Raw genomic sequence first — 58,455 nt, forward strand, 5'->3', positions numbered from 1 at the left:
CAGTCAAGCCCTGTTGTCCCGTACTGCCGGTGATACCATCTGCTCCCGTACTACCGGTGATACCATCTGCTCCTGTACTGCCGGTGACACCATCCGCTCCCGTAACGCCAGTGACACCCACTGCTCCCGTACTGCCAGTCAATCCCTGTGTTCCCGTACTGCCAGTCAAGCCCTGTTGTCCCGTACTGCCGGTGATACCATCTGCTCCCGTACTACCGGTGATACCATCTGCTCCTGTACTGCCGGTGACACCATCCGCTCCCGTAACGCCAGTGACACCCACTGCTCCCGTACTGCCAGTCAATCCCTGTGTTCCCGTACTGCCAGTCAAGCCCTGTTGTCCCGTACTGCCGGTGATACCATCTGCTCCCGTACTACCGGTGATACCATCTGCTCCTGTACTGCCGGTGACACCATCCGCTCCCGTAACGCCAGTGACACCCACTGCTCCCGTACTGCCAGTCAATCCCTGTGTTCCCGTACTGCCAGTCAAGCCCTGTTGTCCCGTACTGCCGGTGATACCATCTGCTCCCGTACTACCGGTGATACCATCTGCTCCTGTACTGCCGGTGACACCATCCGCTCCCGTAACGCCAGTGACACCCACTGCTCCCGTACTGCCAGTCAATCCCTGTGTTCCCGTACTGCCAGTCAAGCCCTGTTGTCCCGTACTGCCGGTGATACCATCTGCTCCCGTACTACCGGTGATACCATCTGCTCCTGTACTGCCGGTGACACCATCCCCCCGTAACGCCAGTGACACCCACTGCTCCCGTACTGCCAGTCAATCCCTGTGTTCCCGTACTGCCAGTCAAGCCCTGTTGTCCCGTACTGCCGGTGATACCATCTGCTCCCGTACTACCGGTGATACCATCTGCTCCTGTACTGCCGGTGACACCATCCGCTCCCGTAACGCCAGTGACACCCACTGCTCCCGTACTGCCAGTCAATCCCTGTGTTCCCGTACTGCCAGTCAAGCCCTGTTGTCCCGTACTGCCGGTGATACCATCTGCTCCCGTACTACCGGTGATACCATCTGCTCCTGTACTGCCGGTGACACCATCCGCTCCCGTAACGCCAGTGACACCCACTGCTCCCGTACTGCCAGTCAATCCCTGTGTTCCCGTACTGCCAGTCAAGCCCTGTTGTCCCGTACTGCCGGTGATACCATCTGCTCCCGTACTACCGGTGATACCATCTGCTCCTGTACTGCCGGTGACACCATCCGCTCCCGTAACGCCAGTGACACCCACTGCTCCCGTACTGCCAGTCAATCCCTGTGTTCCCGTACTGCCAGTCAAGCCCGATCTGTCCCGTACTGCCGGTGATACCATCTGCTCCCGTACTACCGGTGATACCATCTGCTCCTGTACTGCCGGTGACACCATCCGCTCCCGTAACGCCAGTGACACCCACTGCTCCCGTACTGCCAGTCAATCCCTGTGTTCCCGTACTGCCAGTCAAGCCCTGTTGTCCCGTACTGCCGGTGATACCATCTGCTCCCGTACTACCGGTGATACCATCTGCTCCTGTACTGCCGGTGACACCATCCGCTCCCGTAACGCCAGTGACACCCACTGCTCCCGTACTGCCAGTCAATCCCTGTGTTCCCGTACTGCCAGTCAAGCCCTGTTGTCCCGTACTGCCGGTGATACCATCTGCTCCCGTACTACCGGTGATACCATCTGCTCCTGTACTGCCGGTGACACCATCCGCTCCCGTAACGCCAGTGACACCCACTGCTCCCGTACTGCCAGTCAATCCCTGTGTTCCCGTACTGCCAGTCAAGCCCTGTTGTCCCGTACTGCCGGTGATACCATCTGCTCCCTACTACCGGTGATACCATCTGCTCCTGTACTGCCGGTGACACCATCCGCTCCCGTAACGCCAGTGACACCCACTGCTCCCGTACTGCCAGTCAATCCCTGTGTTCCCGTACTGCCAGTCAAGCCCTGTTGTCCCGTACTGCCGGTGATACCATCTGCTCCCGTACTACCGGTGATACCATCTGCTCCTGTACTGCCGGTGACACCATCCGCTCCCGTAACGCCAGTGACACCCACTGCTCCCGTACTGCCAGTCAATCCCTGTGTTCCCGTACTGCCAGTCAAGCCCTGTTGTCCCGTACTGCCGGTGATACCATCTGCTCCCGTACTACCGGTGATACCATCTGCTCCTGTACTGCCGGTGACACCATCCGCTCCCGTAACGCCAGTGACACCCACTGCTCCCGTACTGCCAGTCAATCCCTGTGTTCCCGTACTGCCAGTCAAGCCCTGTTGTCCCGTACTGCCGGTGATACCATCTGCTCCCGTACTACCGGTGATACCATCTGCTCCTGTACTGCCGGTGACACCATCCGCTCCCGTAACGCCAGTGACACCCACTGCTCCCGTACTGCCAGTCAATCCCTGTGTTCCCGTACTGCCAGTCAAGCCCTGTTGTCCCGTACTGCCGGTGATACCATCTGCTCCCGTACTACCGGTGATACCATCTGCTCCTGTACTGCCGGTGACACCATCCGCTCCCGTAACGCCAGTGACACCCACTGCTCCCGTACTGCCAGTCAATCCCTGTGTTCCCGTACTGCCAGTCAAGCCCTGTTGTCCCGTACTGCCGGTGATACCATCTGCTCCCGTACTACCGGTGATACCATCTGCTCCTGTACTGCCGGTGACACCATCCGCTCCCGTAACGCCAGTGACACCCAGACTGCTCCCGTACTGCCAGTCAATCCCTGTGTTCCCGTACTGCCAGTCAAGCCCTGTTGTCCCGTACTGCCGGTGATACCATCTGCTCCCGTACTACCGGTGATACCATCTGCTCCTGTACTGCCGGTGACACCATCCGCTCCCGTAACGCCAGTGACACCCACTGCTCCCGTACTGCCAGTCAATCCCTGTGTTCCCGTACTGCCAGTCAAGCCCTGTTGTCCCGTACTGCCGTGTGATACCATCTGCTCCCGTACTACCGGTGATACCATCTGCTCCTGTACTGCCGGTGACACCATCCGCTCCCGTAACGCCAGTGACACCCACTGCTCCCGTACTGCCAGTCAATCCCTGTGTTCCCGTACTGCCAGTCAAGCCCTGTTGTCCCGTACTGCCGGTGATACCATCTGCTCCCGTACTACCGGTGATACCATCTGCTCCTGTACTGCCGGTGACACCATCCGCTCCCGTAACGCCAGTGACACCCACTGCTCCCGTACTGCCAGTCAATCCCTGTGTTCCCGTACTGCCAGTCAAGCCCTGTTGTCCCGTACTGCCGGTGATACCATCTGCTCCCGTACTACCGGTGATACCATCTGCTCCTGTACTGCCGGTGACACCATCCGCTCCCGTAACGCCAGTGACACCCACTGCTCCCGTACTGCCAGTCAATCCCTGTGTTCCCGTACTGCCAGTCAAGCCCTGTTGTCCCGTACTGCCGGTGATACCATCTGCTCCCGTACTACCGGTGATACCATCTGCTCCTGTACTGCCGGTGACACCATCCGCTCCCGTAACGCCAGTGACACCCACTGCTCCCGTACTGCCAGTCAATCCCTGTGTTCCCGTACTGCCAGTCAAGCCCTGTTGTCCCGTACTGCCGGTGATACCATCTGCTCCCGTACTACCGGTGATACCATCTGCTCCTGTACTGCCGGTGACACCATCCGCTCCCGTAACGCCAGTGACACCCACTGCTCCCGTACTGCCAGTCAATCCCTGTGTTCCCGTACTGCCAGTCAAGCCCTGTTGTCCCGTACTGCCGGTGATACCATCTGCTCCCGTACTACCGGTGATACCATCTGCTCCTGTACTGCCGGTGACACCATCCGCTCCCGTAACGCCAGTGACACCCACTGCTCCCGTACTGCCAGTCAATCCCTGTGTTCCCGTACTGCCAGTCAAGCCCTGTTGTCCCGTACTGCCGGTGATACCATCTGCTCCCGTACTACCGGTGATACCATCTGCTCCTGTACTGCCGGTGACACCATCCGCTCCCGTAACGCCAGTGACACCCACTGCTCCCGTACTGCCAGTCAATCCCTGTGTTCCCGTACTGCCAGTCAAGCCCTGTTGTCCCGTACTGCCGGTGATACCATCTGCTCCCGTACTACCGGTGATACCATCTGCTCCTGTACTGCCGGTGACACCATCCGCTCCCGTAACGCCAGTGACACCCACTGCTCCCGTACTGCCAGTCAATCCCTGTGTTCCCGTACTGCCAGTCAAGCCCTGTTGTCCCGTACTGCCGGTGATACCATCTGCTCCCGTACTACCGGTGATACCATCTGCTCCTGTACTGCCGGTGACACCATCCGCTCCCGTAACGCCAGTGACACCCACTGCTCCCGTACTGCCAGTCAATCCCTGTGTTCCCGTACTGCCAGTCAAGCCCTGTTGTCCCGTACTGCCGGTGATACCATCTGCTCCCGTACTACCGGTGATACCATCTGCTCCTGTACTGCCGGTGACACCATCCGCTCCCGTAACGCCAGTGACACCCACTGCTCCCGTACTGCCAGTCAATCCCTGTGTTCCCGTACTGCCAGTCAAGCCCTGTTGTCCCGTACTGCCGGTGATACCATCTGCTCCCGTACTACCGGTGATACCATCTGCTCCTGTACTGCCGGTGACACCATCCGCTCCCGTAACGCCAGTGACACCCACTGCTCCCGTACTGCCAGTCAATCCCTGTGTTCCCGTACTGCCAGTCAAGCCCTGTTGTCCCGTACTGCCGGTGATACCATCTGCTCCCGTACTACCGGTGATACCATCTGCTCCTGTACTGCCGGTGACACCATCCGCTCCCGTAACGCCAGTGACACCCACTGCTCCCGTACTGCCAGTCAATCCCTGTGTTCCCGTACTGCCAGTCAAGCCCTGTTGTCCCGTACTGCCGGTGATACCATCTGCTCCCGTACTACCGGTGATACCATCTGCTCCTGTACTGCCGGTGACACCATCCGCTCCCGTAACGCCAGTGACACCCACTGCTCCCGTACTGCCAGTCAATCCCTGTGTTCCCGTACTGCCAGTCAAGCCCTGTTGTCCCGTACTGCCGGTGATACCATCTGCTCCCGTACTACCGGTGATACCATCTGCTCCTGTACTGCCGGTGACACCATCCGCTCCCGTAACGCCAGTGACACCCACTGCTCCCGTACTGCCAGTCAATCCCTGTGTTCCCGTACTGCCAGTCAAGCCCTGTTGTCCCGTACTGCCGGTGATACCATCTGCTCCCGTACTACCGGTGATACCATCTGCTCCTGTACTGCCGGTGACACCATCCGCTCCCGTAACGCCAGTGACACCCACTGCTCCCGTACTGCCAGTCAATCCCTGTGTTCCCGTACTGCCAGTCAAGCCCTGTTGTCCCGTACTGCCGGTGATACCATCTGCTCCCGTACTACCGGTGATACCATCTGCTCCTGTACTGCCGGTGACACCATCCGCTCCCGTAACGCCAGTGACACCCACTGCTCCCGTACTGCCAGTCAATCCCTGTGTTCCCGTACTGCCAGTCAAGCCCTGTTGTCCCGTACTGCCGGTGATACCATCTGCTCCCGTACTACCGGTGATACCATCTGCTCCTGTACTGCCGGTGACACCATCCGCTCCCGTAACGCCAGTGACACCCACTGCTCCCGTACTGCCAGTCAATCCCTGTGTTCCCGTACTGCCAGTCAAGCCCTGTTGTCCCGTACTGCCGGTGATACCATCTGCTCCCGTACTACCGGTGATACCATCTGCTCCTGTACTGCCGGTGACACCATCCGCTCCCGTAACGCCAGTGACACCCACTGCTCCCGTACTGCCAGTCAATCCCTGTGTTCCCGTACTGCCAGTCAAGCCCTGTTGTCCCGTACTGCCGGTGATACCATCTGCTCCCGTACTACCGGTGATACCATCTGCTCCTGTACTGCCGGTGACACCATCCGCTCCCGTAACGCCAGTGACACCCACTGCTCCCGTACTGCCAGTCAATCCCTGTGTTCCCGTACTGCCAGTCAAGCCCTGTTGTCCCGTACTGCCGGTGATACCATCTGCTCCCGTACTACCGGTGATACCATCTGCTCCTGTACTGCCGGTGACACCATCCGCTCCCGTAACGCCAGTGACACCCACTGCTCCCGTACTGCCAGTCAATCCCTGTGTTCCCGTACTGCCAGTCAAGCCCTGTTGTCCCGTACTGCCGGTGATACCATCTGCTCCCGTACTACCGGTGATACCATCTGCTCCTGTACTGCCGGTGACACCATCCGCTCCCGTAACGCCAGTGACACCCACTGCTCCCGTACTGCCAGTCAATCCCTGTGTTCCCGTACTGCCAGTCAAGCCCTGTTGTCCCGTACTGCCGGTGATACCATCTGCTCCCGTACTACCGGTGATACCATCTGCTCCTGTACTGCCGGTGACACCATCCGCTCCCGTAACGCCAGTGACACCCCCTGCTGCTCCCGTACTGCCAGTCAACCCATGTGTCCTCAGCTGTGTTCCCGTACTGCCAGTCAAGCCCTGTTGTCCCGTACTGCCGGTGATACCATCTGCTCCCGTACTACCGGTGATACCATCTGCTCCCGTACTGCCAGTGACACCATCCGCTCCCGTAACGCCAGTGACACCCACTGCTCCCGTACTGCCAGTCAATCCCTGTGTTCCCGTACTGCCAGTCAAGCCCTGTTGTCCCGTACTGCCGGTGATACCATCTGCTCCCGTACTACCGGTGATACCATCTGCTCCTGTACTGCCGGTGACACCATCCGCTCCCGTAACGCCAGTGACACCCACTGCTCCCGTACTGCCAGTCAATCCCTGTGTTCCCGTACTGCCAGTCAAGCCCTGTTGTCCCGTACTGCCGGTGATACCATCTGCTCCCGTACTACCGGTGATACCATCTGCTCCTGTACTGCCGGTGACACCATCCGCTCCCGTAACGCCAGTGACACCCACTGCTCCCGTACTGCCAGTCAATCCCTGTGTTCCCGTACTGCCAGTCAAGCCCTGTTGTCCCGTACTGCCGGTGATACCATCTGCTCCCGTACTACCGGTGATACCATCTGCTCCTGTACTGCCGGTGACACCATCCGCTCCCGTAACGCCAGTGACACCCACTGCTCCCGTACTGCCAGTCAATCCCTGTGTTCCCGTACTGCCAGTCAAGCCCTGTTGTCCCGTACTGCCGGTGATACCATCTGCTCCCGTACTACCGGTGATACCATCTGCTCCTGTACTGCCGGTGACACCATCCGCTCCCGTAACGCCAGTGACACCCACTGCTCCCGTACTGCCAGTCAATCCCTGTGTTCCCGTACTGCCAGTCAAGCCCTGTTGTCCCGTACTGCCGGTGATACCATCTGCTCCCGTACTACCGGTGATACCATCTGCTCCTGTACTGCCGGTGACACCATCCGCTCCCGTAACGCCAGTGACACCCACTGCTCCCGTACTGCCAGTCAATCCCTGTGTTCCCGTACTGCCAGTCAAGCCCTGTTGTCCCGTACTGCCGGTGATACCATCTGCTCCCGTACTACCGGTGATACCATCTGCTCCTGTACTGCCGGTGACACCATCCGCTCCCGTAACGCCAGTGACACCCACTGCTCCCGTACTGCCAGTCAATCCCTGTGTTCCCGTACTGCCAGTCAAGCCCTGTTGTCCCGTACTGCCGGTGATACCATCTCTGCTCTCCCGTACTACCGGTGATACCATCTGCTCCTGTACTGCCGGTGACACCATCCGCTCCCGTAACGCCAGTGACACCCACTGCTCCCGTACTGCCAGTGCAACGATCATAAATGGATATGAGACATAAGGATATTCTACCCAAGGGTTACAAGATGTTGTAAAACTGTTATCTCGAGTATATCAATAGCCTTCACATCCGACCATTACTTTGACGATTAATTACAATTTTCAGGTACAGTATGATATCCCGCCATTTTGAATAAAGTTCGAAGAAAAGCGCGAATGCAAGTCTATATTCTCCATCCTTGAAATTTGTATGATACTTCAAACATAAATCCTGTTGTTTGTGATCTTTATAGTAAAACCAGCCCGATTTCTGAAAATAACGTTAGAGTTTTACCGCGGAAATAGTAAATTTTTGTTGCAGGGACGTGACAAGGTCGAAACAGCCTCAGGAGGGACAGGTGTGCAACGTGTCTTTTTGCCGCCCCTCCCCCCTCTGTAACCCAAGAAGCTTCATTCTAAATTAAAACAAAATCCCTTCATTTCTTCTGAAGAAATATTTTGAAGAATTTGCTATTATTCGGAATTTCTCCTATTGGGCCCGCCCCTTGGGGACCAGACCCACCGTTTATACAAAATTGGTTTCCGTACACACTTGGGGCTAATCGTACAAACCGGGCTACGCTATTTACGCTTCTTTTACATAGAAAAATGTCGTCTGGGGGAACGTACATGATAAATATTTACTCGGTGTTCAATTCACGGTCAAGAATCCAAATATTCAAGTTGCCCGGAACAGTAGAGTTTTTAGCCAATGCGTAGAAGCAAAATTTATGTTTTATTGTATTATACTTTGTCCTGTATTTCGCGCACAGTATAGGCGGATATGTCATATTATGGTTGAAATGTATGATTTTTGTTATATATTCAAGCAGATATATATCTAAACGAGAAACAGAGCTAAAACCGGATTCAGTTTATAGAATTATCGCAGATTTCAATGATTAGATGACTTTTTCTTGTTGAATGTTACTGTTATAACTATATTTTCTAAATTACGCACGCGAAAACGCTTACCAGCATAGTGAACAACATACAAGGCAGCGGATACATTTTAGTTCCTAAATCATTTCTTCATTTTTCAGTAGACTGCTGCCCCTATCGCATGATCGAACAACTAAATATAGGTTCTTATCTTTTGTTCTTTTTTATTTTCTTCTACGAAACGTCTCCCTTGACACCGCCTGACACGATGTATGATTGTGACCGGTAGGGTGTGTTGCTTGATGTCTTCGGTAATATACTTATATCACTATAAAAAGGACATGAGTTTCACTATACAAGAAGATACAACACGAATATACCACAGTCTTCCAAAACACACAGCATGCACATGGGAGGCCGTCCTTACATTACCATGGCTGTTAATGATCAACCAAACAAACAAAATCAAAAGTGTTTTTTAATGTAAAACAGATATATATGCGCGCAATATTTTGTTGATAACATAACGTAGATTCTAAAGTATAGTTTTTCTTGGTTTGATATCGCAGAAACTATAATTTTAATTTAAGAATTTTCATACATGTATGTATATAATCCAATAAGGTATTAGACAATCTTCAAATCATCTGAGCAAAGATTTACTATGCTATATAGGTTTATCATGTGTTTTGAATTGAAATACAGTGTATAAAGAATAAATTCAGCCACGTTTTCGCATTGTAATCCAACCTATTCTGATTTTATAGCTAACTGAAAACAGTTCAACGCTTCATCTGTGAACAGCGATATAAAAATTTTGGGAAACATTCTCGTTTATACATTTTGAACCAATCACATTCTAAGCAATGCATTATCTAAGATGACGGATAAGCGACTTGGAACTAAACATCCTCTCCTCATTCGGGTTTTGGAAAATGATTTAATAAAACTATAAAAAAAAATCCATATAAAATGGACTTACCTGTGGTAGTTGTCGTCGCCGTTGTTGTAGTTGTAGGTGTGGTTGTAGTGGTGGTTGTAGGTGTGGTGGTAGTGGTGGTCGTAGGTGTGGTAGTGGTGGTGGGAGGCGGTGTGGTAGTTGTGGTGGGAGGCGGTGTGGTAGTGGTAGTTGTGGTGGTAGTTGTTGTTGTAGTTGTGGTGGTGGTGGTGGTTGTCGTTGGGATATCAGGATCTGTAGTTAAGTAAATTTACAAGAAACGAATCAAACATACAAAGAAAAATATTGGTCATTTGTTAACAAAGGAGTAGATATCAGATTTTTTATATCTATACAAATGTAAAATGTCCAATAAAGTAATTAAATGAACGTACCGTAGATATACATTTTGCAGATTGAAAACGATGATGGTCAAATTGTTTTGTAGTCTCCAAGGTTTACCATAACTCAGATGTCATGCATTAATTCAATAAAAGTCTGACACAGCTCAGACCAAAATGTATTTACTGCCAAATTCCTTGGAAATATCTTGACGGGATAACTGTTTTCTTATTATGCGTAAAATAATACACTGAATTTCATTAAATATTATTTGGATTGAAAATAAGTCACTTACTTAAGTCAATTGTTGCCTGGATGGAAAAGAAGAAAGCTTTAACGATGTAGAAGTAAAACGTCTGACCCACAACCAGTTGTTCCCCGCCGATATAGGATATGAGGGTTCCATTCCGGGCCGAAGACGCGTAGATATAACTGATCGGGCCTGTAGACTGGTCATAACTCCATCCCAGGTAGGTTCTGGAGTTAATGAGGAGGGGACTTCCCACGATATCCACCTAAGGTCAGGTAAAATGGAGCTATTAGCTACCTGTCTAGAATGAATTCAAGATGTGTATGGAATAAACACATTTTGTTACGAGTTTAATGTTGACCAGGTTTAAGTCTTGGTCCCAATGGCGATTAGGAAGATTTGCGAATGCATTGCGCACAAAATAGATCCAGATAGAGATTGAAAAGTGTTTTGATTGCGTTAAAGGTGGTATGAACGGAATGGGATACAGACATATTCAATGTAGCGCTACTGTATCCCATTGCGTTCATACCACCTTTACGCAATCAAAACACAGTTCAATTTATATACATGTATTCACATAAATAGGTCTATTTTTACATGTTCGTGATCAAATTTTAAACGATGTTGGATGCTAAGCTAGTTAACTATGGAAGTCATGATGGCCGTAGATGTAATTCCGATTGTTGAATGTATAACTGCAGTTTGATTTGAAATATAAGTTAACAATGACAGCTTTCCATTATTTATGAAAAAAAATCCAGTTTTTCATATAACAATAAAGTTCATTTCGAATAAAAAAAATCAGATAACCGAGGCGGAACGACCACCGATATGTATCGTTGTCAGGGGAGTGATGCGGTCCGAAGTGGAGCCAGCCGCCATATTTGATTTTCAACCGAGGAAAGTTACTGTGATATAGCCTGTTGATGGTATGACCGTTGAGCTGTTGATGAATGTTTTTAATGTATGTATCGGTCTGCGAATGAGATATAGACTAAATTATTCATATTCAATATTTTTATTTTATAGTACGGAGGATAGACAAGTGTTTGCATTGTTTGTGTAAGCTTATTTTGAATGCAAAGACAGGGGGGTAAAGCTGATGATACTGTTTCGGAGAGGCTACCTGTAATGGGTTTTTTTTTTCTAGAATCCTGTACATGACCTGTTTACCTATTATTCGCTTAGACGCTCCCAGAGTTGTTCTCCGACAATCAGATATTCTGTATATTTAGGTGAGATGAGTTACCGTACACACATACTGACGTAACTATGGAATTTCCCGAACATTTGTGATTTAATTGGATCTAATAAAAACTCTTTATTGTCATTTTGAAATCCGTCAACTTATGACGCAAAATTTATCGAGGCGTGAACTAAACGTTGTCCGAACCTGCACTCCGTTTATGTCCATACGTCATTGCGATTATACGCTAATATATTTACATATGCCCCTAGGCTATATATAGTCAATGGGGAAGAGTTGCGTTCAAATTAGCGTAAACGCAACGACATATGAATACAAACCCAGAGTAGGATCGGACTACTTCTAGTTCACGCTTCGGTAAGATTTTGCGTCATATGATAATCTAAATAAACTTTAATTACTTAATTTACACTCAAATGTTAAATTATGAAGGCGTTATAAGTGATGGCTGAATTTGAATATTCCGAAATGAAGACGAATGAAATAACTAATGTAATGATTAACGCAATGATGAATTAATTCATATACAAAGCCTTGTCCAATTTATTCCAATCCTTTAAAGTAAACTAATAAAATGTTGTTGCGTGTCTTTTCATCAATAAAACGTATGTGATCCAGCAACGCACCAATCGATTTGTCCAAGTCATGCATTTGCTTTTAAGACAGAGAACAACACAAAGAGCTGTTTGAGACCATGGAGGTGTAGAATATTCCTGTGTCTTTCCAAACTTCATAAAAAATGTTCAACTCACTCATCTGGTTTCCTTTCAGATCTAAAAAACAAACCATTTTCAGAATAAAGATGACACGGACCTTGGTCAGTAACCCTGGGCAACAAGGCCCCTTGTATAAAATAAAGAAAAAGCAATATGCATGGAGGCGCAATTAGTCTAGGACTGGCTGTGAGATTTTTCCAGACCCTGTCCAGCTTCACATACCGGGTATAAACACCCTCCATTTGTCATGAAGAAATTAAGAGGAAGCTTCCAGCTCGTTTCCTGTTCGTGTCCTTGAACAGACGCTTTCTCAACCTGATGCGGGTTTCTTCAACCACTCAAACGCAGCGTTCTCTCGTTCTGATAATAAAGCTTCTTCATCGTCTCTATTGCCGGGTTCTTGTTTTCTTCTTACACGTTTTCCCTCCCTTTGCCAATAGCAGCAAGTGTCTCCGGTTCATCATGGGTATCACTAAGACCAGAAACTACCTCCATTCCTTTCCCAGTCCTGGTAGTCAACAGTCTGGGACTTGTCTGTATCTGAAGGTGCCTTCTTCCTCTACCTATCCTGCTTATTTGACATGTTGCTGTGGTGTTGTGAAAAATTATGTGGGAAGGACTAACACGCTTATTTTTATAACCGCAGTACAGATGACCCACATGCGCAACACAACCGTTTTTTTCCAATATTATCTCCACAATCGTAATGTTTCCGTAACAATCGCAATTCTTCCAATCTCATTTCTCAATATATGCGTTATAGATTCGTATTAATTGTTCGATACATATCCGCAATGTTGGACCAATTATACTCTTCATGAGAGAGCATCCAGAATCGCGAATTTTGCTTTTATTCGTAAAATATCCGCATTTCGTTATCATATGTACTGGAAAATTTGTTATTTTTGGTCAATTTTGTTGCGGATGACAACGAACGGACGAAATTTATTAACTCAATTTGTGCATTATTAATCCGCTCTTCAGTGGGAATTTTGCTAATGCTGAAATATGAGTAGCAATAATGCATAGATTACAATTTTCATTGAAGCCATTTGAAAGTTTTACAAGCTGCCATGTTTTTGTGCTGGAAATCAACGGAAAAGTTTGCATGAAATATTTGAACAATGATTCCCATAAAATACTGTGTGCATCAGAAAATATATCGGCGCAGAAATGAAGATGGATTTCTAACCAAATAAAAGACTTCCTGACTCCAGACCTGAACTAGAGGCCTATTGGACATGTATCCTCACCTGTTCCAGGCTAAGAATACAAGCTACCAACTTGAAGGCTTTAGAATTGAACTTAATCTATCTTTTTCTACAGAAGGATCTTAAAAAATGTGTTACATTTTCCATATTTGGTCCCAACCTCAGGCCCCTGGGAGACCAAACAAACCGTTTATTCAAAATTGGTTCCCCTTCACCCAAGGAAGCTTCAGACCAAATGAGAATTAAACGCCTTTATTCCCACAGAAGGCAAAAAAATGATTGGCTATATGTCCCCTATTGGGCCACGCACCTTAAACCCCGGGGGTACAGATCCACCATCTGTAAAAAAATCTATTCCCCTTCACCAATAGACCAGATTAAAACTAATTCCCTTCAATCCTACAGAAGAAGGATTTTTAAAGAATTTGCAACATTTCCCCTATTGGGACCTGCCCCTCATGCCCCTTTGGGCTAAGGCCCACCATTTAAACAAGATTGGTTCCCCTTCACATAAGGAAGCTTCAGATCAAATTAGAACCAAATCCCATTCCTACATGCAGAAGAAGGATTTTAAAGAATTTGCTGTATTTCCCTTATTGGGCGCCGCCCCTCATGCCCTAGGGGAACAGGCCGACCGTTTATAGAAAATGGCTCCCCTTCACCCAAGGAAGCTTCAGACCAAATTGGAACCAAATCCCTTCATTCATACGGAAGAAGAAGGATTTTAAAGAATTTGCAATATTTTCCTTATTCGGCCCCGCCCCGTTTATACAAGATTGTTTCCCATTTACCCAAGAAAACGTCAAACCAAATTTGGTCAAAATCTATCCTGTCATTTGTGACTAGAAGGAAATTTTGTGAAAAGTTGACGGAGGATGGACACCGCGCCATGAAATAAGCTCACCGATCCTTCAGGCCAGCTGAGCTAAAAAGTACATAAAGACATACCGTTTGGAGTCCTACAGCAGCGTTATACTGAAAAGGCTGCTTGAAGATGAGTGTATAATGACCCCCTGCGGAGTCTACCTCCCACAGTAAGATCTTCCCTGTGATGCCCTGGCCGAGATTCCTGTGGTTGTAGAATTGCACCTGGGTCAAGTTGGACGGAGCAGGCAAAGGGAAGGCGAAGTTGATCCAGGCTGAAGGTTCACTCCCTGGTTCTTGGTAGTAAGTGTATCCCGGGCCCACACTCGCCCCGATCGTGCCCAGAACAGTCTCTGTAAAAATCAACGTTTAAATAAAACTTGGTCATAAGTGTATCCCGGGTCCATCCTTGCCCTCAAAACATTCGCAGATCGGTTTATGTAGCAATTGGATTACACTTTTTAATTTGAAGTGTATCCTTGGCGAACACTTGCATCTAAGAAATGATGATAACTTCTCTCATTGATGTTGACCTACAAGTAGCATCACTATGAAACAATTTAACCTAAATTTGATAATATGACGAAAATCTGAAAAAAAACGCCAATGACTGCGTACATGTGTTTACACTTTCAAATTCAATGACACAGACTCTTTGGGCTCTGTCAAAATCAATCATTTGTAATATTCTCCGGAATATTATCTTTTATATATTTCATCCGTCAATTGCATAATACATGTATCATAAACTTACTGTGTTTTCGCCTATATATCGGTCTGATTACCACCATTACGTACCATAATTAATGGAACGAACAATGAAAACTCACAGCTGCCTCCTAAACACTTCAACAATTGATTTATTATTTGTTATTTGTTATACCTTTTAATGTTTTTTGTCTGCTTCTTTTAGGTAATTAAATCTCCAGATTTTTCATATTCAATATTGTCTAACTTTGGTTCATCAAATGGAGAAAAAAAAAATCATCAAAATGTACATTCTCAATGACTATCATTATACATGTACATATGGTATGTATAGTTTTTCATACTAATAATATTTCAAGTATCATAAGAAATTAATTGGTCAGAAATTTGGCCAAAACGTAAAACTGACTCATCTTTAAAAATTACTCACGTGCAATTGTTACGTCGAGTCCACAGACAAGTGAAATAATGAGAGGGATCATCAGCACGTTCTGTAAAGGATGGCGACCTAGGGTAAAGAAACGAGATTTTAAAATTAAATTCATATTAAAATTATTTCTGAAATAACGATTTCAACACCAACAAGAGGCCCATGGGCCTTAGCGGTCACCTGAGTTCAGATACAGAATGAAACAAAGACATGCATATAAACACTATATATTTACCCATCAGGCTCTTGAAGTCAGTCAGTGATTTTATAAATAAGACTTTTTAATCTATGAAGATTATTTGGTTCCATCAAATCTGTGGATTCAGAAGAAAGATTTTTGAAATGTTATCCATTTTGACCCCTTTTGGCCCCCACCCCTCTGGCCCCTGGGGGTCGGCCAGGACCAATATGGATATGATGTTAAAATGCTATCTCAGGCTAATAATTCTAACCCTGATTGACTAATTTCCTATGAAAACTAAGCAAATAATGTTACTAAATGTGTTTTTCCTATATAAACTATAGTAAATTTGACCCCCTCTCCAGGGGAAAATCTGAGATTCCCAGGGCCATGAAAATTCACAAAGTTTTGTAAAGGGCCTTAAGACTTTCCAATCTATCAAGAGCATCTGGTTCCATCAAATCTGTGAATTCAAAAAGAAGATTTTTGAAATTACCATTTTGACCCCTTTTGGCTCCGCCCCTCTGGCCCCTGGGGGTCGGCCATGACCAATATGGATATGATATTAAAATCTTATCTCAGGCTAATAATTCTAAACAATTTTGACTCCTTTCCTATGAAAATTGAGCAAAAAATGCTCATAAATGTGTGTTTTCCCCATATAAACTATAGTAAACTTGACCCCCTCCCCAGGGGGAAACGTGAGACCCCAGGGTCATATAATTCACAATTTTTCATAAAACACCTTAAGACATGTCCATCTATGAAGATTATTTGATCAATCTACCGTTTCCAGTATTAAAGAAGAAAATTTTTAAAATTTTAGCCTATTTGCCCCTATTGGCCCCGCCCCTCTGCCCCCAGGGGGTTGACCAGGACCAATATAGATATGATATTAAAATGTCATCTCGAAGGCTAATAATTCTAAACATGTTTGACTCATTTCCTATGAAAATTGAGCAAAAAAATGTTCATAAATGTGTTTTCCCTATATAAACTTTAGTAAACTTGACCCCCTCCCCAGCGGGAAACGTGAGACCCCAGGGTCATATAATTCGCAATTTTTTAGAGGACCTCAAGACCTTTCCATCTATGAAGAGTATGTGATTCTACCATTTCCAGAATTTCAGAAGAAGATTTTTGAAGTTAAAGCCTATTTGACCCCTTTTGACCCCCGCCCCTCAGGAGGGGGAAACGTGAGACCCCAGGGTCATATAATTCACATTTTTTGTAGAGGACCTCAAGACCTTTCCATCTATGAAGAGTATGTGATTCTACCATTTCCAGAATTTCAGAGAAGATTTTTGAAGTTATAGCCTATTTGACCCCTTTTGACCCCGCCCCTCAGGCCCCATGGGGTCAGTCATGGAAAATTGGTTAATAGGATTCAATGGCCATCTCATACTGATAATTCTGGCAATATATTTGACTCATTTCCTATTACAAATGATTAAACAACACTCAAAAATGTGTTTTCCCTATATAAACTATAGTAAACTTAACCCCCCTCCCCAGGGGGAAACCTGAGACCCCAGGGTCATATAATTCACAATTTTTGTAAAGGACCTTAGGACCTTTCTATCTATGAAAGAGTATTTAATTCACTCACATATGTGAGTGGAGAAGATTTTTGAAATTTTAGTCAATTTTACCCCTTTTGGCCCCTCCCATAGCTCCCTGGGGGGGGGTGGGGACCATATAATTCACAATTTTGATTGGCCTTATGCCTTAGAAGGTTTGTGAAAATTTCATTGAAATTGCTTCAGCAGTTTTGGAGAAGAAGTCGAAAATGTAAATTGTTTATGGACATACGACGCACGACGACGGACAAAAGGCGATTAGAATAGGTCACTTGAGATTTCGTCCCAGGTGACCTAATAAAACCGGTCAGAATCTGAGTTTCATTTTGTATAATTCTTTATTAATTACTAAAATTATCAATTTCATCATCTCTTCAAAGACAAAAAAATCATAAGTTAACATAGCCGTATCTTCATATCCACTTAAAGTTGTATGGTCTATCACTTTCGCTCTTTTTGTCGTAATGAAAAACTGTTTTAAGTGTTATACATATTTTTCGCCGTCTGTCTGAGTTTAAAACTTTCTAATTTTACCACTTTTTATAAAGTTACAGCACTGGAAGTATTTTTTAACGTGTACACGTGGAAAATAGGCTCGAAAGATGCCGAAATCATTCCGAACTCTTCCGAACGTCGTCGCGACAATCTCGAAGTAAACACGAGAGTTGTAAAACCAAGGGAGAAAATGTCAACAATTTTTCATAAACAAAATATGTGGTCGACATCAGCAAACTGGATTTACAAAGAAATTAATTCCCCGCTCATTACAATATTTGATACACACAATATTGAATTACGTCAATGCGTGTATTGGATGTTTCAAATACTCGCTCCGTGGACATACACATTTTAGCCAGAAGGAAAACGTAAACAAAACACATGTTGCGCTTACGCTAGTTACCTTGATCACCACGTGCAGGACGTGTGGACGTCAGACACGTGATACGATTCGGAATTCCGACAAAACCCGAAGGTACTGAACATGGCGGTGATTGAAGGCGTTTTATTCAAAACCAGGAATATATGATCCCTAGATTTCGGCTCTCTTACAGGCTGACATATGGTTTTGTGGAGCTTCATCATTAAGTTACATGTCCATGTTCAAATATCAAATATTAAAGCGACATATCGTTACAATGAAAATTACCAGAAATACAACTTTAACATTTAAGAATATTTTCGGAAAAATATAACATTAGAATTATTACGATTTCCGGATATATTTTGGTTTCCTTTTAAAGTTACTAAATCATAAGATTTACATAGATTTCTTAGGGGTTTTGACTTCCTACAAACGTTCTTATACCTGAAATTAGAAAGTTTTCAAAATTACAACATCTTATTTTAAATATTGGCAATGTTTATCAACGTTAAAATATCGCCAAACACAACAAGAAACCGTATCTGTCGACATTGGCTGTTTATCACAGAAAGAACCGAGTACAGCTTTGAGTTCAAAATCGGGATCACTGAAAATCTCATCCGGCTAATGGATATAGATGTAATAACACCACTATAAGAGGCCACTTGTATTCTATCGGTTATATTGGCCTGATTCAGTGAAACAGCCGATACATACATTGATAAGTAAATCAGCATACGTTCTATGAAAGCTTTAGAGTATGTGATGAAAATATGACAAGAAGTGAGAGGTATTTTCACCCGATGAAAATATGACAAGAAGTGAGAGGTATTTACACCCGATGAAAATATGACAAGAAGTGAGAGGTATTTTCACCCGTTAATTATGTATATATCATACAGGTGTACATGTACTTTATTAAGCAAACATATACATTTTACATAGGTCTAAAATGTATATGTAAGGTATATTTTTGCTTTGAATATATGAAAATACACATACAATTTAGATATATAGTTCGGTTGATTTTTTAAAGACGCCCTATCGCTGACAAATGGTATTTTTCACTATCAAAAACAGGAGCAGACGATTTAATGTTTTTCTTCAGGTACAAAAGTTACTTACTTTACACAATTACCACCATTGAATGAGCTTCTAATTTTACTTCAAGTTAAAAATATGAAAAATAATTAATTGCATCCCGAAAAAAACCCGTGGCACTATATCTTATATGGAATTAAGTACTGTTTGCGCATGCACCAAAGGCAAAAGACATTATTTTATACTATTTTTTTGTGTTAATTAGACATATGTACACGATTAAACACTAATTATTGTTCAAATGATAAATATCATTTATGCTCTGTCGGTGGTGGAGCATCTTAAGTAAATCAGATGGAAAAAGGTTATATAACTAGTGACATGTAGCTATATAGGGGAATGTCCATTAGACGGATATAGGTATATTTATTACATAATTTGTTTACACCAATTCATATTCGAGGAAATACAATATTTTCAACGATTTTTAATTAATATAAACTTCCGAGGAATCGCGCGTAACAGTGAGTTACGTTATTATGACGTCACAAAGGTTCACGCTCAATTTCGCGCTAGCTTTATAGATCTCGAATCAAGTCATGTAGACGTTTATCGAGGCTGCATGCAGGTCTAATAATGTTAAAGAAGACAATAAGACATTCAAACCGGAGATACAACGTGACGTACGTGGGTAACACCCCAATCTTCAATAGGACTTGAAGCTTCTCCGTACGGTACGGTGCTGTTGATTTTGTTTTATTTAAAGTGATTTTCGTATTCGTTTTATAAAATATTCAACTAAAAAAATAGTGATTATATAATAAAACAAATATTTCATGAGGTTTCTGTGCACTAGTTCATAATATTTACCCCTCGGTGGTGGTAATCAACAAATATCATATTGCACGAGGCCGAACCTCGGGTTAATACATTATATTATGAACTAGAGCACAGTAACCCATGAAATATTTGCATAATTTAGGGAATTTCCATTAGACAGATAGACTATAACTAGGTATTTATAGGGAATGTCCATTAGACGGATATATATTATAACTAGGGCTATATAAGGAATGTCCATTAGACGGATATATATTATAACTAGGGCTATATAAGGAATGTCCATTAGACGGATATATATATTATAACTAGGGCTATATAAGGAATGTCCATTAGACGGATATATATTATAACTAGGGCTATATAAGGAATATCCATTAGACGGATATATATTATAACTAGGGCTATGTAGGGAATGTCCATTAGACGGATAGAGACTATAACTAACGATATATAGGGAATGGCAATTAGACGGATATATATTATAACTAGGGCTATATAAGGAATGTCCATTAGACGGATATATATTATAACTAGGGCTATATAAGGAATATCCATTAGACGGATATATATTATAACTAGGGCTATATAGGGAATGTCCATTAAACGGATAGAGACTATAACTAACGATATATAGGGAATGGCAATTAGACGGATATATTTTAACTAGGGCTATATAAGGAATGTCCATTAGACGGATATATATTATAACTAGGGCTATATAAGGAACATCTATAAGACGTATACATATTATAACTAGGGCTATATAGGGAATGTCCATTAGACGGATAGACATTATAACTAAGGATATATAGGGAATGTCAAATATTGATATAATGATAAAAGAAATACATGTACCTCATTAGTTCGCTAAACATGCCTATATTATTAGTTTTTCCTTATTAGAAAATTGATATACCAGGCCATTTTTTTTTAAAACCTAATGATATTGGCAGGTTTAACGAGCTAGTACCTAATATGACAAACGAAAATAAAATATTGTAAGAAGCAAGTATAAAACCTTATAATATAATGAAAACTCTTCCTTAAAGCTGCAAAAACCAGTACAATATATGAATATTTACACTTAGAAACTCTTCACAAAACTTCTGCATACGTTTCAACGTTTATTAGATTTAACACAGTAATCAGGTACTTGTAGTCGATAAATTGGTGTTTTCAGTCGATTGCAGATATGTCCATTAGACCGATGACATTGCCATCGATCGGAAGTTTTGAATGTTCCCACATCGCACATGCACACAGGGATTGTTTACCTCGCCGAAAGATAATAATATGAAATAGTGACTAGGTCGTTCCTATTTATTTTTAGTTTTTTCTTCATTTTGAACAAAATGGTTATACAGACTTTTAAATTTTGTTACCATTATTTTCAGTTCTATAATTCGTTTTATCTTTTATTACATTATTTTTTAACGATTTAGTCCCTTTAAGTAACCTAGCCAATATAGTTTATATACAATTACTTAAATAAAAGAAATTTTCAAATTTCGAGAAGTGAAGGGAAAAAGCGAGAAGGTAAGTGCTATATTCAAAGTAATGTTTTTATTTAACTGTTTTATCTTTGAACAATCTCTAAATTAGCGATATATTTGTTTTAGAGGGATAGATCATGTTACAGGAAAAACGAGGCAAAGAGTAGAAGGATCAGACAACCATTTCAATTAATTAGTTTGATAAGAGCGGGTGTCAGTCGCTGTCATCTGACTGTACATAACTGGAGTGAGGTGGTATAGTGTGTCCAGTTAATAATGTCACGCGGTTTATGACAGGTTCCTATTCGGACATTTGTGATGTTATTTATTTGTTTTAATCTACTCGAACATACTTAATATTCTATGTTTAGAAGTAAAATACAAAGCTTCATTTTGAAAATAATAGCCTTTTCTTTATAGTGATGTATTGCTTTAACGTATTTAACTGTGTTTCTTTTAGCTAATCCTTCTTAGCAGTTCTCAATACCGGTAATGCTTGCGTCAGTTAATTAGCGACTATTGTATATCACGTTTAGACTAAGTGCTGTTTACATGTTTGTTCCTGTATATCTTGTATATTATCATTTTGTATTACTTGTATATTCACTTTAGGCCTAGGTTTGGAAGTGTAGAGTTGGATATTTCTCCGCTCCACACCCGACTATAATAAAACAGTATATAGAAAATTCTATCTTTGGATTATCCTTTTTCATAGACTACATTAGAGCTATTTCCCCAATACACTAGCTGTAGCGCTGTGAAAGTAAGATGAATGGTTATTGTTTTATGATAAAAGAGAGAGTTCATTTGGAAGAAATGCGAGTTGATTTCACGGATGTTGACAATTTATTAAAAGGTAATGATTGAGACTAAACAGGGTCCGTTTAGGTAAGGTATGATAAAACAAGTATTGGATCTTGGTGGGAGCTGTGTCCTTTGTGTAACTATATAAAAACTTGTAAATAGTTGAACTGTATTGTAAATAGAACTCCATGGACAACGTCATCCTTACATCAGGTAGAAATCAATGACAAAGTTGGGACTCTGTCAAAAATCCCCCCAATTAAGATGGTAGAAGCTAATGCTAAACAACTTTTCAAACCTTTCTACTTATTATTTTTTCATATAATCCTGTTTAAACATGTCAGTCGAGTACGATGATTTCAGCTTTTGTGGTGCATAGGAGAAACAATTGATTAATTACATCTACAGATATGTTGTTAAGCTCGAGTTGAAAAGATTTCGGTGGCAGTAACATGATTGATTAGGAAAAAACAACTTTGTCTGTTACTATTTATAGACACTACACATACTCAGATTCAAATTCTTTATTTGCATTAAGTTTTTCAACTTATTTGCTTTTTACAAAGAATAATATCAATATACAATTTGCATACATACAGGATAAGTGGAGAATGGACAAAGCATTACATTAATGACTTTCTCAAAATAGTTGCATTATAAATATATTTACTAAGTAGATTTAATTCTTTTATATTTGTAGTACTCAAAAGTTTGCTTAATTTAAATACAGATGGTTTTCCCAATAATGTCTTCTTATAAATTTCTTTCTAATATCTTGGTAAATTGTACAAATGAGAATAAAATGATATTCGTCCTCAATATCACGATGAGGGTCACAAAACTTACAAACACGCTCACTTCTATCTAAATTTGAAAAACGTCCAGATTCAATACACAAGTTATGTGCAGATAACCTTATTTTTGTCAATACAATACGATTTTTGTTTGGGATATACTTTGTCAAATAAGTTTGTAAAACAACTTGATTCACCAGAGGTGACGATATAAATAGCACTTAGAAGAGTTTTCTAATAAAGATGACAACTCTTGAAAAGCTATATCATTAATTCTTTGTTTGATTATTGGTAAAATATTTGAAGGAACAACTTTATGCTGGTTTACCCAAACATTACCAAAACCATGAGTGTACAATATATCTTCTACCCAATTAAATACATTGTTCGATTTTCATACATGTATACACTCATCAGTGTATAAGCTCTATGAACGTGAAGTTTATATTTCGTCAACGATTTCAGCTTTTGTGATGCATGCAGGATACAAATGATTAAATATACGTCAAAAGATGATATGCTAAGCTCGAATCGAAAATATTCTGATAACATTACCTGGATTCAATAGCGAGTAATAAGGGAAACTTAAATTTGTGTTACTAGGCCTATAAATAGACCCTATTGATTACGATAGCCGATAGCGGAATGTACAAAAAATGCAATCACTCTTTGTTTTTGGTACCTATGTTCAGTGTTGTTTCTGTAAGACAAAATTGCTGTCAATAACTAATTTTTGTCGAAAAAAATAAAGTTCTGTTTCAAGTACAAAAAAGCCATGAGTAACGATTTTTTGTACATTAAGGAAAAAAACTCGAGTTACATGTACATATAGGTCACTGTCAACAAGTCAATTTAAAAATAATTGCATTTGATAATCTAGTTATCAGTAGACGGTCGCGCGTCCGCAATATATTTTCATTCAGTATTCAGATAATAACACGGATAGAAGGAAGCACGTTAACAAATAAGTTGTTAATTTTCTATGCTTCAGAAATCAGAAACAATTACTTTTATTAACAGTTTTGCATGCTAATAATCATAATTGTTTTGAAGTAATTACGTAAAAGTTACTTTTTAAAAATCACTATTATCTTTTAAGAATCTTAGTTTAATGGCATTACTGTAAATATTATTATCTATTTGCTGTTTTGTTGATTGTTTTCATGTTACATGTCATTCTTTATGTAATCTTCAGTTTGGAGGAAAAAAGATAATAATAGTTTAATGGCATTACTGTAAATATTAGTTTATGATTTTTGAAGTATTTAAAATTAACAATCTACCTGGTACCCTACTTTGTTCCATCCGTAATACTTAAATAAAGCATATTGCGGCTACGCGACCTCTGCATTCCTTTGCGGGGTGATTCACCTGCAATCATATTTAAACGTACTTGTTAGTAACATGACCTTTAAGGAAAATAAATATATACATGTCACTTAAGTTAAGTATTTTAATGTACAAAAAAAACTGTTACTCATCGCTTTATTTGTACTTAAAATACAGTTTTTTTTATTGATACAAAAAAAGGATTATTACAACACTTTTTGCCGAATTGAAACAACGCTGAATATAGGTACAAAAAATAGTTATTGCATTTTGTGTACATTCCGCTATCGGTCATCGTAATTTATAGTCTATCGTGATATTAAGCGGTACATGTACATGTACATGTGTTAGCTACGATGGGGTTCCCCATTAATTCGTGTACACCGCACTAGACCAACTCCTTCGTACCAGGACTATAAAGACATTTCCCTCTCAACAACGATTCAGCGAAAATATTATTTTATATGCTTACAAACGTGCATTTACATAATGATCAGTACTGCTTATACATGTTCTCATAGTTTGTAAGGTGTAAAGTAATGATAGAGTGTTTTTAAATAAGGGTTTTCTATAATTACGTAAGTATCAAAACTTTGGTGTGCTAGATTTGATAATATTGTGAATCAAAGGTAGACATTTGTCACGCTCTTGATTATACAAGAAATTTAACCTTATATCTTCCAATTTACCTGTCTGATAAATATCACTGTTTTCAGAATAGAGAAAACCCGTGTTTTATACACAATCAACCCAGTCTTTTAAATGGGCCATTTAAACTATAAATGTCTAAATTTCTTAAGCCTTCTTCATATGGAAGTTTGCCAAAAAATAGAGCTAGTTATTGTTTTCAAAATAACAAAAAAATAGTTGATTAAGGTTGATAAAAGATGTCAGTAAAATGAAACGTAATTTAATTACATATATCAAGTACAAAAATTAGGTGGTCAAGTAAACTGGCGAGAAAGATGTTCAAAACGTAATCAATTGTACTGTAAAACAACTTTCTTTCGCGTGCAATTTACCTTCACAAATTACTTGATCCATGCACATTCGCGAATCGTTTTCTCCGCGAATTAGCATCTTCATAATTTATATTGATATGAATTTCCATTCTAATGTTAGATTCGCGAATATTCATCTTCGCGAACTTGTTTTGAAATGGAAATCGGAAAACTTAGTAGCCGTGAAAGAAAGTTGGTTTACAGTAATAATCCAAAATGAATATCTCTGTTTAGCGTTACATGTCCCTTTATAGTTTACTAATGGTAATTAGCAGGTGTTGTGATGAAATTTGTTCATAATGAATCCTGGAATCTACAAAATAATATTGATACATTAGATGGACTTTAGAACAAATGTAAAAGACGATATTATGGACGTATTTAGCGGAAGGTAACTTTGGGATATCTGCAAATGTAGAATCCAACAACAACAATCTTTTGTTCAATAGAAAGAGCAAAATAAAATTAAAACCTGATCAGTTATCATAAGTTAATGGACTCTTGTTGTCAACAAAACCAGAACAATTGGTTCCGGTTACTTAAATGTACACATACACGTAGAAAAACTATAAGCAACAAGTAAATGTTGACCATGTGTAATATAGACGTGGACACTGGCAGAGCTCACAGACTGATGAAGCCATTTGTTATAGATAATGGGGATGAGAGGATACGATGAATTCCTCTCAGATAGGGGGGTATAAAGCTGAACGATTAGTGCCACAGGCATGGATAATTAATTACTCTACGGATTAAGGGCCCGGTGATTCTCCCGTAATACCAGCTGCCAACAGATGAGATATTCTATATATCACATTATAAGTTGCATTGGGACTCTCACGAAATAACATTGTTGTCTCGTAAGTTGTTGTGTTGCTTGTATGTGAAACATGAAAAAATGTACATTTAATAAATAAACAAGCTCACAAATAAGCATGCCGTTATATTAACTAGTGTCTATAGCAGGTACAAAAACGCTTGGTAGACCGAAATCGACTTAGTTTTTTTTTAATTAACAAAAACTCATATTTTGGTTATGTACGTTTTGTCTAATTTAAACATTGAACCATAGATGAAATATGGTATAACAATCGTCTATTCTAATGCTCATAATTCAAACCAATTATTGGCAAAACATAATACATCCACAAAAAACATAGTTCGGTGTCATCAAGGCCCACTACCTTTCCGGAGGAAAATTTAAAGGTTACTTGAAAACATGAATAACATAAGAAAATACATATCGATGGCCTAAGATGAGGTCAAATTATTAAACAAATGCAGGAATTCATGCGTTATATATAAAAACAGTCGAGATTTATTTCGCTGTTTTGCCGTCCGGCGTAGTGATAGTAAAAGATTTAGTTCAATTTAATGCTTAGCGTATGCATTTCTGAATTAATTGAGTCAAGTTGATCTACAAATGTAGTATAGTCATATAAAATAAGTTTCTTTTATCTAAGCAAAATGCTACTAATTTGTTATTTGTTTTTGTTGAACTAAACATCACAGAAGCTCTTAGGAAAGCATACTTTTCAATTTGATGTCCCTACCATCATGTGAATATCTCTAAAATATGAAAGAACGTTATCGTGAAAAATTAAAACAGACCCATTCCCATTGAGAAGTAAGCGGATCGTTTTTGAAAAGTGTTTAGAACATTAAAATTATTTAAACTTTAAAAAAAGTGTTACTGCACATTCAGAAAATCGCATTCGATCAGATCACAGATCTTTTTTTAAAATGTGTGATTTACCAAGTAATTTGTCTAGTTAGATTATTATTAAGTATACGGTGTATCCTAAATAACAAGCAGTTAAATTTGTTTATGTTTGTGATATCATTTTGACAATTGACTTTTGTATATTACCAATATGTTATCTACATGCTTACGTTTTCAATGTTATTTGTCTTAAGATGTAAAGTTTGTATTAAAACTTTGTTTTAAAATCCCCCTTAAATGGGTATTTGCGTTAACCAATACTCTAACTAATACATAACAAATGATAGATGTTTGTAACAGATGTTTGCCTCATTATATGAATAAAATGAGATAATGTTGTAAAACCTCATTGCAGATTTTTCATTACAATTGATTATGTTTGCAGTTTATAGCTGAAAAATTGTATCTCGAAATAAACGACAACCATGCAATACATCGAGCAAAATTCTTATGCTTTATGTTTATTTAATCATGTATAGATATAGATGTTATCGGCGTCGCTCAGACTCCGTTTCTTTAAAAAAAAAATAATGAATCCATCAGCTTTCTCCACTAGATTAACGGATAAATGTATTAATATAAAATTAACAGAAGGGCAAGCTAAATAAAAACCAGATATATTACAAATTTAATATAACGTTTATATACCCGGTGTATATACCCGATTTCGGTCTATATTAAGCAAACTTCTTGACCACCTATACGGGATACATCAAAAACTTTATATGTTATAAAATAACATTTCGATGTTAACCGATCAACATTTCACGGGCGCAAACATCTGAATTACTATAAAATAGTTATAGGGAATACAACGTAATTATTATACCTTAACTTGGTAGTCCCTATACCTATTCTATAGTAAAACGAATCAATTCAAATTGAAATGTTGACTGGTTAACATCAAAACATCTTAAAATTAAGTTTAACATATATACAAAACATGTTGACCTCAAACTGAGTCAACAAATGTATACCATTACATTATGTTCAAAATCATCTGCTGGACATTATATATGACTGCACAAATCAAAATACATGACAAATTTACTTCCAAAGCCAAGTTTCCAAAGGAACATATATTTGTTGAATCAGGGAGATTCCCTCACTATATAGAGGTTACTTGTAAAGCAGAATAATTATGTTCTGGCACAAATTGATCACTACTGATAATCTTTCTAGCAACATCTAAATATATCATAGCTTTCTGATTGGCCAATAATTTATTTGCATACCACTATGAAAAAAATCCGAGAATGGCGCGAAATTAATTATAAGCATTGATGTCACAATGTTTTAATTTAATCAGGTTATGAAAAATTGTTTGCAAAGTTTTGTGAGATTTACACAGTTTTCAACCATTTTTGTTTTCATTCCCCGATAAAGTTAAAAAAAACTAGTGACGGTCATATTTAAATATTAGAGAATACTTAAAATTTATCGTAAAACAAAGACAACAAGATCAATTTGTATAAAAATGGTTCAGTGGTACCGAGAAATCATCAAGATTTCATACTTATTATATTTTAAAAGTAATTTTGAAATAAAAAAAAACAACATATCTTATTTAAAGTCATCAGATAGACAAAGCATGCACTTACTTTTAGAAACTGGAAGATGGACTGGGACATCTGAGGTAAATATAACTTATAATCTATGTTTTTACTGATATTGGAAACGAATACCATTATTTGTTTTAATGCAGTAATGAAATGCTGAAACGTTTAAGAAAAATACATTTACACCTACTATTATAAAAACCATACTGTTATCAAAATGAAAGGCCTATTTACTATCACATATTGTAATGCACTGTTACGCTATGTGCCCTTTATACATATTTGACTATAATAAATGTATAGTGACCTCCTCTTACAAACTTACATGTCTGATAGTAAAATAAAATCTGAAATCCGGTATTTATAAACTGGCCCCAATATGACATGTGCACAATCTTACAAAACTTAAACATATGCCCGTGACTTGAATAGATCGCAACTGACACGCTTTATAAAGACATATATCTAACGCCACTTTAAAATGAAAATACGTCAAGATCTTCTTTCTTAGCACAACCAAAGAGCAATTGTAACAACGGTTTCAAGAAAAAAATCTCTAAATCAGAATGATATAAACACTACCTCAGTTTTATTAGTATTAAAAAATGAAGTCAATTAAGTGTTTGCCAATCGATCTACCGGTAATATTTTCTAAATCTCTGTTTAAACTACTTCTATTTCATGACGATGGGGATGATTACTTTTGAAGAGAAGTGTCATCAGAAAATAAACATGTTGTTGATTCAAGTTCATTAGCTATATCATTTGTAAAAATAAAGAAAGTATGGATTATGACGGGAATCTTGCATTTTCTTGCAAATCTTATATTAGGCATATCAAGATACATTTTCTTGTGTTATTATATTATTATTATTTTTAATTAATTCACATGTTTTGTTTGGAAAATAGCGGGTCTTTTATACATTTTGTTTTTTATAAGTACAGTCGTGTGCCAAAAGTCTTCGTAATTTTTATTTTTCCCTATATATTCTATGTATTTTTACATTTTTTCTTAGATTTTTCCTGATCTCATCTATTGGCGGATTTTAATCAAATTTGGCATACCTGTAGAAAATTATCTACACTTTCAGCTCATATAATATTTACATAATTTTCCTTTATGCACTTTTTGAGAAAACCGTATTTCATTACCAGGCAAAACTTTTTCGTTGCCATTTTGGTAAGAACAAAGAAGGAAATGACGTCATAAGTTTAAGTGGTGCACAAAAAAATATATATTTTTGAAAACAGAATATCGGAAAATTATACAAATATTAATGAGCTATAGTACAGATAATTTTCTACAAGTATGCCAAAATTGGTTAAAATCCGCCAATAGATAAGATCAGGAAAAATCAAAGAAAAAATGTAAAAATACATAGATCTAGAATAAGAATAATTGCGAACCTTTCAAATGCGTTTATGATAGGTTTAGTCTTGGTATCAGAAACATATATATAATTATATAGTTACGTTTCTGTTGGTATACAGGGTATTTTTTACCCTTGGAAGCCACAGCTAGTGTCTAAACTTCATTATGTTCCGTTTATCATATACCGCAGCATATATATATATAACTACAAGTACACAATTATTAATGTAGATGGCCGATTGCGTGATTACGATGACTGCGACATTTAAAATATAGTTTGAAATATAAGCATTTAAACATTGGGAATAATGTATAAATAATGCATATGTTTTCAATTTCTTTAATGCATAAGAGTGAATACTACCAAGAACAGAGCTAAACGTATGTCTGAGATATATATGAACGATCAAAGGGAGGCAAATGCTATCAAAAAATCAAGAATAAATAAAAATTAAAAATTGTAATAAAAAATATATCAAAATTCTCAGTTATTTTGGTTTATAATTAGGTAAACCACCTAGCATGGCATATATCTCAGGCAAATATTGCTACAAGGTTAAGACATGATATTGAGGAAAATTGTTTTAAGCGAAATACAGCACCACGGTCCTAGCCAGCACCGGGCCCAGTCAGCCCCGGTCCTGGTGAGGGCCAGCTATGGCAAGCCGTTTTGATATTTAATACATAATAGCTTAAGTTAAAAAGTTATTTAGCTTAAGTTGAAAAGATTTCAACTTAAGTTAAAAAGATTTCAACTTAAGTTTCAACTTAAGTTAACTTAAGTTGAAATCTTTTTAACTTTTTAATCTTTTTAACTTAAGTTGAAATCTTTTCAGCTTAAGCTAAAATCTTTTAACTTAAGTTAAATAACGTGATAATGCAAAATAATCTTTTCTAACTTAAGTTGAAAAGATTGTTGCACTATGATAATGCAAAAAGAATTCGTCTTAAGTTAGATTTCTCCTTTTTGCATTAACACTTATTTTAACTCTTCTATCGAAATATCGATCGCATCATGCTAAAAAAAGTGAAGTGCAAGTGAAATCGCCTTTGGGCTAGTCCAATATACTCATCCAATGAAAACACTCCATACATAACAGCCAATCACAGTCGCCGTTTCGAAACTGCTTTGCGTGCGATGACAAATGCCTAACAAGATGGCGGCTCCCAATATTTTTATGCCGAATACCCATTGCACGTTGCATTTTTCTGTTAATTGTTAAGTCAAATGTTCATTTAGCACATTCTCCTGGTGCTCATCTAAAAAATTGCATTTGTTAAAAAGTCATATTAGACCAGCTACAATTAATCACAACCAAGCTGAAAAGTTTTTAAACCTAATAAGCTGAAAAGTTTTACTTAAGTAGAAAAGTTTTTTTAACTTAAGCTGAAAAGTTTTTTTTTAACTTAAGCTGAAAAGTTTTTTTAACTTAAGTTGAAAAGTTTTTTTAACTTAAGTAGAAACGTTTTTTAACTTAAGCTGAAAAGATTTTAACTTAAGTAGAAAAGTTTTTTAACTTAAGCTGAAAAGATTTTAACTTAAGCTGAAAAGTTTTTTTAACTTAAGTAGAAACGTTTTTTAACTTAAGCTGAAAAGATTTTAACTTAAACTGAAAAGTTTTTTTAACTTAAGTTGAAAAGTTTTTTTAACTTAAGTAGAAAAGTTTTTTAACTTAAGCAGAAAAGTTTTTTTTTTACTTAAGCTGAAAAGATTATTTAATATACACCAGGTTTTTTAACGAAAAATTATTTATAAGACATTATTCAAATCCAGCACCTTTATTTTCTTACTAGCAAGATGGATATCTTGAAAAATAATGGAAGGCGCCATATTTACAATGTCTTCTAGGCAGAAAACATTTCTTGTTGGGGTTACCTTGAAGTAGTTGATTTGATACCGTTCAAATATTAATCTGAATTGCAGATAGTACGTCGTCGGCCATTTTGTTTTATGCAATATGGCTGTTCAAGCTTGTCGGGAACGTACAAATGGACTAGCCTAACCCATTATAAATTGAGGGGATGGCAGGTGGAATATTGGAAATCTACAACCGGATTTTTTTTAGCTGAAGTTGAATAAGGTTTATTTGCATTATCACTTTTTTCAGCTTAAGTCAAAAAGATTTCAACTTAAGTCAAAAAGATTTTTTTTGACTTAAGTGAAAAAAAGTGATAATGCAAAAAACCTTTTTTTAACTTAAGTTGAAATCGTTTTAGCTTAAGCTAAAATCTTTTTAACTTAAGCTAAATAACTTTTTTACTTAAGCTATTATGTATTAAATATCAAAACGGCTTGCCATACCTGGGGGTCAGCCACATCATTTGTACAGTTTTGAATCCCTACCCTATAAGGATGCTACCACTGAATTTGCATTATGAGTGCTGTCCGGCAATGCTTAGTTTCAGAGAAGAAGTCGTTTTTATGAAATAGCCAATTTGACCCCTTTTGGGCCCGCCAAACAGGGCACGAGGGTCAGCCCCATATCATTTGTACAATTTTGAATCCTACTGCCCTATCATTCTCGGCACCCATCGGCTGTCAAGCTATCGCTATACCAGTACTGACAGAGTGAAATGAAGGGAAGTAACTCTGATGGATGAGAATGCTGCCCTATAAGAATGCTACCATTGAATTTGCATTATGAGTGCTGTCCAATGCTTAGTTTCAGAGAAGTCGTTTATTAGAAAATTGCCAATTTGACCCCCTTTGACCCAACCCTCAGGCCCCCGGGGGGTTCAGCACCATCATTTGTACAATTTTGAATTCCCATCCTATAATGATGCTACCATTGCATTGTGGGTGCTATGCAATGCATAGTTTTAGAGAAGAAGTCGTTTATATGAAAATAGACAATTTAACCCCTTTTGGTCCTGCCCCTTTGGCCACCAGGGGTTGGCCCCCTCATTTGTACAGTTTTGAATCCCTACCCTATAAGGATGCTACCATTGCATTGTGAGTGCTATCAAATGCCTAGCTTCAGAGAAGTCGTTTATATGAAAATTGCTAATTTGACCCCTTTTGGCCCACACTCACAGGCCCCTGGGGGGTTAGCACCATCATTTGTACAACTTTGAATCCCCATCCTATAATGATGCTACCATTGCTTTATGAGTGCTAGTTATCACCTGCTTAGTTTTGGAGAAGATTTGAAGTTGTTTATATATATCAAAATTGCCAATTTGACCCCTTTTGGCCCCCTCAACAGGCCCCTGGGGGTCAGCCTCATCATTTGTATAATTTTGAATCCCTACCCTATCAGGATGCTACCATTGCATTATGAGTGCTATCCAATACTAAGTTTCAGAGAAGAAGTCGTTTATATGAAATAGCCAATTTGACCCCTTTTGGCACGGGCCCTTAGGACCCCATGGTTTCAGCACCATCATTTGTACAACTTTGAATCCCCACCCTATAATGATGCTACCATTGCATTATGAGTGCTATCACCTGCTTAGTTTCGGAGAAGAAGTTGTTTATATGAAATAGCCAATTTGACCCCTTTTGGCCCCACCCCACAGGCCCCTGGGGGGGTCAGCCTCATCATTTGTAAAATTTTGAATCCCCATCCTATAATGATGCTTCCATTGCATTATGAGTGCTATCACCTGCTTAGTTTCGGAGAAGAAGTTGTTTATATGAAATCGCCAATTTGACCCCTTTTGGCCCCACCCCACAGGCCCCTGGGGGGTCAGCCTCATCATTTGTAAAATTTTGAATCCCCACCCTATAATGATGCTTCCATTGCATTATGAGTGCTATCACCTGCTTAGTTTCAAAGAAGTCAAAGTTGTTTATATGAAAATTGCCAATTTGACCGCATTTGGCCCTGCCCCTCAGGCCCCTGGTGGGGTCAGCCCGACCATTTGTACAATTTTCATTCAGTAGCCCATAAGGATGCTATCAGTTAAATTTTGTTAAAATCTGGCCAGCTGGATGCTGTTGTATCGCATTAGCTCACCATGATCCTTTGAACCAGGTGAGCTAAAAATAACTTTATTCGGGGGGGGGGGTAAAAAATTCTGATATGGCAACTATCGTTGCCATTTCTCTCTGTCTTATATCATATCTTTCTCTGTTTATCCAAATTTTTTAATAATTTTTTCAAATCTCGTATTTTCTGAAAAAAAACACCTCTATTTCCCCTATTAGGCCCCGCCCCTCCTGCCCCCGGGAGGTCAGAGCCAAAATTTATACAAGTTCTGTTCCCCTTCCCCCAAGGATGTTTGTGGCCAAATTTGGTTACAATCCATGCAGAACTCTAGGACAAGTAGCGATTTATAGGATTTACCTCTATTTTCCCTATTGGGCCCTGCCCCTCCTGCCCCCGTGGGGTCAGAGCCAAAATTTATACAAGTTCTGTTCCCCTTCCCCCAAGGATGTTTGTGGCCAAATTTGGTTACAATCCATGCAGAACTCTAGGACAAGTAGCGATTTATAGGATTTACCTCTATTTCCCCTATTGTGCCCCGCCCCTCCTGCCCCCGGGGGGTCAGAGCCAAAATTTATACAAGTTCTGTTCCCCATCCCCAAAGGATGTTTGTGGCCAAATTTGGTTACAATCCATGCAGAACTCTAGGACAAGTAGCGTTTTTATAGGATTTACCTCTATTTTCCCCTATTGGGCCCCGCCCCTCCTGCCCCCGGGGGGTCAGAGCCAAAATTTATACAAGTTCTGTTCCCCTTCCCCCAAGGATGTTTGTGGCCAAATTTGGTTACAATCCATGCAGAACTCTAGGACAAGTAGCGATTTATAGGATTTACCTCTATTTCCCCTATTGGGTCCCCGCCCCTCTTGCCCCCGGGGGATCAGAGCCAAAATTTATACAAGTTCTGTTTCCCTTCCCCCAAGGATGTTTGTGGTCAAATTTGGTTACAATCCATGCAGAACTCTAGGACAAGTAGCAATTTATAAGATTACCTTTATTTCCCCTATTGGGCCCCGCCCCTCCTGCCCCCGGGGGGTCAGAGCCAAAATTTATACAAGTTCTGTTTCCCTTCCCCCAAGGATGTTTGTGGCCAAATTTGGTTACAATCCATGCAGAACTCTAGGACAAGTAGCAATTTATAAGATTACCTTTATTTCCCCTATTGGGCCCCGCCCCTCTTGCCCCCGGGAGGTCAGAGCCAAAATTTTATACAAGTTCTGTTTCCCTTCCCCCAAGGATGTTTGTGGCCAAATTTGGTTACAATCCATGCAGAACTCTAGGACAAGTAGCAATTTATAAGATTTACCTTATTTCCCCTATTGGGCCCCGCCCCTCCTGCCCCCGGGGGGTCAGAGCCAAAATTTATACAAGTTCTGTTTCCCTTCCCCCAAGGATGTTTGTGGCCAAATTTGGTTACAATCCATGCAGAACTCTAGGACAAGTAGCAATTTATAAGATTACCTCTATTTCCCCTATTGGGCCCCGCCCCTCCTGCCCCCAGGGAGGTCAGAGCCAAAATTTATACTGGTTCTGTTTCCCTTCCCCCAAAGGATATTTTGTGGCCAAATTTGGTTACAATCCATGCAGAACTCTAGGACAAGTAGCGTTTTATAGGATTTACCTTATTTTCCCCTATTGGGCCCCGCCCCTCCTGCCCCCGGGGGGTCAGAGCCAAAATTTATACAGGTTCTGTTCCCCTTCCCCCAAGGATGTTTGTGGCCAAATTTGTTTACAATCCATGCAGAACTCTAGGACAAGTAGCGATTTATAAGATTACCTCTATTTCCCCTATTAGGCCCCGCCCCTCCTGCCCCCGGGAGGTCAGAGCCAAAATTTATACAAGTTCTGTTCCCCTTCCCCCAAGGATGTTTGTGGCCAAATTTGGTTACAATCCATGCAGAACTCTAGGACAAGTAGCGATTTATAGGATTTACCTCTATTTCCCCTATTGGGCCCCGCCCCTCCTGCCCCCAGGGGGTCAGAGCCAAAATTTATACAAGTTCTGTTCCCCTTCCCCCAAGGATGTTTGTGGCCAAATTTGGTTACAATCCATGCAGAACTCTAGGACAAGTAGCGATTTATAGGATTTACCTCTATTTTCCCTATTGGGCCCCGCCCCTCCTGCCCCCGGGGGTCAGAGCCAAAATTTATACAAGTTCTGTTCCCCTTCCCCCAAGAATTTTGTGGCCAAATTTGGTTACAATCCATGCAGAACTCTAGGACAAGTAGCGTTTTATAGGATTTACCTTTATTTTCCCTATTGGGCCCTGCCCCTCCTGCCCCCGTGGGGTCAGAGCCAAAATTTATACAAGTTCTGTTCCCCTTCCCCCAAGGATGTTTGTGGCCAAATTTGGTTACAATCCATGCAGAACTCTAGGACAAGTAGCAATTTATAAGATTAACCTCTATTTCCCCTATTGGGCCCCGCCCCTCCTGCCCCCGGGAGGTCAGAGCCAAAATTTATACAAGTTCTGTTCCCCTTCCCCCAAGGATGTTTGTGGCCAAATTTGGTTACAATCCATGCAGAACTCTAGGACAAGTAGCGATTTATAGGATTTACCTCTATTTCCCCTATTGGGCCCCGCCCCTCCTGCCCCCGGGAGGTCAGAGCCAAAATTTATACAAGTTCTGTTCTCCCTTCCCCCAAGGATGTTTGTGGCCAAATTTGGTTACAATCCATGCAGAACTCTAGGACAAGTAGCAATTTATAGGATTTACCTCTATTTCCCTTATTGGGCCCCGCCCCTCCTGCCCCCAGGGGGTCAGAGCCAAAACTTATACAAGTTCTGTTCCCCATCCCCAAAGGATGTTTGTGGCCAAATTTGGTTACAATCCATGCAGAACTCTAGGACAAGTAGCGTTTTATAGGATTTACCTCTATTTTCCCTATTGGGCCCCGCCCCTCCTGCCCACGGGGGGTCAGAGCCAAACTTTATACAAGTTCTGTTCCCCTTCTCCCAAGGATGTTTGTGGCCAAATTTGGTTACAATCCATGCAGAACTCTAGGACAAGTAGCGATTTATAGGATTTACCTTTATTTTCCCTATTGGGCCCCGCCCCTCCTGCCCCCGGGGGGGGGTCAGAGCCAAAATTTATACAAGTCCTGTTCCCCTTCCCCCAAGGATGTTTGTGGCCAAATTTGGTTACAATCCATGCAGAACTCTATGACTAGTAGCGATTTACAGGAAATGTTGACGGACGGACGGACGACAGACTGACGGACGACGGACGGACGGACGAACGACGGACGCCGCGCCATGACATAAGCTCACTGGGGCCAGTTGAGCTAAAAATACTAAATCGTCTGCTCCTGTTTTTAATAGTGAAAAAATACCATTTGTCAGCGGTGGAGCGTCTTTGAATTTTACAGACTCTATATAAATATGTAGAAGTCAAAGAGACCTAATATTATACCTGTATGCAGGGATTGAAGACTTTAAAAGTTTATTCATCTGAATGACCTTGACCTTCATTTATTGTCGCAGGGATCAAATAGGCTGAAATGTTTTAATGTGTCAATATTACACCTCGTTTAAATGAATTCATGACCTTGACCTTATTGAAATAGGCTCAATCATGAACGCCTTCTTGTTAACTAAAGAGCTTATGTCATGGCGCGGTGTCTGTTGTCAGTCTGTCTGTCGTCCGTCCGTTAACATTTCCTTTAAAACACTACTAGTCACAGAGTTCTGCATGGATTCTAACAAAATCTGGTCAGAAACATCCTTGGGGGAAGGGGAACAGAGTTTACATAGATTTTGGCTCTGACCCCCAGGGGGCAGGAGGGGCAGGGCCCAATAGGGGGAATAGAGGTAAATCCTTGAAATTACTACTTGTCATAGAGTTCTGCATGGATTCTAACCAACTTTGACTAGAAACATTCTAGGGGAAAGGGGAATAGAGTTTGTGCAAACTTTGGCTCTGACCCACCAGGGGCAGGAGGGGTGGGGCCCAATATGGGAAATAGAGGTAAATTCTTTAAATCGCAACTAGTCATAGAGTTCGGCATGGATTGTACCCTAATTTGGCCAGTAGCATCATTGGGTGAAAGGGAACAGATTTTGTATAAATTTTGGCTCTGACCCCCACCACCCCCCCCCCCCCCCCCCCTGGGGGGGTAGAAGGGGTGGGGTCCCATAGGGGAAATAGAGGTAAATCCTTTAAATTGCTACTTGTCATAGATATTTGAATGAATTCTAATCAAATTTGGCCAGAAACATCCTTGGGGAAAGGGGAACAGAGTTTAATTGTTATAATTTTGGCTCTGACCCCCTGGGGACAGGAGGGGCAGGTCCAATAGGGGAAATAGAGGCAAATCATTTAAATCATTTCTTTTCATAGGGATCCACATGGATTGTAACCAAATTTGGTCAGAAACATCCTTGGGGGAAGGGGACCAGAGTTTGTATATATTTTGGCTCTGAACCCCCCGAGGGCAGGAGGGGCCGGGCCTGATAGGGGAAATAGAGGTAAATATTTAAATTCCTATAGAAAAGAAACAATGAACCTGTATTCAGAACATAACTTGGCATTACAAACCAGGTGAGTGATACAGGCCCTCTGGGCCTCTTGTTTTAGGGCTAGTACATATTGGTTTCCTGGTTGGAATTTGGCTGGTACCTAATACCCTATCTGCATTAGTTGTAGACCAGACATTAAACTTACCATTGACATCTAGGTAGAAGTATTCCCCTCGGAAGTTGACAAGATAGATCCAAGATCTGTAACATTGTCCTTTGTGCAGTAATACATTGTCATAACTTAAGTATGCATATTTTCCACAATTTTCCATTCATTTGTATACCCGGGTATATAAATATTGACAAAATTAAACCCCAATCCAAAACTTGCTGGACGTTTAAAGGATATCAGATTATGTGGTTAGATTTGATTTTAATGCATTAAGTAGCTAGGCCTAAGGTCACTAAAGATGGCTTCAATTAAAAACACACATGGTTACAATTATTATGGTAGTACTTTAGCAAATGGAAAGTTTTATCTTTGTTATCATGTACTTTCAGTCAGCATACATACTTAAGACTTAAAACTATAACTGCAATGGATACTTTATATTATAATACTATACTTGCTCAAGATAAATTAAGTTCCAAATTTCTAAAGTTTTTTAGATCGCCTGGCCCAAAGGGCTGGTTAGCTTATCATGTCTACTGCGGCGGGAATAGACTTTGTATATATTTTGGGTCTAAACCCCAAGGGCAGCCCTTTGGACCAGGTGAGCTTATGTATGGTGCAGCATCCGTCCATCAACATTTCCTTTAAATAGCTGCTTGTCATGGAGTTCTGCATGGATTCTAACCAAATTTGGCCAGAACAGCTATCCTTGGGGGAAGGGGGATAGAGTTTGTACAAATTTGGGCTCTGACACCCAGGGGGGCAGGAGGGGCGGGCCTAATAGGGGAAATAGAGGTAAATCTTTTAAATCGCTACTAGTCAGAGTTCTGAATGGAATGCAGATTGTTACCTAATTTTAACCTTAAGAAAGATCCTTGGGAGAAAGGGAACAGAATATGTATAAATTTTGGCTCTAGACCCAAGGAGGGTACTAGCTAGAGTTCTGCATGGATTCTTACCAAATTTGGCCAGAAACATCCTTGGGGGAAGGGGAACACCTAGAAAAGAAAAAATGAACTTGTATTCATAACATAACTTGTTATTACAAACCAAGTGTATCATAATAATTTGAGTCTAAGCTGTATATTTCAGGAGAATTATTCTGATTTCTTGCATGGATTTGGCGTTTATTTGTTATTTGCTTATGTCAATTAGCAACATTTCTGCTTGTATCAGACTCACTCCTCATGAATTCTAGTATCATTTTCAACCATTTTGATGTTTAGAGCTTAAAACATAACATTAAAACTGATGTGCCTAAAAAGGAACACGAACTTCAAAAACCATAATGACGATACAAACCCACATGTGTATGCTGAGCACAATATCCCACTTAACCTCCTTCCCCCCTCCCCATCTGTTTTTTTCTTACCCCCCTGTCCCCTTTTCATAAATAAAAAAAAACAATATAATTTCTAGTGTATGAGAGGAAAATGCCAAAATGGAAGGAAATAGGAGTAATGTGCATGTATATGTGGCAAATGTAGTCATTGTTAAAACATTGTTTGGAAAATCAAAAATTAAAAAAAAAAAAAAAAAAAAAAAAGAATTGTTATTGTTAACCACTTTTAGTTGCTTTATTATAAAATTGTCAGCAAAATATCCACAATTTCAGGAAACAGCGTATAACATTGCATACATCTGTTATTATTTTATATTTTGGAATAATCACTGTTTCACATACTTGCTTACCATACCATTTTTAGGTCACCTGAGACGAAGGCTCAAGTGACCTATTCCAATCGCCTTTTGTCCGTCGTCGTGCATCGTATGTCCGTAAACAATTTACATTTTCAACTTCTTCTCCAAAACTGCTGAAGCAATTTCAATGAAATTTTGCACAAACCTTCTAAGGCATAAGGCCAATCCAAATTGTGAATTATATGGTCCCCACCCCCCGGGGGGCTGTGGGAGGGGCCAAAAAGGGGTAAAATTGAGTAAAATTTCAAAAATCTTCTTCTCTACTCACAGATGTGGTAGAATCAAATACTCTTCATAGATAGAAAGGTCTTAAGGTCCTTTACAAAAATTGTGAATTATATAACCCTGGGGTCTCTAGTTTCACCCTGGGGAGGGGGGTTAAGTTTTACTATAGTTTATATTGGGAAAACACATTTTTGCTCATTATTTGGTCATTTGTAATAGGAAATGAGTCAAATGTAGTCAGAATTATTAGTATGAGATATAATTGGCCATTTAATCCTATTAACAAATTTTCTATGACTGACCCCCAGGGGCCTTAGGGGCGGGGTCAAAAGGGGTCAAATAGGCTAAAACTTCAAAAATCTTCTTCTGAAATTCTGGAAATGGTAGAATCAAATACTTTTCATAAATAGAAAGGTCTTAAGGTCCTTTACGAAAATTGTGAATTATATAACCCTGGGCTCTCACGTTTCCCCCTGGGGAGGGGTCAAGTTTACTATAGTTTATACAGGGAAAACACATTTATGAGCATTTTTTGCTCAATTTTTATTGGAAACGGGTCTAACTAGGTTAGAATTATTAGCCTGAGATAGCATTTTAATATCATATCCACATTGGTCTTGGCCGACCCCCCTGGGGGAAAGGAGTGGGGCTAAAAAAGGGTCAAATAGACTAAAACTTCAAAAATCTTCTTCTGAAATTCTGGAAATGGTAGAATCAAATACTTTTCATAAATAGAAAGGTCTTAAGGTCTTTAACAAAAATTGTGAATTATATGATCCTGGACTCTCACGTTTCCCCCTGGGGAGGGGGTCAAGTTTACTATAGTTTATATAGGAAAAAACACTTTAATGAGCATTTTTTGCTCAATTTTCATAGGAAAGGAGTCAAACTTGGTTAGAATTATTAGCCTGAGATAGCATTTTAATATCATATCCACATTGGTCCTGACCGACCCCCTGGGGGCAGAGGGGCGGGGCCAAAAAAGGTCAAATAGGCTAAAACTTCAAAAATATTCTTTTAACATTCTGGAAATGGTATAATCAAATACACTTTATAGATGAAAAGGTCTTAAAGTTTGTTTATAAAATTGTAAATTATATGACCCTGGGGTCTCACGTTTCCCCTTGGGGAGGGGGGTCAAGTTTACTATAGTTTATATAGGAAAAACACTTTAATGAGCATTGTTTGCTCAATTTTCATAGGAAAGGAGTCAAACTTGGTTAGAATTATTAGCCTGAGATAGCATTTTAATATCATATCCACATTGGTCTTGGCCGACCCCCTGGGGGCAGAGGAGCGGGGCTAAAAAAGGGTCAAATAGGCTAAAACTTCAAAAATCTTCTAAAATTCTGGATATAGTAGAATCAAATAATTATAGATAGAAAGGTCTTAAGGTGTTTTATAAAAATTGTGAATTATATGACCTTGAGGTCTCGCGTTACCCCTGAGGAGGGGTCAAGTTTACTTTAGTTTATATAGGAAAAAACATATTTGTGAACATTATTTGCCCAATTTTCGTAGGAAATTAATCAACCTTGATTAGAATTATTAGCCTAAGATATAGCATTTTCACATCCATATCCGTCCTCGATGACCCCCTGGGACCAGAGGGGCAGGACCAAACAGGGTCAAAATGATTAAAATTTCAAAAAATACCTCTAAGTTCACAGGTTTGATGGAAGCAAATACCTAAATCACCTGAACAACTTCAAGGCACAGCTTATAGTGTTTAAATATGTCTGTAATTTGGTTTACATTATTTCCCTTTTCATCTATATATCATACTAACTCTCAGGTGCTACCCCGCTTTAAGGCCCATCATGGGCCTTCGTCTTTCTTCTTGCTTGCAATACTCTTCATGTGGTTTAATACAGCTTCTGGATTTGTCCATTTCTGGTTCACAAACTGGTACGTAAATCAAGCTTTCCAAAGTAACTCGAGTCGATACACACCAGAACTGGCGGTGATTTTCTTTCAAACTTTACATTAAAATATTTCAGGGTACATATGGTCACAGCATCTATAATTATTAATTTCATTGATCCATCATGGGTTACGTCCCCTTGCAATCAACATTAACGTTAGGGGTCACGTTCATGGTGACCTTTCAAATATGCCAATCAAATTGTTTCTTCCTGATCGTTTCATGAACATTCCTTAAATTCAAGGATTTCCTTTCCTTAACTTTTAAATTCTGCATAGGAAAGCATTACGGATTTTTTTTTAACTTAAGATTTCCTATGGAGAAGTCTAAGTTAAAAAGAAAGTTCGAGATACTGGTACCTGAGAATCTTGAAAGTGAATCTCAACGGACTAGATTGTCTAGTTGGGAAAAGATATCGGAATTATTTTTTTTTCGTGTACGAAGTCAATTCGCCCAAAGAGCACAACAAAGTCAAAGCCAATTGCCTAATCTTTGAATAAGTGTATAATTAGCATTGAATTGTTGGTAAAGACTATGATGCGAATTTGGCATAATTCTAAATTTAAAACGTACTCGGGACATGGTTAATTTTCTGATCATTCATGTTAGGCCATACAAAAAAAATATTTGTGTTTCCGGTAACCTGACCACAACTCTATAAAATTAGAGCCTACTCTCTTGAAAATACTTTTTAATCAGTTTTGTCCTCAAGATCAAACAAATCAAAACAACCCAATTTCTGTTTGGTTTTGCACAAAAAATTAGGAATGTGAGGTTACAAATGCGGTTTGCAAAGGTAAACGAATGGATTAAGACACTAATTATTAGGGTACAAAGCTGTTCAATTTAAGACACTAATAATAACCGGGAAATCAAATCCATGGTTTATATAAGGTTGAATAAAGTCTATTTCAGTTTTTTTACTGCAAGAAACAGGATGATGAAGAGGAAAAATAATGTATATAAAAAAATTCAAGGGTGTTACCAGAAACAAGAATATTTTTTTATTTGGCCTTAACCTGACCCTGATCAGTAAACCTGCAGCTCGTTTTGCTTTACTGCTGCTGCTTTAACTCACTGCAATTAAAGACAACATAATCAAATTGATGTTGAAATGGTCATTTATTTGATGACGTAGTTATCATCAAAAATTGGTTGTCATACAAGTATTGTAATCGCATTACGTTATAAATGAGAAACAGCAAAGATGGGGTTCAAATCTTGCCATCTTGCTGATACAAGATATATCGTGTACATGTATTCATGACCAGGGCTAAAAACCAGAGATAAAACTGTAACACAGAAAAAACTCTGGAAAACTTTCTGAAAATAGTGAAACATAAAAAGTTATCTTGCTGATACAAGATATATCGTGTACATGTTTTCATGACCAGGGCTAAAAACCAGAGATAAAACTGTAACACAGAAAAAACTCTGGAAAACTTTCTGAAAATAGTGAAACATAAAAAGTTGTCATACACAAAGAAAAATATGTAGTACATGCATATAGAAATATAAATGAGAAGCAGCAAAGATGGGGTATAACATACATCTTGCCATCTTGCTGATGCAAGGATATATTACTCTTGTATTCTTATCCAGGGTTAAAACCCAGAGAAAAAACTGTAATACAGAGAGAAAAAAACTCTGGAAAACTTTTCTGACAATAGTGTAACCACAAAAGTTGTCGCACACAAAGACAAAACTAATTCAGTAAACACATATAGTAAGCACTTCCTAAATATATATAAGCTCGCCAAAGAGCATGAAATTGTTTGTATACTTTCTTGATTTAAGGATGCCTTTACACAAAATTGCAAATGTCTTTTTCTATAACATTTGTATTTTCAAATCTTCACACTTTGTATGGATACATTTTCAAAAGAACTGGCATTACAAGTGAATTGAATATCAACAGGAATAGATAAGTTTCTTTTAGATAGCAAATAGATTTACTTGCTAAAGCTAACATCAAAATAAAAAATGTATATATACCTAGATATGTATACCCTTCTAATAAATCTAATTCTGTATTAAATAATAAACCTAGATATGTATACCCTTCTAATAAATCTAATTCTGTATTAAATAATAATATACCTAGATATGTATACCCTTCTAATAAATCTAATTCTGTATTAAATAATGTACCTAGATATGTATACCCTTCTAATAAATCTAATTCTGTATTAAATAATATACCTAGATATGTATACCCTTCTAATAAATCTAATTCTGTATTAAATAATATACCTAGATATGTATACCCTTCTAATAAATCTAATTCTGTATTAAATAATGTACCTAGATATGTATACCCTTCTAATAAATCTAATTCTGTATTAAATAATTGAAGTTGTTGGACTGGTTTACAACTTGAGAATATTATGATTGTTCCCCTCGATTAAAGATGCTTCACCGCCGACAGAGCATAAATGATGTTCATCATTTGAACAATAATTTGTAATTAATCCTGTCTATTCATGCCTAATTAACACAAAAAAAAATAATATAAAATAATTTATTTCGCCTTAAGTGCTTGTGCAATCAGTACTTCATTCCATATAGGATATAGTGCCACAGAATTTTTTCGGGATACAATTAATTATTTTTCATATTTTTAACTTGAAGTAAAATTAAAAGCTCAAACTTTTCAAAAGTGGTAATGGTGTGAAGTAAGTAACTTTTGTAACTGAAGAAAAATACTAAATCGTCTGCTTCTGTTTTTGATAGTGAAAAAATACCATTTGTCAGCGATGGAGCATCTTTAAATAGGATTTGACGTTTGAATCTATTTGATGTTTTTAAATGATAATTTATTAATTAGGTTAAATGATAATTTATTGATGACATAATTATAAAAAAATTGGTTGTCATACAAGTATTGTAATTGCTTTACATTTCTATTCAGCATTATAAATGAGAAGCAGCAAAGATGGGGTTCAAATCTTGCTGATACAAATGTACAATGATATAATACTCATGTATTCATATCCAAGGTTAAAAACCAGAGATAAGACCAACATAGTAAAAACTCTGGAAAACCTTCTGACAATATTGTAACATAAAACATTGTCACACCAGAAACATATGTTTTTGTTGACGTAAGATGGACCTCTGGTTTATACATTAAAGGCATTTTCCCTTGGCTAACTTTAATTCATAGTTTTGCATCAATACAAAGATTAAACATATCATAGTCATGATTTTTGAAAGCATGAAAATAAGAAAATTATACTTTAATTTTAGACAGTCAGACATTCAAAACTGGAAGTGCATTTTGTATTACATTATTGTATGTAAGTTAAAATGTTATTTTTTTATTTCCAAAGTCTACTAAAACTATCTGAAAATTATTGAACTTTTATAACATATCAAAGTTATTCTCCTATATTTAACTATTTAAGAGCATATTTAAAGAGCATATATATCGTTAGCCTATACAGAAGTACATCTGCCAATCTAAAAATGGCCCATATATATGTTTCTGGTCACACAAAGACAAAAAAATGCAATACATACATAGAAAACTCGTGATTTTTGTAGACGCTTGATGATTCTTAACAGATGCATAAGTGCTTTAATTCTTTTGAAACCATACATAAAAATGATATTGGTCAAGGAAGTAATATCAACAGTTATTTTCCATATAACACTGGATCCTTATAGACAAAGGGACAGATCGCCTTGAAAATTCAACAATCTTTTGTCCACACTGTTAGCATTACTTATTTGCCCCATATAAAAATGATATACAATGTACACGTATTTGTTTCAAAATAAAATTCATAAATTCCCATAATTTTGATTTTTTGTTCACTTACGTACTGATGACATCTACAGTACCTGTAGGTCACTTATGTACTGGTGACATCTACAGTACCTGTAGGTGATATTTAGAAATAAAGTGAGATAACTCCTTAATTGAATTTGTTATCAACGACAAATTAAGACAGTATAGTTTCAAATTGATCTATCTTACTAAATACTTATTCCATACCCTATTGATTTTTCAATGATTATTTTATTACCACACTTTTTTCAATGCTATTTTCTGGTCTACAAGGCAGATGGTCATAACAGCTCAAGCCAGTATGTGTAAAAGGACAATATTTTCAAAAATACAAAAATATAATTTTTGAAGTTTATTTTAAAATTATTGACTAAAGAATATAGAAATTAAGTCCTTTGGAGTGAGAATGTGAATTAGTAGTTTTAGTGATAGGGTCAGTTCGTACGCGCCTCCCACGTCAGTCCCGTCTAGTCGTTTGTGTCCTGTCATTTGGGAGGTTTTTCGTCAATGTCTTGCAGAGTGAGTAAAAGGATTAAAGAACTTTACTTTTCTATATTCATTAATTGAATAATATAAAATGAAATTTGGAAAAAAAAGAAATTACCCAAAAACAGGCCACACAATGACAATTTTTCCAAAGATTATGATCAAGAATTATTTTTCAAAACATACTTGTTATTGCAAGAGCAAAAAATGACCCTTCTGGCCTTCATAGACTAAAACATAACTTTACTAAATGTGTCATTTTTAGAATAAGTCAATGTAATTTGAAATCAGAGACAAGAATTTGAATTTTTTATCTTCGGGGTGTGCAATGTTAGATTTTTTAGAATAAATAGATATAATTATAATGTATATTCTTAACCTTAAGACTTTATTTTCAAATGATGGGAGGTTTCTGTTTTGATGAAAAAAAGGCATTCGTCTTTTATAAGAATAAACGCGCTAAAAATCTTTTGTCTCCCTTGACACTAGTTCACTAGGTAAGTCTCTTTATCAAAAATAGTTTTCTCCTTCTACCATCATACTGATATGATCTAGTTGCTAAAAACATAAAGATGATCCACCGCTGACATACAGTATTTTTTCTCTATCAAAAACAGGAGCAGATGAATTAGTATTTTTCTTCAGTTACAAAAGTTACTTACACAATTACCACCATTGAAAAGTTTGAGCTTCTTTTTTATTTCAATAGAAAAATATTAAAAATACTCAATTTTGTCCCGAAAGAAATCCATGGCGCTTAAATAATGCCCTATATCGAATGAAGTATTGATTTCGCATGTACCAAAAGCAAAATAAATGATTTAATATGTATTTTTGTATTAGAGACATACATTATTAACATCATTAACTATCATTTACCGTTCAAATAATAATGGGTATCGTTTATGCTCTGTCGGCGGTGGAACATCCCAGAGTAACAAAATTCAATGAAATATTTCGTAAATGATTTTGGCACTAGTGTGAAAACTTTTTTTATTAAATCGATCCTGGTATTAAGGATCTGCTCTGGTTAAAAGTAAAATTTGTCTGACTATACAAACGATAATCTAAAGCAATATTTTGCAAATTAGTTGTCTGATAAGTTTAATATTCATGAAATTGACAAAACCAAAGTTTGTTTTAAAGCAAAAATAATAACACACTGTCAACCCATATTTTTGCTCAGAACAGCTATGTATGTCCCCCCTACCCCCTAAATTTTGAAGATGAAAATACCTCGTTTTTGCCAGATTGAACGCTTCCCAGAAAAAGTTCTGATGACTGACTTTTTGCAGCTCAAAGTTGTTTCTAAAACCATCATAAAAACAGGGGGTCAGTGTGTTTGATGTTTTGTCCAATTACAAAATGTGTTATTTTTCAGCTTTTCTTGTAAAAAATTAAAAGAAGTTGGATCTTTCACTAAAATGTAAAAAATAAAGACCAATATGTTATAATCCCCCCCTTAAATGCTTATCATTGACATCTCAGTGATCATAACAAAACGATTTACAGCAAAAATTAACTCAATGTATCTAAAACTGTTGTTGCACTGACAAGTTAAGTGAAAAAACTATAAAAAATGAAACTAACAAGGTGAAATTTCACTCTCTACAAATTTAAACGGAAACCTCACCAGGCAGTAATTAGTGGTATTCAGTTCGTATTGATAGTGTGTATAACTCAAGTATTGACCTTAAAGTTTAATAATTCATTAACATCTTTATCTCTCTTTAATGAGTGAAAAAAAGAAATTGACTTTGATTTAATTTACTAAATTTCATAACAGTACCTGAATGGAAAGGTACCGGTATCTGCCAATCACTATTTATCAGGGATCATCTGCCATCGGGTGTCACTATCCTGATAATTGACCACTATCTTGATGGTATCACTATCGAACATTTTGGATTGTCAACAGGAGTCACCAGACTTCCTTCTTTTGAGATGAGATAAGAGCCAGGCACCAAAATGAGGTGCGCAGATACTGGAGTTGCCATTCGGGTTGTCACTATCCTGGTGGTTGTTACGATCCAATGGTGTCACTATCTTCATGGTTGTCAAATTCCTGATGGTTATGGCTATGGGTTCGAATCCCATGTGGGGCAGTTGCCAGGTACTGATCACTGTGCCGGTGATTTTTCCCCCGGGTACTCCGGCTTTCCTCCACCAACAAACCTGGGCACGTCCTTACATGACCCTGGCTGTTACTATTTCTGATGGTTAATTGCCACTAACCTCATGGTGGTCACTATCCTGACGGATGTCACTAACTTGATGGTATCACTTTTCTCCGATGCCTACTGTTTTTGGGTTTGCCAACAAGAGTCGCCAAACTAAAACTTCCTTGTCTTGGATTGAACAGCCAATGAGTCCAGTGCCTTGCAGAACCCCAAAAGTGGTCAAGATACTGCAGCTGTCATTGGAGAGAAATAGTGAAATCATTCAGTAAAGTGGAAATCATGATATGACATGTTTATAGTTTCTTTTAAAGATTGCGGTTACAAAATTCCACTAATAAAAGATAGCTGCATGTTAGCTACTTGGCAGACATATTTTTCCCAAATTACTACTCAACAAGGGTACTAGGGAAACATATATACAGATAGTATGTTGATTCGAAATAACATGAGCAATAAAACTGCAATTTAACCTTACAATTAGATGTAAGCTTTACACATGAGGTTTTATAGTAAATGTACCTGTTTGGAGCTCTGCTAATCACTAATGGTCACCATCACGGAACGTCTGCCATCGGGCATCACTATCCTGATGGTTGTCATTTTTTTGATGGTGTCACTATAATCCTGATGGTTGTCATTTTTTTGATGGTGTCGCTATAATTCTGATAGTTGTCACTTTTTTTATGGTGTCACTATAATCCTAATGGTTGTCGATATACTGGTTGTCACTATCATGGTGATCATCACAATCCTAAGATTGCCAATTATTTTGAATTGCCAACAACAGTTTACAATAATAAAACTTCCTTTTCTTGGGGGTGAACAGCCACTTAGAAGAGTTATGAACCTTGTAGATCACCAAAGATACTGCAGCTGCCATTTGGGGAGAAAAAGTGAAAATCAGTTAGTTTGGTGAAAAAAAACATATGATCTGATTGAACCCAGTGGTTACAAACTTAACTATTCAAATTCAAATTAGCTGTCTGTTAGCTATTTTAGACATATGAGCCCCAATATGCAATGTGCTCAACAAGGGTACTAGGGAAACCTTTATTCTTGCATGAAAATTGAGAGAGATCCCTTTGTAGTTTTGATAAATTATCAATGGACACAAGAATTCCACGGAAGTGGATGTGTCGCCTGCACAGCATCACAAAAATAGTTATTTACAGTTGAAAATATTGTTAATTATTAGGTGAAGTTATCAAGTCCCGTAACTCTTGCAAATATGGATGGATTTGGACCAGTATCAAACCACTTCCAGATCTTATTAACCAATATACCAAAGGAGAAGGTACGTTAAGACTCGAATATGGCCTCAAAATTAATTCTCCTGTAAAGAACAACATATTTTGCCATATAACAGCTGAATACATTTGCTAACACATTACATCTCGAAAATATCCCGCATGTGCCAATTATGTTCACTATGACGTCATCAACATGCAGTTTCCCGCCATTTTTCACAAAAATCCTTGAAAAATCATACTTTTTGAGTGGTTTTCTCTAAAAAAATGAATGTGGTCCGCCTTCGTGGAGCAGAAAGAGATTTTCACACGTTGTGTATCGTGTATTTACGCATATCCATGCAAAATTTTAAGTTGCTCCAAGGTGGCGGCCAAATTCATTTCAAGCCTTTTCTAACCTAAAGATGATGAATTTCTAGCAAAATTTGGCGAGAAGAAGAGGAAAATCATCAATTTGATGACGTCATAGGTGGGACACATCGTGTACATGGTTATAAAAAAATATGTTTTAATGAATGGCAAGTATGAGAGTATTTATTGATATGAAATAGATGGGGATCAGAGTTATTTTTTTCGGCCTGAAAAATTAAGGCCAAATACTGGTCCTATCATATCTACTCCTTTGGTTGAAATTGGACAATACCAAAGTTATCAAGTGAAAACCATGGATTTATCTGTTTTGACAATTTTAAAGTCCCATTACTCTTGGAAATATTGATGGATTTTGACAATTATTGAACTCATCCGAGATCACATTGATAAAAAAGCAATATACCAAATGGTTGAAATTAGACAATAAATACTAAAGCTATTGAGTGGAAACCATGGATTTATCTATTTTGACAATTTTAAGGTCCCGTAACTCTTGTAAATATTGACAGATTTTGACAATTATCGAACTCGTCTGAGATCTTATCGATATAAAGCAAATGAACCTTTGATTGAAAATCGGACATTAAATATTTAAGTTATCGCACAGAAACCATTTCCCAGACGACGACAGTGCAGACATAGTGATACCTAAGTATTTCCGAACGGACACTGGTCCAAGGATAAAAGATAATTTGAATGACCCACCACTTGATGGTGATGGGCACAAAATACACACATGCAGTTGCAATAACACTGTAGTTTAATTTTACAATTCAATTATAGCTTTTTTTAATATAAGTTTTTAATAGTAAATGTACCTGAATGGAGCTCTGCTAATCACTACTAGTCACCATTACGTCTGCCATCGGGTGTCATTATTCTGATGGTTCTCAATATTGATGGGTTGTCACTATCCTGGTGGTTGTCTCTATCCTGATGGTTGTCACTGTCCTGATTGAATCACTATCCTGGTCCAGATGCTCTGCTAAGCATTATGGGTCGCTATCAAAGAACGTTTTCTATCTAGTGTCACTGTCCTGATGGTTGTCGCATATCTTCATGGTATCACTATCCTGGTGGTTGTCTCTATCCTGATGGTTGTCACTGTCCTGATTGAATCACTATCCTGGTCCAGATGCTCTGCTAAGCATTATGGGTCGCTATCAAAGGAGGTTTGTCCTGATGGTTGTCGCATATCTTCATGGTATCACTATCCTTGGTGGTTGTCCTCTATCCTGATTGAATCACTGTCATGGTCCAGATGCTCTGCTAAGCATTATGGGTCGCTATCAAAGGAGGTTTGTCCTGATGGTTGTCGCATATCTTCATGGTATCACTATCCTGAAAAAAAAATATGAAAATATTTGAAATTATTATGACATCAGGATCATGTCATGTATTGCCATTGTGAATTTTTTTATTTACAATATTTACATTTTTATTTACAATATTAACTTTTTTTTTTTTTTTTTTTTTTATTTTTTTTTTTTTTTTTTTTTTTTTTTTTTTTTTTTTTTTTTTTTTTTTTTTTTTTTTTTTTTTTTTCATTTTTTTTTTTTTTTTTTTTTTTTTTTTTTTTTTTCATTTTTCATAAAAACACAATTTTAATACCCCCAGAACATTTATACATTTTGAAAGCTGCCAAGGTTGGGGCCTTGGGGTCAGCCTTTTAAATATAAACAGATGTCCCCTCACAGGGGGGCTTTCATTCGTCACACGTTAACACTAACGATCTTTCTAACTAACTTTCGTTTCTAACTTTCTTACAAACTTTCTTAGAAACATTTTTTCAAACTTTCATAAGCTTTCTTACAAACTTTCATCAACTTTCTTACAAACTTCCTTACAAACTTTCTTTCGAACTTTCTTACAAACTTTCTTACAAACTTTCTTTCTAACTTTCTAACAAACTTTCTAACAAACTTTCTTACAAACTTTCTTACAAACTTTCTTCAAACTTTTCTTACAAAACTACTTTCTTACAAACTTTCTTTCTAACTTTCTTTCTAACTTTCCTTACAAACTTTCTTACAAACTTTCTTTCTAACTTTCTTACAAACTTTCTTACAAACTTTCTTTCTAACTTTCTTACAAAACTTTCTTACAAACTTTCTTTTCTAACTTTCTTTCTAACTTTCTTACTAACTTCACAATCTTAACAAACTTTCTTACAAACTTTCTTTCTAACTTTCTTACAAACTTTCTTTAACTTTCCTTACAAACTTTCTTTCTAGCTTTCATTCCTTTTATTACATACAATTTAAATTCTACAACTTCTCTACCTGTTGTCCTGGTTTTAGATGGCATTGTGCAGGAAACGGGGAGGGAGGGGGATGCAAGGGCAAATGGTTACTTTAGATACCTTAGATACTTTAACGTGATACTTTAATAAGGTCGAACCTGAAAGGTCAGGATAACCTAACAATTTCGCAGAAACTTGCCTAAATTTCCAATATGGTCCAACCAAGTGTTTTTTTTCCGGGCCTATGCAAAATCCAAGATGGCCACTACAGTGTCCATTATTTAAAACTACTTCTACTAGTATGATTTAGTAATACTTGTCTGAAAAATTATCCGGACATGATTTTCAAAACATATGCTATTTTTTGGATTGATCCGAAAATCAAAGATGCCCCTACCCTGACCACCATCTTCTATCTATCAACGCAACATGTCTAAAACGATCCTGACATTGTCCTTACCAAGTGTACTTTAAAATACATTTTCAATGATGGGCACAAAAATCGCCATCTTGAAAAAAATTCATTTCCTTTTTCAAAAAAATGGAGCCAAGGTTGTTAAATGGACTTTATGGTCTCCTGTATTTTAATTAGGGACCTTTCACACCTTTTGATTGACCAGGTTCAAATCCCACGTGGGGCAGTTACCTGGCACTCATTGCTGGGTCACACGGCATATTTTTCTTCACTCGATTGACGATGGCTGTTAATTTGGTCAACTGCAAAGTGTAACTTATAGAAGTAGCGGGTTAGAATGTTATTTACTAAATGCATGCTTAATTGTGCTAGGGGTATATGGGTAGGGTAATGTGAGTATTGTTAGGGACAGGGACGAAATATTCCTATTAACTACTTTTCTGTACACTTCAGTTGAGTCAAAATCTAAAGCCATTGCAGTCGTATCACTGCAAGTGTTCAGTGTCCTCAAAATCTTAAGTTATACCTCAAATAACAATTAATTGGGTCACTGCAAATGGTCAGTAATCCTCAAAATCCTGTGATTTTACCATGTCTTTGCAGTCGTATCTCTGCAAAGTGGGTCAGTATCCTTCAAAACTCCTGTGATTTACCAAGCATTGCAGTCGTATCACTGCAAGTGGTCAGTGTCCTTAAAATCTTAAGTAAGTTATCCTCAAATAAAATAATTGGCAGTGTCAACTGCAAGTGGTCAGTTGTTACTCAAAATCCTGTGATTTACCAAGTTTTGCAGTCGTATCACTGCAAGTGGTCAGTGTCCTCCAAAATCTTTAAGTTATACCTCAAATAACAATAATTGGGTCACTGCAAAGTGAGTCAGTATCCTCAAAATCCTGTGATTTATTACCAAGTTTTGCAGTCCCGTAACCACTGCAAGTGGTCAGTGTCTCAAGGAATCTTAAGTTATACCTCAAAATATAACAATAATTGGGTCACTGCAAGTGGTCAGTAATCCTCAAAATCCGAGTGTGATTTACCAAGTATTGCAAGTCGTATCACTGCAAGTGGTCAGTGTCCTCAAGATCTTAAGTTATACCTCAAATAACAATTAATTGGGTCACTGCTAAGTGGTCAGTGTTTCTCAGGATCGCATGTTCTATCTCATAACAATAATTGGGTTATATGCAAGGTGGTCAGTATAATCCTCAAAATCCTTTGATTTACGCAAGTGATTGCAGTCGTATCACTGCAAGTGGTCAGTGTCTCAAGATCTTAAGTTATATCCTCAAAATAACAATAATTGGGTCACTGCAAGTGGTCTGTATCCTCAAAATCCTGTGATTTACCAAAGTATTGCAGTCGTCGTATCACTGCAAGTGGTCCATGTGTCCTCAAGATCTTAAGTAAGATATACCATCAAATAACAATAATTGGGTCACTGCAAGTGGGCAGGATCCTCAACAACCTGTGATTTACCAAGTATTGCAGTCGTTCACTGCATACGTGGTCAGTGTCCTCAAGATCTAAGCTAAGTTTATACCTCAAATTAACAATAATTGGGTCACTGCTAAGTGGTCATGTCCTCAGGTATCTCAAGTTTATACCTCAAAATAACAATAATTGGGTCATGCCTAAGTGGTCAGTGTCTCAAAAACTTAAGTTATAACCTCAATTAACATATAATTGGGTCATGCTAAGTGGTAGTGTCTCAAAATCTTAAGTTATACCTCCAATGAACAATATTTGGGTCTCACTGCTATGTGGTCAGCGTCCTCACAATTTTTTTGTGATGTTTTCAATTAACACCTTATTGGGATCACTGCATGGTTCAGTGTCCATACAAAACTTTAACCTTAAAACTTATTTCTTGTATACCAAATTTAAATACCAATAGACAAAATTTCAGAAATTTCAAGAATTTAAATAAGTGGACACTGGAAAGCCATCTTTGAACCAATGCAATCCCTGGAAAAAACCCTTTATGCACACTCCAAAGAGTATGTCTGTCAAAACCTTATAGCATTACATGATATACCTCAAATAACCGGAAGTTGTATCACTACACGTGTTCATGTGTTCCTCACAACCTACCACATAACCATATCACTGAATGCATTCCGTATCCCAAAAAATCTTACAAAAATGTACCTCAAACAACCTTAAGTTGTAATAATAGTAATTCGAAACGGAGCAAAAACAATGTCCCTTCTTCGTTTAGGGTACAAAAGTATGGAACGGAATTTGGGAGGAAATTACCAAATCACCTAAATGGGGACTGATCTTAGATGTTGGAATGAACAACCAATTAATGGTGTATACTACTGTATACATTTTTGGGTGAGGGACAGGAATTGGGACGATTTTTGAGGGGTTACCACATCCTCAAGCAACATCATTCCATGGACAAACAGATAATGGATATTACATTACAATACATTATATATATATATGACATCACATTACATAATCCTTATGCCAAGCTGGTCTGCGGGTGGCACGACCAGATCTGCGGATAGGAACAGGTGATGCTGGGACTGGTACTGCGGGGGACAACAGAGCTGGAGCTAGGCTGGTCAGCAGCAGGGACAGGGAAAACCTCTCCTCGGCAGCAGCAGGTAGCGTACACAACCTGCAAGATCACAAGTACACAGCTTCAGTAAACAAGTATAGGCGCATATTACAAAATATTCAGCAGATATACAAGAGAGAATATTGCTGAAATATTGGCCAGATATGTTCATGGTTTATGAAAAAAATGATATCATTTATGAATATGAAAGACTCGTGAGTATGTGGAAATATGAAGGATATGGATATACTAGTAATCAACTTGAGGGCAAAGAACAATATTTATTTGTACGTCACAATTTATTTTTAAAAACTGTACGTACATTTTTTCATCCCGAGTGCAGATTATCCTTATTCTTCCTACACATACATTAATATGTATATGAAAGGAACCATGGCACAAATAACTTCTCCAAATATTGTATTAGATTTGTGTTCTCAGCCATGTTCCTTTTTGCTCAATTTTGACCTATTGTATTCCATGACGGCCATCGTGGTTTAGGTTACTGGTCTATAAAAGTTGCACAAAAAAAGACCTCAAAATAATTTTAGCCGCTAGTAACAATACGATCTATAACTTAAAAACAATAAAAATGAACTTGCTAACGGATCCCTGCTGAGCAGTGAATAAAGAGAGATAACTCTTACTGGTTTTAGAAAATTTGAAACCGTGACAAAATTTGTTATTTTACTCACAATTATGGTATTTTTCACTTTAAAAATTTAGAATTTGATTTAAACATCTTTGATGCTGGTCAAAAAAAATTAAAACGGTCGACACATCTGCAGGTCACCAGAAATGACCTTACGAAATTTCATGGCAATCCGACTTAAAGTTTGAGAAAATGGTCAAAGTCCCGGCAGAAAAAGAAGACCCAGAAGAAGAATAACTTATTAAGTTAGAAATGTATCAAGAAAATATGTAAGAATCTGAATATAACCTTAACTTGTTAAATAAACTAGATAGACCATTCATACCTAGTCATATTCATATTTTATTTAAAAGTATTAAGGGATGTAAACTTAACGTATTTTTGTCTAATTGAAAAAAATAAATGCTTGGTAATTAACAGAGAGGAAATGGAAGCAACAAGCACGTCTTTAGAAACATGCATACACAGGAAAAGAACAAATATAAAAATACCTTTTCAAAGTTACCAAAGATACATCAATACAATGGTTCCAGTATAGACTACAACACCGTATACTCCCTTTGAATAATTACTTAAAAATTAAAAATATTTCTGAAATAAATTATGTAATATCTGTAATACAGAAGTTGAAACCAAAGAACACATATTTTGAGTATTGTCAAAAATCTTTCCAAATATAGCAAGATATGAAAAGAAAAATATATTGTAAAAACTAATAATGTTAAAAAACTTAATTATGTTATGGAATTTAAATTAGAAACAGTACATGTTTTGGAGATTGTCAAAAATCTTTCCAAATATGGCAAGATATGAAAAGAAAAATATATGTGAAAAAACTAATAATGTTGTGGAATTTAAATTAGATACAGTACTCTTTGGTGAGACTGAAAATTTGTCAATACCACTCAATTTTGATATTCTATAATAAATTATGAAGTTTTGTATTTTTTCCTGTATCATGAAAAAAACAAAACATAAATATGGAAGGTTTGATGGAGTTTTTGTTTACAAAATATGATGTTGGAAAAAAAAAAAAAGCTGTCAATACCAAATAGGTGTATTGAGAAATTTGATCAAATATGGATCAATTGGAAATACATTTTTGAATAGTTCTTGAAATATGCCAATCAATGTTTGTATGATGTTTTATGTTGTAGTACTTAAATATGTATGATTTGAATTCTTTTTGGTTTGTTTGTGTATTGTCTATAATTCTTTCTATGTGTGTGTGTCTTTTTTCTATTTTTTGTTTGTTGATACAAACATTACATTCTCTCTAGTTCTACTACAAACATTAATCAAAAACAATAAATTCCAAATCATTGTTATCAGAATACTCAATACACATGTAATTTTCTTGATTTGTTTTCTGCAAAAAGTTACATATGCATGTCCCTTCAACTAAAATGGCTTTCAAAATTTATCTGTAAAAATTATATTTATATTGGTGCCTGCTTTGGAGGACAATATTGTTCGAGGAGTTGACCTCAGGGCACCCAGCTCTGGCAGCTCTTACCAAAACACTAATGTGTATGTATATACACATCACATACAGCTGGGGGAATAAAATATTTGATATTGTACTGTAAAAAAAAAAAAAAAAAAAAACACACACACACACACAATAAGTTCCCTAGGGACTCCATTGAGGGGCATTGAGGGTGCAGGGGGTGGGGGGGGGGGGGGACTTACAAATTCTGAACTATATGACCCTGGGATCACGTAATCCATAATTTTGGTTGACCTTTGGCCATGAGAGGCTTCTGCAAATTTCTAATGAATTTGGTTAAGTGGTTTAGGAGAAGTCGTCGAAGATATAAATTGTTTATCGCTATACAAACAGAAGGCGATTAGGTTAAGTCTCACGTGACCTGAACACTTTTTCACGGTAGGGAATAATGAATTTTACATCTAAAATCTTACCACAGCCTCCGCAAGAGAAAGTCCACGGCTAACCACCACTGCGAGCGACGTCGCAACCCGGTCAACCAAACTGCGGAAGGAAGTGTAAAACACAACCTGCAAAGAACAAGAACGACAGAAGTTCAGATAAGATAAAAAAAATCACGACAAACATCAACAATTGCTTTAGATTTATACCGGTCGTGTGTAATATTATGAAAAAACACATGGATAATATCAAGATTTTCTTTGGATTTCTTTGAAATGGGGAGAAT

The 58,455-nt window shown here is 38.4% G+C and overlaps 1 protein-coding gene and 1 long non-coding RNA gene across 2 annotated transcripts; both read right to left on the reverse strand.

The window, feature by feature from the left end:
• Positions 1-9: 9 nt before the first annotated feature.
• LOC138312656 (uncharacterized PE-PGRS family protein PE_PGRS54-like) lies at positions 10-15,570 on the reverse strand (the record flags this gene model as incomplete). Its single annotated transcript, XM_069253442.1, has 10 exons — positions 15,567-15,570; positions 15,332-15,409; positions 14,278-14,546; positions 10,238-10,457; positions 9,646-9,855; positions 2,876-7,765; positions 1,806-2,764; positions 1,350-1,764; positions 833-1,318; positions 10-777 (listed from the first exon to the last, which is right to left on the reverse strand). Coding segments are annotated over exons 1-10 (8,299 nt in total), but the record flags the coding sequence as incomplete, so codon positions are not given.
• A 33,293-nt stretch (positions 15,571-48,863) lies between these two features.
• Positions 48,864-51,952, reverse strand: LOC138312655 (uncharacterized). The gene is made up of 3 exons (XR_011207011.1): positions 51,219-51,952; positions 49,301-49,654; positions 48,864-49,014 (listed from the first exon to the last, which is right to left on the reverse strand). It is a non-coding gene; the product is annotated as an uncharacterized lncRNA (long non-coding RNA).
• Positions 51,953-58,455: the final 6,503 nt, after the last annotated feature.

Source organism: Argopecten irradians, unplaced genomic scaffold (assembly GCF_041381155.1).
Source record: "Argopecten irradians isolate NY unplaced genomic scaffold, Ai_NY scaffold_0412, whole genome shotgun sequence".
Lineage (NCBI taxonomy): Eukaryota > Metazoa > Mollusca > Bivalvia > Pectinida > Pectinidae > Argopecten > Argopecten irradians.